Source organism: Silurus meridionalis, chromosome 24 (assembly GCF_014805685.1).
Source record: "Silurus meridionalis isolate SWU-2019-XX chromosome 24, ASM1480568v1, whole genome shotgun sequence".
Lineage (NCBI taxonomy): Eukaryota > Metazoa > Chordata > Actinopteri > Siluriformes > Siluridae > Silurus > Silurus meridionalis.
In genome coordinates, this window is record NC_060907.1 from 3,552,697 (window position 1) to 3,605,196 (window position 52,500).

At 40.9% G+C, this 52,500-nt stretch overlaps 4 protein-coding genes across 6 annotated transcripts; 2 read left to right on the top strand and 2 right to left on the bottom strand.

Annotated features, from left to right (window-relative positions):
- Positions 1 to 11,462: 11,462 nt before the first annotated feature.
- On the top strand, positions 11,463 to 14,792 carry lgalsla (lectin, galactoside-binding-like a). The gene is made up of 5 exons (XM_046838143.1): positions 11,463 to 11,599; positions 11,845 to 11,931; positions 12,700 to 12,788; positions 12,868 to 13,030; positions 13,466 to 14,792. The coding sequence occupies exons 1-5, from the start codon at positions 11,567 to 11,569 to the stop codon at positions 13,607 to 13,609; spliced, it is 516 nt and encodes a 171-aa protein (XP_046694099.1). The 5' UTR covers positions 11,463 to 11,566; the 3' UTR covers positions 13,610 to 14,792.
- Positions 14,793 to 18,018: 3,226 nt separating this feature from the next.
- On the top strand, positions 18,019 to 27,342 carry aftpha (aftiphilin a). The gene is made up of 11 exons (XM_046838165.1): positions 18,019 to 18,388; positions 20,448 to 21,689; positions 21,740 to 22,099; positions 22,996 to 23,150; positions 23,395 to 23,521; positions 23,992 to 24,048; positions 24,128 to 24,250; positions 24,377 to 24,437; positions 25,288 to 25,371; positions 25,571 to 25,694; positions 25,991 to 27,342. Exons 2-11 carry the CDS (start codon positions 20,487 to 20,489, stop codon positions 26,160 to 26,162), a joined length of 2,466 nt encoding a protein of 821 aa, XP_046694121.1. The 5' UTR covers positions 18,019 to 18,388; positions 20,448 to 20,486; the 3' UTR covers positions 26,163 to 27,342.
- A 3,149-nt stretch (positions 27,343 to 30,491) lies between these two features.
- Positions 30,492 to 34,575, bottom strand: sertad2a (SERTA domain containing 2a). Its single transcript, XM_046838127.1, has 2 exons — positions 34,400 to 34,575; positions 30,492 to 31,355 (listed from the first exon to the last, which is right to left on the bottom strand). Exon 2 carries the CDS (start codon positions 31,342 to 31,344, stop codon positions 30,631 to 30,633), a length of 714 nt encoding a protein of 237 aa, XP_046694083.1. The 5' UTR covers positions 31,345 to 31,355; positions 34,400 to 34,575; the 3' UTR covers positions 30,492 to 30,630.
- Positions 34,576 to 39,581: 5,006 nt separating this feature from the next.
- r3hcc1l (R3H domain and coiled-coil containing 1-like) lies at positions 39,582 to 47,946 on the bottom strand. Of its 3 annotated transcripts, none has more exons than XM_046838069.1 (7): positions 47,844 to 47,946; positions 43,253 to 43,771; positions 42,444 to 42,628; positions 42,219 to 42,289; positions 41,492 to 41,587; positions 40,260 to 40,400; positions 39,582 to 40,132 (listed from the first exon to the last, which is right to left on the bottom strand). In XM_046838069.1, the coding sequence occupies exons 2-7, from the start codon at positions 43,754 to 43,756 to the stop codon at positions 40,080 to 40,082; spliced, it is 1,050 nt and encodes a 349-aa protein (XP_046694025.1). In that variant the 5' UTR covers positions 43,757 to 43,771; positions 47,844 to 47,946; the 3' UTR covers positions 39,582 to 40,079. The 3 variants fall into 3 exon arrangements, with proteins under 3 accessions (XP_046694025.1, XP_046694024.1, XP_046694026.1); XM_046838068.1 differs by having other exon boundaries at positions 43,253 to 43,785; positions 47,844 to 47,932; XM_046838070.1 differs by lacking the exon at positions 47,844 to 47,946 and adding an exon at positions 47,699 to 47,837.
- Positions 47,947 to 52,500: the final 4,554 nt, after the last annotated feature.

Consider the following 52,500-nt stretch of genomic DNA (forward strand, 5'->3'; position numbering starts at 1 on the left):
TCATTTCATTTTCTTTTCTTTTCTTTTCTCTTTATTAATTTAATTTCTTTTCTTTACTTTAGTTTTCTCCTTTTTCTCCCTTTTTACTTTTCATTCCTTCTTCTCCCTCTTTTTAATTTTCTCCTCTGTGTTTCTGTCCTTTATTCTACATGTCTTCATCATTGGTTTCTACAGCTTTCTTTTTTTCTCTCTTTCTTCTTCATCCTGTCTTCCTCAGCTCCACCTGGTGCTGTACTGTACACACACCTCCACCAGTTTTCTCTCACTATTCTTTATTTGTTTTTGTTTTTGTGGTGTCTGATAATGACCTACAGCTGTAGACAGTACATTCATTAAGTGATTAGGGAGTGCATATAAAGTGTATAGAGTGCATAAGGGGACGTATATGAAGTGAATAGGGAGTAAATAAGGAGTAAATAATGAGTGTATAAGGAGTGAATAGAGAGTGTATAAGTATCGAGTAAGGATTGTATATAGAGTGCATATAGAGTGAATAGTAAGTGAATGGAGAGTGAATAGCTAGTGAATAAAACGTGTATAAAGGATGTATAAAGGGTGTATAAAAAGTGTAACATGAGTGAATAGTGATTTAATAAAGAGTAAATAAAGAATGAATTAGAAGTGTAGAAAGGGTGTATAGGAAGTAAATAGTAAGTGAATAAGGAGTGAATAAGGAGTGTCTATAGGTAGTATAAGGAGTGTACAAAACGTGTATATGGAGTAAATAGGGAGTGAATCGAAAGTAAATAAGGAGTGTATATAGATTGTATAGAGAGTGTGAATAGAGAGTGAATAAGGAGTGTATAAAGGGAGTAAAGGGAGTGTATAGAGAGTGTGTATTGAGAGTGAATAAGGAGTGTATAGAGAGTGTATAGAGAGTGTGAATAGAGAGTGAATAAGGAGTGTATAAAGGGAGTAAAGGGAGTGTATAGAGAGTGTGTATTGAGAGTGAATAAGGAGTGTATAGAGAGTGTATATAGAGTGTCAATAGAGAGTGAATAAGGAGTGTATAAAGGGAGTAAAGGGAGTGTATAGAGAGTGTATAGAGAGTGAATAAGGAGTGTATAGAGAGTGTATATAGAGTGTGAATAGAGAGTAAATAAGGAGTGTATAGAGAGTGTGAATATAGCGTGAATAAGGAGTGTATAAAGGGAGTATAGGGAGTGTATAGAGAGTGAGAATAGAGAGTGAATAAGGAGTGTATAGAGAGTGTATAAGGAGTGTATAGAGAGTGAATAGAGAGTGAATAAGGAGTGTATAAAGGGAGTATAGGGAGTGTATAGAGAGTGTGAATAGAGTGTGAATAGAGAGTGTGAATAGAGAGTGAATAAGGAGTGGGTAAAGAGTGTGAATAGAGTGAATAAGGAGTGTATAAAGAGTGAATAAGAGTGTATAGAGAGTTAATAAGGAGTGTATAGAGTGAATAAGAATTGTATAGAGAGTGTATAAGGAGTGTATAGAGTGTATAAGGAGTGTATAGAGACTGTATAGAGTGTGAATAGAGAGTGAATACGGAATGTATAGAGAGTGTATAGAGAGTGAATAATGAGTGAATATGGAGTGTATAGAGTGTGTATGGAGAGTGAATAAGGAGTGAATACGGAGTGAATACGGAGTGTATAGAGAGTGTATGGAGAGTGAATAAGGAGTGAATACTGAGTGTATAGAGAGTGTATGGAGAGTGAATAAGGAGTGAATACGAAGTGTATAGAGAGTTTATGAAGAGTGAATAAGAAGTGTATCGAGTGTATAGAGTCTGAATAAGGAGTGTATAGGCGTGTATAATGAGTGTATAGAGAGTGTATAGAGAGTAAATAATGAGTGTATAGAGAGTGAATAAGGGGTGTATAGAGAGTGAATAAGGAGTGTATAGAGAGTGAATAAGAAGTGTATAGAGAGTGAATAAAGAGTGTATAGAGTGAATAAGGAGTGTATAGGCGTGTATAAATAGTGTATAGAGTGTATGGAGAGTGTATAGAGAGTGAATAAGGAGTGTATAGAGTGTATAGAGTGTGTAAATTGAGAGTGAATAAGGAGTGTATAGAGCGTGTATAATGAGTGTATAGAGAGTGTATAGAGAGTGAATAATGAGTGTATAGAGTGAATAAGGAGTGAATAAGGAGTGTATAGAGAGTGTATAGAGTGTGTAAATTGAGAGTGAATAAGGAGTGTATAGAGCGTGTATAATGAGTGTATAGAGAGTGTATAGAGAGTGAATAATGAGTGTATAGAGTGAATAAGGAGTGAATAAGGAGTGTATAGAGAGTGTATAGAGTGTGTAAATAGAGAGTGAATAAGGAGTGTATAGGCGTGTATAATGAGTGTATAGAGAGTGTATAGAGAGTGAATAATGAGTGTATAGAGAGTGTATGGAGAGTGAATAAGGAGTGTATAAAGAGTGTATAGAGTCTGAATAAGGAGTGTATAGAGAGTGTATAAGGAGTGTATAGAGAGTGTATAGAGTGTGTAAATAGAGAGTTAATAAGGAGTGTATAGAGAGTGAATAAGAATTGTATAGAGAGTGTATAAGGAGTGTATAGAGAGTGTATAAGGAGTGTATAGAGACTGTATAGAGTGTGAATAGAGAGTGAATACGGAATGTATAGAGAGTGTATAGAGAGTGAATAATGAGTGAATATGGAGTGTATAGAGTGTGTATGGAGAGTGAATAAGGAGTGAATACGGAGTGAATACGGAGTGTATAGAGAGTGTATGGAGAGTGAATAAGGAGTGAATACTGAGTGTATAGAGAGTGTATGGAGAGTGAATAAGGAGTGAATACGAAGTGTATAGAGAGTTTATGAAGAGTGAATAAGAAGTGTATCGAGAGTGTATAGAGTCTGAATAAGGAGTGTATAGAGCGTGTATAATGAGTGTATAGAGAGTGTATAGAGAGTAAATAATGAGTGTATAGAGAGTGAATAAGGGGTGTATAGAGAGTGAATAAGGAGTGTATAGAGAGTGAATAAGAAGTGTATAGAGAGTGAATAAAGAGTGTATAGAGAGTGAATAAGGAGTGTATAGGCGTGTATAAATAGTGTATAGAGAGTGTATGGAGAGTGTATAGAGAGTGAATAAGGAGTGTATAGAGAGTGTATAGAGTGTGTAAATTGAGAGTGAATAAGGAGTGTATAGAGCGTGTATAATGAGTGTATAGAGAGTGTATAGAGAGTGAATAATGAGTGTATAGAGAGTGAATAAGGAGTGAATAAGGAGTGTATAGAGAGTGTATAGAGTGTGTAAATTGAGAGTGAATAAGGAGTGTATAGGCGTGTATAATGAGTGTATAGAGAGTGTATAGAGTGAATAATGAGTGTATAGAGAGTGAATAAGGAGTGAATAAGGAGTGTATAGAGAGTGTATAGAGTGTGTAAATAGAGAGTGAATAAGGAGTGTATAGGCGTGTATAATGAGTGTATAGAGTGTATAGAGTGAATAATGAGTGTATAGAGAGTGTATGGAGAGTGAATAAGGAGTGTATAAAGAGTGTATAGAGTCTGAATAAGGAGTGTATAGAGTGTATAAGGAGTGTATAGAGAGTGTATAGAGTGTGTAAATAGAGAGTGAATAAGGGGTGTATAGAGAGTGAATAAGGAGTGTATAAAGAGTGAATAAGGAGTGTATAGAGAGTGTATAAAGTGTGTAAATAGAGAGTGAATAAGGAGTGTATAGAGAGTGTATAAGGAGTGTATAGAGAGTGTATAGAGTGTGTAAATAGAGAGTGAATAAGGAGTGTATAGGCGTGTATAATGAGTGTATAGAGAGTGTATAGAGAGTGAATAATTAGTGTATAGAGAGTGTATGGAGAGTGAATAAGGAGTGTATAGAGTGTATAGATTCTGAATAAGGAGTGTATAGAGAGTGTATAAGGAGTGTATAGAGAGTGTATAGAGTGTGTAAATAGAGAGTGAATAAGGGGTGTATAGAGAGTGTATAAGTAGTGTATAGAGAGTGTATAGAGTGTGAATAGAGGGTGAATACGGAGTGTATAGAGAGTGAATAAGGAGTGTATAGCGAGTGTATAAGGAGTGTATAGAGAGTGTATAGAGTGTGAATAGAGGGTGAATACGGAGTGTATAGAGAGTGTAAGGCTCCTCTTGTTTTTCTAACACAGATGTTCCTTTGAGGAAGTTTTTCTGCTGCCTTCAGATTTTGAAAACTTCGACCCGGTAACCCAGCAACCGGCGCCTCGTGCGCGTCGCCCCGGAGGCGCGCCCCTGGTCCGCGCCGCGCGCTCCCGTTACATAACTCCAGTGTGTTGTGCCACAGCGCCAAGGCAACCTCTCAGTTACCGGGGCTGCGGGCTGTTGTCGCGCTGCCATGGCGACTGTTGCCACGCGCACCGGCGTGTTTACGGCGTGTTTTAAATATCCCGGCCTGAACTCCGGCCTGGGAGAGGAACAAAGAGTGCGCGCGTGCGTGTGAGTGTGTGTGTTTGTCTGCGGGTATATATATGTGTGCGTGTTTGTGTGTGTGTGTGTATGTGTATGTGTGTGTGTTGGGTGGGGGGGACAGATAGCCGTATGGCGTGCTGGACAGATTGTCTTTGTCTCTGGCTTGGAGGAAACGCCTGCGAGTGGGACACACACACACACACACACACACACACACACACACATACACAACACGGGTTTTTACTGAACAAGTACTGTTTCCATTTGCACACACTAGACATGCTCCAGTGAACACACACACACACACACACACACACACACACACACACACACACACACACACACGCTTCTGCTTTTCTTTCTGTCTTTCTTTCTTTCTTTCTTTTCCATTACATTCCATATATTTTTATTTTGAATTTCCAATCTCTCCATTCTTTATCTTTCTTTCTTTTGGTATTTTTTCTCCTACATCACCATCTTCTTCTCAGCCTCTTGTGCTGCATTTCCTTCTCCTGGTCTTCAAAAAGGTCTTGATTTGGAAAATAAGCTGTCAGGCTGATAAACGGCACGGATGATGATCCGGATGTTTCCTTCACCAATAACATTTGTCTCATCCATCAGCTCTGTCCATCAGACTAATGCATCCTGGAGTCAGGTCGAGTTTGCACTCGCTGGCTTCTGAGAACTATTTTCTGAGAACACTGTGTAAAATCTTCTACTTTAATAAGTAAATGTGTGGATAAAGACCAGGAGATCAGTTTTCCCACCAATCCTTCCTTCCTGCATTGACCTGTCATTCCATCCCGTCGTTGTTATTGGGGCCGAGCTGCTGTGGTATGTGAGGTTCCTGCCAAGCATCAATAAAAATGTTATCTTATCTCATAAACAAACCATAAACATTGACACCTGTTGTCAAGCAGCTCCTCGTGTTCTATGTGTGTGTGTGTGTGTGTGTGTGTGTGTGTGTGTGTGTGTGTGTGTGTGTGTGTGTGTTTTGTTCTCTCATTTTACACACACATGCCTGATCTGATCTAACGTGGCTCCAGGAAATCATGTGACAATTAAACACCTGATGATGCAGCCCTGGTGGCGTCCCACATACGGTCAAAGGGGTTATTAAAGGTCACTCTGAAGGTCTCTAAGCTGGATCTACACAATTAAAAATACAGGTGCCAGGAAGAAATCTTGTTACAGTGATGCCATAGAAGAACCACTTTTCTGAAGAACCTTTTCGTTAATGGTCTTTCAAAGAACCCTTTTTTTCTTCATAAAGATTTTTTTTTCTGGTACTACAAAGAACTCCTTCCAAATTGTCCTCATGAAAATGAAGTGGTCGCTCAGTGATTAAGGCCCTGGGTTACTGATCAGAAGGTGGGGGATTCCATCCCCAATATTGTCAAGCTGCCACTGTTGGGCCCTTGAGGAAGGCCCTTAACATAGTTATGTGGTATTGTTAAGGGTCTGTGAAATTGTTCTTTGAAATGATACCATAAAGGTTCTTCAAAATACCACAGAACCATACCATACAAGTTCCTCACCGAACAACACCACAAAACCACACCATAGATATAACAATATATAATGCCAAAAATGCATATAGTAAAGGTTTTTCAAAGAACAATATCATAGACCCATACCATACAGGTTCTTCACAGAACCATAACACAGAACCATTCACTAAAAGTTCTTCACAGAACAATACCACAAACCTGTACCCTTAAGGTTCTTCAAAGAACAATACCATAGACCCATACCATACAGGTTCTTCACAGAACAATACCACATACCCATACCCTTGAGGTTCTTCAAAGAACAATACAATAGAACCCTACCATAAAGGTTCTTCACAAAATAATTTCATATTTTTATTCTTTCGGCTGCTCCCATTAGGGGTCGCCACAGTGGATCATCCGTCTCCATGCCCCTCTGTCCTCTACATCTGCTTCTTTCAAACCAACTACCTGCATGTCTTCCCTCACCACATCCATAAACCTCCTCCTTGGTCTTTCTCTTTTCCTCCTTCATGGTGGCTCCATCCTCAGCGTTCTCCTACTGATATACCCCATGTCCCTCTTCTGCACATGTCCAAACCATCTCAATCTCACCTCCCTCACCTTGTCTCCAAAACGTCCTACATGCGCTGTCCCTCTAATAAACTCGTTTTTAATCCTGTCCATTTTCGTACCTCCTAACAAAAACCTCACCATCTTCAGCTCTGCTACCTCCAGCTCCACCTCCTGTCTTTTACTCAATGCCACTGTCTCTAAACCATGCAACATCGCAGGTCTCACCACAGTCCTATAAACTTTCCCTTTCATTCTCACAGATACTCTTCTATCACAAATCACTCCTGCTATCACTCTTCTCCACCCACTCCACCCTGCCTGCACTCTTTTCTTCACTTCTCTAACACACTCTCCATTACTCTGCACTGTTGACCCCAGGTACCTGAACTCCTCCACCTTCTCCAGCTCTTCTCCCTGCAACCGCACCCCTCCACTGCCCGCCCTCTCATTCACACACATGTACTCTGTCTTTCTCCTACTGACTCTCATTCCTCTTCTCTCCAGCACATACCTCCACCTCTCCAGGCTCTTCTCCACCTGCTCACTACTCTCACCACATATCACAATATCATCCGCAAACATCAAAGTCCAGGTAGACTCATGTCTGACCTCGTCCGTCAACCTGTCCATCACCACTGCAATAACAGGAAAGGGCTCAGGGACGATCCTTGATGCAGTCCAACCTCCACCTTGAACCAGTCGTTCCTACTGCACACTTCACTGCTGTCACACTTTTCTCATACATGTCCTGCACCACCCTCACATACTTCTCTGACACACCTGACTTCCTCATACAATACCACAACTCCTCTCTCCACCCTGTCATACGCTTTCTCTGAATCCACAAAACACACAATGCAACTCCTTCTGACCTTCTATATACTTCTCAATCAACATTCTCAAAGCAAATAATGCGTCTGTGGTGCTCTTCCTTGGCATGAAACCATACTGTTCCTCACAGATGGTCACCTCTTCCCTCAGCCTGGCTTCCACTACTCTTTTACATAACTTCATGGTGTGACTGATCAACTTAATTCCCCTGTAGTTACTGCAGGTCTGCAAATCTCCTTTATGCTTAAAGATCAGTACCAGCACACTCCTTCTCCATTCCTCAGGCATCATCTCACCTTCCAAAAACTTGTTGAACAACCTAGTTAAATGCTCCAATGCATCTCTCCTAAACATCTCCATGCTTCTACCGGTATGTCATCTGGTCCAACCAACTTTCTACTCTTCATCCTTTCAATCGCTGCTCTCACTTCCTCCTTACTAATTCTATCCACTTCCTGCTTCACCATCTCTACACCATCCAACCTTCTCTCTCTTTCATTTTCCTCATTCATCAGCTGCTCAAAATACTCCCTCCACCTTCTCAACACACTCTCCTCAATAGTCCACACATTTCCAGCTCCATCCTTAATTGCTCTAAATGTATTGTTCTTTTTCTCCTTCCTTAGTGTCCAACTTCTTCTACAGCTCCTCATATGCCTTTTTCTTTGGCTTTTGCCACATCCTTCTTTACCTGCTTCCGCATCTCCTTGTACTCCTGCCTACTTTTCTCATCACTCTGTCGTTTCCAAATTCTGTTTCTCCAACCTCTTTCTCCTTATGCTCTCCTGCACTCTCCTGTCTCCTGAACACACAACATATCTACCTTTCTCCTCTCCAGCATATAAGCTCCCTCTCTCACTTTACCAGGTATAGTACCAACATTTAAAGTACCAACCCGAAACCTCCACTCTCCTACACTGATCCTTTCCCTGCCGTCTCTGTAGACGTCCGGTATGAAATTCTGATTCGTGATCTGCATATTTGATTTGGCACATGTTTTACGCTGGATGTCCTTCATAACACAACCCTCTCAATTTATCCAGACTTGAGACCGGCACTGGATTGTACAACTCTAATGGCACCTGTATTCTTTACAGTGTACATCAAACTTAGAAACATTTCCATAGAAAATTTACATAGAGTACATTAAACCTGGATTTGCTCCTGTTTCATCTTTATCAGGTTTCCTTCTGGTTCTCCAGTTTCTTTTCACCTCCAAAAAAAGTGTTTCATAAATCGAGACAAGCAGTGATACCACAGCGCCATCTGTCAGTCACTTTTAGTTACACGCTTACACACACACACACACACACACACACACACACACACACACACACTTGGGTTGTATGGCAGAACCCAACCTTTAAAATGACTTTATTAGGAAGTTTGGTATGTTCTTCTTCTTGAACATTTCATTCCACATGTAGTCCCATTCTGCTCTTATAAAACCCTCCACTCTTTTTGGAAGATGTTCTACTAGATTTTCTGGAGATATGTGAAGATTCATTCAGCCACAAGGGTGTTAGTAAAATCGGGTCTGGCTGTAGGTGAGGTGAGGAGGTCTGGGGTGCAGTCAGTGTGAGCAAAACAAGGTTCAATAGGTTTGGAGCTCTATAGCAGGAGATCTTCCACATCTTCCAACCATGAAGAGCACATTTTCAGGAAGCTGGATTTGTGCACAGGGGCATCGTCATGCTGGAGGAGGTTTGGGATACCCTATAAAATACACCCTGATTTCACTGTTCAGAGTAGACAAATGTTCAGTATTCAGTGTATTACTGTAAATAAATTACTGAACTAATGACTAAAAGTTCTGGGTGATTTAGTGAGTCATTTATAATAAAATTATTATCTTAAACCTACTATAGTTAGCATTTTAGAGTCACGAGAGAAACATTATCAAAGCAAATTCTTATTTTACAGTGTCTCCAAGATAATGGAGGGTCATGACCTCATGACCAAGGAAGAAGAAGAAGCTGTTTTTACCTCAGTTAAAGTTGAATTAATATGCAAATATATAAAAGTACTGATAACAGGATTGGTATAAATAAAAAGGTTAGAGATTAAATTCATTGCAAGTGTTTTTATTTATTCTGAAAGGATGAAGGAAGGAGGCCGTGGGACCTCCAATATAAATGTTGCCCACTGAATGAAAATGTCTGGAACAGGCCCTGGATGATCCACAAACCACAGACGCTGAAGAACTCTGTTTTTGTTGTTGTTTATTGTCTTTGTTGTTCTTTGACAACACTATAATGCTTTTGAGGTAAAGAGGGTTGAATATTTCGAACTTTTCACTGCGTAGACGTTGTTCTGTGTGCATTTTCGTCGTTCTCATGTGTGAATATTTGTGCTTTTTGTCTGTTTTTATCGTGTTTTTGTTTTCTTTCACTATAAATTTTGCATCATGGCTCCCAGGAAGTGTAGCGATAGTGCTGGAAAGAAGGTTGTAAAAAATCTTTGTCAGGTTCAACAGTAAGTACAATCACAAAGAACTACAAGTGATTTCTTTATGTTTAGAATTTATTACTTTTTATGTTTATACTTTGGTACATGTATATTTGTGTGTTTAATTAGGCAGAAAACATATTTAAAGGGCTGAAATGAGCGATTGCATGAGCTCTCAGGTGTGTGTGTGTGTGTGTGTGTGTGTGTGTGTGTCAAGTCAAGTCAAGTCAAGTTTATTTCTATTGCGCTTTTCACAACAGACATGGTCTCAAAGCAGCTTTACAGAAATCAACATCAAGGTGAATGGTGTGAATTTATCCCTGATGAGCAGCCGTGGTGACTGTGGCAAGGAAAAACTCCCTTAGATGTTATGAGGAAGAAACCTTGAAAGGAACCAGACTCAAAAGAGGAACCCATCCTCATTTGGGTGACATCAAGAGTGTGATCATAAATCTTTCAATAATACAGAACACTGGAGAGTGAGAACTAACATGAGCACTGGAGTATAAGATTATAAGTGATGTTCTTTCTACAGTCTTTGGTATAAAAGTAGGAGCTACTGAGCTCAACATTTGTGATCATCACAGATCCAGCACCAGCTTCTCCATGCCAGAGCCTTTAAACACTTCAGGAAGTCCAATGTCAAAACTACACACATGATGTGGGATTCAATTGGCACTGGTACGTCTCTAGATGGTTCAGGATGTTTGCGAGTTCAGCATCTACTTCTTTAAAGTCCATATTCTTCATGAGGTGGAACGTGACTGGAGCTGGCCAAACCTCAGGAAGCCTCGGGATGGGGAGAGAAAGAGAAGCAGTGGAGAGGAATTAGCGTAGCTGCTGTTCATGATATTAACAGCACAAGTTGATAATGTGCATGTGATCAGATGTTCTGGAGCACAAGGTTATGATATGTGATGTGTGTTATGTGTAGGCTTTGCTAAAATGATATGTTTTTAATCTGCACTTAAACTGGGAGAGTGTGTCTGAGCCCCGAACACTGTCAGGAACACTATTCCAGAGTTTAGGAGCTAAATGTGAAAATGCTCTACCACCTTTAGTGGACTTTGCTATTCTAGGAACTACTAGAAGCCCAGAGTTTTGAGATCTCAGGGAGCGTGGCGGATTGTAGCGAGTTAAAAGACTGGATAGATACACGGGAGCCAAACCATTTAGTGCTTTATAAGTGAGAAGTAATAGTTTGTAGTCTATTTGAAACTTAACAGGAAGCCAATGTAGGGACGATAAGATTGGGGTTATGTGATCATATTTTCTTGACCTTGTGAGAACTCTTGCTGCCGGATTCTGAACTAACTGAAGCTTGTTTATTAATGATGCAGGACATCCACCTAGTAACGCATTACAGTAGTCTATTCTGGAGGTCATAAACGCATGGACGAGCTTCTCTGCATCGGATATAGATAACATATTTCTTAGCTTAGAAATATTTCTAAGGTGAAAGAAGTCTGTTTTTGTAACTTGGTTGATATGATTTTTAAAAGATAAGTTGCTGTCTAAAATAACTCCCAGGTCTTTTACTGTTGAACTAGTAGTTACAGAACATCCGTTTAAATACAGGTTGTGTGTGTGTTACCTAATATACTGTATACTTATACAGCACCTTTGCAGCTATTTGGTATTCAGCCATTACAATACAAATCCCCGCCCACTCTCGGTCACGTGTCTCGGTCCTGTGATATGATTGGACGCCCCCGTTCAGCCTCTCGTGGTGTGGAATTCCTTGTAGCGGGCGCGTGCCGCTTCAAAGAGGGAAAAAATCCAGCAGTTGTTTAAAAAAAAAAAAACAATAATAAATACAAATCCAAGATGGCGGATGTGAGAGTGAGAGAGGAGCCAGTGGTGAGTGTGTGTGAGATCACCTTCAGCTTTCTTTTCTCCAAACCGTCTGCAATACGTGATTGAGCTGAGCTGAAACCGTGTCTGAGTCTGAGGTTAACTTGTATAACTAGTAACTAGTCCTACTGGACCATCTCTCTGTGTGTGTGTGTGTGTGTGTGTGTGTGTGTGTGTGTGTGTGTGTGTGTGTGTGTGTGTGTATTTTCATGATTTTTATTAATTTCTCTCCCTTTTCTCATTGCTTCCAGAGGTCTGCCACCCCGAACAGGAAGCTGAACAGCTCTTTAGGAGAACCAGACTTTGGTTCCCCCAGCAGAGATGAACAGCAGCTCCTGGTAATAAATCCACTTCCTGTTGTAGTGAAAAGTGGCTTGTGGTTGATCCAAAATGAGGAAAAAACAAAAATGAGAACAGAGGCCATACATTATACCAAAGTTCCTTTATTTATTTTTTTTAAACACTGTTTTCTCGTGATCAGTGCTTAGTTTCTCCTCGAACCTTCATCACACATAATAACCACAACCAGTTGTAGCACCTTGACCCCGACTCTCACAGATGCAGTGGTTATGGTTATGATCCAGGATTCTGCCTCTAGAACGCGCTCTTATTCTGAATACACAGAGAAGTGAAGCGGTGGTCATGTGGTCATGTCGTTTTTCAGTTCTGATAACGAGAAAACAAGAACGAACAATATTATATTGCGTGGACTCTCTGGACTTCTGTAGAAACGTCCATTGAGAAGACATGGCAGATGCCCTTATATATTATAGAGCGACTGACAGTTATCTCACTTATACGGCTGAACAATCGAAGGCCTCACTAAAGGGCCCAGCAGTGGCAGCTGACCTTCTTGACCTTCCGATCAGAAGTGACTCAGGAGGTAATGGATGGACATTCAGTGGTTCCATTTTGAGTCTGGTTCCTCTCAACGTTTCTCTGGGATTTTTTCCTTCACCACGGTCGCCACTGATTCACTCATGAAGGACAAACAGAATTATAAGGAACAAACGTATACGTTATTTATTGTTCATTATTGTACAACCTGTAGATATCATGTCCTGTTGATTCATTTTTATAACATATTTCATGAATATATTGTTTAGTCAGTACCATTTTGTGGAAGTATTCGAGGTGGGATGAGACCTGGGAAGAAGCTCACCATCATGGGCATCATGGATCCCGAGCCAGACGGGTGAGAAGACGCACGAGAACACGTATACGCTCACATGCGTGTATGTTAGTGATAAGTGAATAATTGTGTGTGTGATCAGTTTCGACATCAGTCTGACGTGCGGTTGTGACGACGTGGCACTGGAGGTCAGCGCGAGGTTTGAGGATCGCCAGCTACTGAGGAACGCGCATGTCTCCGGCTCGTGGGGGGAGGAGGAGACCGCCATCCCTTTCTTCCCGTTCCTTGCCGGACAGCCATTCAAGGTACGTGAATAGTCATCAGCTTTTCAGCCATAATCATAATATCATGCAATATGATGTATTGTAAAAATGATCAGTTTTTCTTGAGCTGCATGCAAGGGGCGTGGCCTAATATTCTAAACAGAATTGAGCCACACCAAAGGGGCATGGCCTAATATTTAAAACATATTTGAGCCCCACCCAGTGGGTGTGGCCAAAAATTCTAAACAGGATCGAGCTACACCAAAAGGGGCGTGGCCTAATATTCTAAACAGTCACCCTCGCACTTCGTTAGTTCACTCAGATTTAATGAAGACCACGTTTGATTTGAACAGAGGGGCGGAGCTGACACACTCGATTTAGTCGAGGCAAGCCCCGCCCCCCTCCCCACACTGATTGTAATTGTTAGACCTTGACATGTTTTTATTTGTTGTTGTTTTTTACGTTACTGTTCTCCAGCTGGAGATTCACTGTGAGCACCAGAGCTTCCGTGTGTTTGTTGACGGTCAGCCGCTGTTCGATTTCTACCACCGCCTGCGCTCGCTAATATCCATCGACACCATTCAGATCAACGGCAACCTGAGCATCACCAAACTCAACTGAGCAGGATACCATCTGCATTCCAGGACCAACACCGACATGAACCTCTGCCTTTACACCACAAAAACTTAAAGCTCTGAAATTGTAACCGTGTTCTGCGTTTGAGCTTTCCAACCTGCAGCTGATTATAGGAATTGCTCACACACACACACACACACACACACACACACACACATGGTATCTGCAGCTATTTTCTGTTTGTTTTTTTTGTTTTTTTATGAGGATGTAATCCTTAGCGCTCTTCAGAGAGAACAGGACGTAGATGTTTCGTCCTGGTGAAGATGTTTAACGCCCACGCCGAGACGACACACCACAAAGCTCCTCTGTAAAGATCTCCACCACCAGCAGGAAGCATAGTTCATGTGTATCATTTCTGGCCCAGAAATGTGTCATGCGATGAAGAAACCATATACATGGTTTAAAAAATTTTAATACATTTAAATATTAATATTTATAAAGTGCCTTTTTAATTTTTTTATAAATAATACTGATCCAGAACCATGTTACAAACCACTCCTTTAAAAGAGTTCATTATGTCCATCAATGTTTATTTAAGGAAGTTCACTGTACAGCCAAAAGTTTGTGGACACCCAAGCATAAGATTACTACATTCTCCAGATAACTTTAGGTGTTCCACTAGATTTTGTGGAGATGAAAAGCAGATCTTCATGGAGCCGGCTTCGTGCACAGGGGTATCGTCATGCTGGAGTGGGTTTGTGTCTCCAAGTTCAATTCGGTGTAAAATTCGCACCGTGGACTTTAGAAGTTTTTTCTTCACGTTTGTCTCAGAGCCGACGAGAGCCGGCGGTTTATCATCACAGATGCGGAAAAGTCGCACACGGCCGCTTTAACGACGTCGAAAACGTTGTGCAACTGGAATTAAATACGCCTGTAAAAAAAAAAACACCACAAAAATAAACATGCAGGTTTTCTGATGATACGAGTCGATACTCAGGAACGCAGCAGATGTTTGTGTAAATGTGTGGAAATATTATATAATATACAAAGTATTTTCGTTTTGTTTTCCAGACATTCCAATGACCGAATAATGAAGTGTATATGAGGAAGATATTAATACCAATGAAGGTGCTTTCTTGTAAAACATTGTGTGTGTGGTTTTTTTTTGGCCTGTTGCAATGTTTGTTTGTTTCCTGATCTCTAATCAATTAAATCCTTCTAATCAGCGCTTATTAGTCTTTGTCATATTTATCAGCGTTAACGGTCACGAGCTGCTTCGACTCACAGGACACGCACACAGATAATGCAGCGATAAAGAATGAATAAGTTTGTTCTTTATGAGAGTACGTTTTTCCCTGTGGGGAAGGAAAAACTCCCTGAGATGCATAAGGAAGAAACCTTGAGAGGAACCAGACTCAAGAGAGAACCTCATCCTCATCTGGGTGCCACTGAATGTAGCTTTATTACAGATAAACGATGTTGAGGTGCAGTGATGGTGATCACATGCAGACTGTAGTCCTGAGTCAGTGTAGCAGACTGTTGACATTAACTACAGTCCAAATCCTCAAAGCTTCTGTCTTTCTCTGTAATTTCATGGATCTCCAGGCCGTTGATGTAAAGCCGTCCCCATCTGCAGAGTCGCCTCCAATCGAAAGAGAACACTATCCAGAGACAGGCCTGGACGTAGTGGGCAGATCTGAGAAGAGGAGATGGGCAGGAACTGATCACTGGTACCTCAGGAGCATGTTTAACTCGACCGAGAGAGAGAAGTAGAGTGAAGGGAGAGAGAGATATGGATTATTAAGTCTCCTTTTTGTTGTATGAAAGTTATGGACACTGTGCAGTTGGAGACTCTGGCAAGACTCACTCTGGCAGCATAACTAACACTGAGAGCCAGAAGGTAACACCGACATGAGGGCTCTCTGAGATAAGAGACGACCCACCACACCACCATCAACAAACCTGAGTGAACGTGTGAGAGTAAGGAGACGACAGCATACAAATATCCCAGTTCACCAAACACTCTATATCCATGTTCCCTCCAGATCTGCTCCTTTACCTCAGAAAGACTTCACTAAATAAATATGTGTTCAGCCTCGACTTGAACACTGAGACTGTGTCTGAGTCCCGAACACTGATTGGAAGGTTGTTCCACAACTGCGGGGTTTATAAGAGAAAGATCTGCCCCCTGCTGGAGTCTTCATTATTTGAGGTACCAACAAATAGCCTGCACCTTTTGATCTAAGTAGGCGTGGAGGATCATACTGGGACAGAAGTTGGTAAAAAGCGTTAAGTGCTTTATATGTCAGTAGTAGTATTTTATAATTAGTGTGAGATGTAATTGGGAGCAGTGTAGATGATTAAAACAGGGCTGATGTGCTCATATGTTCTATATCTAGTGAGGACCTTTGTTGCTTCCTGAGCTTTACTGTAATACCTCTCAAAAGAGTTTTAGGTTGATGGTATTCTTTTATAAATCGCTCTGGATAAAAGCTTTAGCTTGATACAAAGACGGCGACTGTGAGAAAGTTTGTATTAAAAAATAAAAAATAAACTGGAGAAACCAGAACTTCCATAGAACTGCTTGTCTTCATTACCATAAAGTGTTCTTTCTGGCATCACAACCCTGAGACGTTTTTATTATTTTATTATTTGATGTTCTTATCTGTCATAGCTACATTTGATAAAGATTTGCCCCTGACACGATATTTCTATTTTCTTTCCCCCAACATCTACTCCAGCCCATGGAGCCTTTGGTACATTGTCTTTCCCTATTCTGGATTTCCTGTCCATGTCTGGTATCTCGTTCCACTTCCTATTTCTACGTCAATCGTCTTATCTTGCTGCCCTTGACTGCTTCCTCCTGCCTTTTCTGAAGCAACCAGTATGTATACACCAAACTGCCCCTGAATACAATCCAAACACAGCACAGCACAGGAAGAGTGAAACCAAACACTCCTTTACTATTAATAAAGGTTTGTGCTCCGTTCTGAAGATTCTATTTCACATTGAGTCTCCATTTGCTCTTATAATAAGATCCACTCTTCCAGATGTTCCACAAGATCTTCTGTAAAATTCATTCAGACACAAGGGTGTTAGTGAAGTCAGGTATGGATGGAGGTGAGGTGAGGAGGCCTGGGGTGCAGTCAGCATGAAAAAAGGTGTTCAATAAGATTGGAGGTTTCATACCTCACATATACTTCCATGCTTTCTCTTTTAAAAGATTTTAAAGATCTCATTTTCACGATGTAATGATCTCATTCCCAGACCTTAATGATCTTACTTAGAAGCATGATTGTATTATCTCATCTTTGTCCAGGAATTATCTCATTATCCTGTGCCTTGATGGTCGCATTCCTGTGCATCATTCCATTTTCCTGCATTAATCATCTAATTTCAGTGTGTTACTGGGCTCATTTCTGGACCTTGCTGCATGTGTGGCCATGCTTTTAACTGTCTCATTTCCTTGTATGAAGTATCTCATTCTTATTCCTTATTGATTTCATTCCCATGTCTTACTGGTATCATTTGTATTTATGGCATTATCTAATCATTTGTGCCTTATTGAGTTGATTCTTATCCATAATCTCTTTTTTTTTACGCAAGAACCATCTCATTTCCCTACCTTGATGATCTCATGCTTGTGCATAATCTATCTCATTTTTGTCCAGGAATCATCTCATTTCCACTCCTTAACAATCTCATTCACATGTATAATCCATCCTTTTTTATCCTATATGATTTTCTACCTCATTTGTATCCAGGAACCATCTCATTCCTTCATGATCTCATGTATGTCCTATAACATTATCTCTTATTTTTGTTAAGAAAAGATCTCATACCTTAATGATCTTATTCTCAGGAACAATACATCACATTTTTATCCTTTAAGGTTATCGATCTCATTTTCTTTCAAGAACCATCTCATCCTCATACCTTCAATAATCTCATGCTTGTGCAAAATCATTTCTTTGTCCAGGATCCACCTCATTTCCAAACAATAATGATTTTGAATTCATCCTATATGATTTTCTATCTTATTTTTTGTCCAGGAACCATCTCATTCTTATTCTCATGCATAATCCATCCTATTTTTGTCTAATATCGGATCATCCGTTTCATTTTCATCCATCTCATCCTCATTCTATAAGGATCTCATTCTCGTACATGATCTAATTTTTGCCCTATAAGAATATGTTCCTCATTTTTTTATCCAGGAAACATCTCATCCCCATTCTAATGCTTCATCTCGTTTTCCTGACTTTGTTTATCTCATCTTTTCATTCTTGTACCACCATGATCTCATTCCCATCATTATCTTATAACACACACACACACACACACACACACACACACACACACACACACACACACACACCCACCCACACCTGCATGTATTCCTACATGTCTATGACAGTGTAAACACCCCCTCCTCCTCCCGACGCGCTCACCTGTTCTCAGTGCGCATGCGCAGGAGACGTGCGCCTCAGCAAACACTTCCTGGTGCGCGGCGCAGGCAGTAAAACCCGAAACTGGGGCTTTTTATTCGGACACAACAAGTGTGTCCTGATATCAGACGTGGACACATGGACACTCCATTTACTGTTCCCTAAATGTCCGACATGTTTCACCGAATGTAGAAGTTGTTCTCATCCAGAGACAGAGAAGAAGAAGCAGAAGAAGACAGGGACGCGCTAGCTAGCCTAGCTAGCCTTAGCCGGCTGTGTCTCAATCCTCTTTTAAACACTTTTACTATCAATTCAAGGACAAGAAGCGACTGAAGAAGATCCTGAACCATGCGAGAGTGCTGTCGAGCTTCATAAGGTAGGTTCATGTCTGATTTGCTCAGAAGGAGAAGGGGGTTCCTGGTGAGCTAGCATTAACATCAACAACAACATCATCATCATCAGTGTTAGCATGTGTAACCAACGAGCAGATCCAGGGAGGTTCGGATTTCCTGGTTTGTCATGTTAAGGACACGTTTCAGACCAGGAACAACCTCAAGGTTTCCTGTCATTCCTCCGCCATATGTTACTATGAAACCCTATGCTAATCCTGTTCCTCAGGGCTGGGCCCTTGAGCAAACATGGGCAGGTTCTCCAACCCCCACCACAAAAGCCAAGTCTTCAGCACTGACCTCACCGAGGAGGTGTCTAGGAGGTACCACGAGACCTGGATATTGTGTAGAAACCTGAGTTCTGGATCCTGATTGGTCAGAAACTGTTCATTCCTGTTAGAACAACGGTTTTAAAAGCAGCTACAGATGCGTTTCTATGGCAACAAATGCTTGTAATTGTTGTTTTTTCCTTCTGTCAAAGTAAAGACGTGTTTCTAAAGAAGGGGTCTCCCATTTCAGTGGATTTGTAGTAGTCTGAGGACATGTCCAGAATACCCATTCCGTAAAGATCTGGAAACATTATGTGGACATTTGAGCTCCTTGAACGTCCCATTCCATGTTGAGTCCCTGTTTGCTCTTATAATAAGCTCCATTCTTTTGGGAAGATGTTCCGATAGATTTTGTGGAGATTTGTGTGAAAGTCAGGCACTGGTGGAGGTGAGGAGTAGCGATGAATCATTTGAACGATTCGTTCGTTTTTGAATGTGACTCAGAAGAACGAGTCGTTTTTAAAGAGTGACTTGTTCATTTTCTACTGGACGAGATGATGAGCACGAGCGAAGTATCGCAATTTGAGAAATTTCCCCATTGTGGGACGAATAAAAAGGTATATCTTAAAATCTTTGTAGGTGACGCACAGGAAACGGAATTGAGTCGTTTACCACTCGACTCTTCCAGTCCGAGTCGTTCGTTCTTTTATCAAGTGACTCCTATATACGCTATGGTGTATACATATATAAATTATTGAAACAATACTTAAAGTATGTGTATGTGTTGGGGATCTGATGACTCAAAACAAGTTTAAGAACCAATCCACTACAACAATCTGATCTTTTCATCACTAACTTGTGAGGAGGCCTGGGGTTCATCCCAGTAGGGTCAAAGTGCTGGAGATCTTCCACCTCATGTAAAGCATATCTTCACGGAGCTGGCTTGGTCATGCTGGAACTAGTTTGTGTCTCCTAGTTCAAATGAAGGGAAAAGATTTTGTGGTTGCAGTTTGGAGGTAGAACAGCCTGGTGTCCAAATACTTTTGCCAAATCTGTCCAAAGTGCTGAAAAATGTAATCAGAACTGAGCACACTGAGGGAAAAAAGCACACAGAATGTGTCCTTAAAGCTGTAACTGGTGGTGTAAACCCTCACCCACACTTCACAGCTCAAGGTCACCAGGTCGATGTGGCTGCTGGATAAATATGTACAGCTAGCGGTTTCTGCTTTAAACGCAGGCCGTTACAATCCGGAGTGCCGTCTTGTATTTTTGTTTCTTCAGACTTTAACTTGAACTCATCACGTCGTTACCGTCGATCCTAAAGGGGGGGTCCATCTGTCTGCTCTCCCATGAAAGGTCCTGGTGATTTAATTTGAGCTCGACAACAAGGCGGGGAGTTGATAAATAGGCTCAGGAGTGCTGTAGATCATCGTGCAGGTGTCAGCAGGACTTTGTCAGAAAAGGGGAAATGGGAATGTAATTGAATGAGTGAACTGAGAAAATCCGAGCTATTAAGCCTTTTTTAATTGGTGTCTCTGAACACAATGAAAACTAGACAAAACTGCAGAACTAGAACTAGCCGTACCGATGCTCTTTTGGTTTCTGCGCCACCAGAGAGCTTGCGGAACCTAATGATTTGCAAGTAAACGCGTTCACCTCCTAAGTGAACGTTCTACCCAGATATTTTTAGGTTCTTGTGCGTTTTCCTTTAAACAGAGTAGAAAGTGTTAAAATGGCAAGTTTTTCTGCAATCATTAACCAGTGCATCCTTTCCCAGGTGTGAAGTCTCGGCTTGCCTGCTCATCGTGGAGACCCCATGGAGCCGGACGTGATCCACATGTACTCGTCCTCCCCTCCGCCCTTGGAGGACGGCGCCGATGAGGACGAAGAGGAGTTTAGCGACTTCACCGGCGTCCCCAACAGCGTCAGTTTCACCGAGTTCGAGACGCCCACCACGTTCAACCAGCTGCAGGCGCTGAACGCCACATCGCCGCCCGAGTTTATCGCTAACGGCCGGGTGGTCGGACTTAACAGGTCGAACGGCAGCCAAGGGGATGCTCCGGCTTGTAGGACTGTTAGTGTGGAGGAGCTGAAAAGGATTACGGAGCATCCGCATGGGGCTTACACAAACTTTTCAGGCCTTCCTGTAAACGCCTGGACTGATAGCGAAGCCGTGGACTGCAACGGAGGGGGCAACGAACCTCTCACAAATGGCTTTGCAAATTTAGGCACAGAGGAAATTCCTCCATCACGCCATATATACAGGGAAACGGGTCCCTCGGTGGGTTGCCATCCAGATGCAATCCTCGGTGACAATGAGGATTTTGCTGATTTTGCTGCTTTTTCAAACGCTGACATTCCCAGCCACATAGAAGGTGGTGTGAACTGGAAAAACTCGAATCATGACACGAGACTTGCACAGGACAACCAACCACAAAGTGAGGAAAATCATGGAGCTAGCATAGCTGGCCAAGCGGTGGACAATGACATCAAGGACGATTGTGTAACAGGGTTTGCTTCCACGCCTTCGGATCGCCTTAGCAATGGAGACTGGGGTTTCCATGGACAAAAGGATCAGGACACTGATCACGCACATCAGGACTCAAACGCTGCTGAGTCCATTAGCACACAGCAATCAATATCGCAGAACGGAGTGGTGATGGATGGGTTGGAGGTTAAAGGGAACACAGATAACAGGGTGTCCCTCATCTCCATGGATGAGCGAGTCAGCGGCAGCGAGCCAACGGAAGAGAAAGAGTCTGGAAACGACGCAGAAACCGAGACCGAAACAGAAACCTCTTTCGGTAGACCTCTTTCCACGGAGGCGCTCGAGGAATTTGGGGATTTCAGTACGACGGGTTCGGTTCCTTCGCCTCCCCTACAGGAGGAGACCGCCACTCCTGCTGATCATAGCCAGCTGGCTGAAGATGATGACGAGGACTTTGGAGATTTTGGTGATTTCGGGGATGCCAGCTCCTTTGGAGGTGCTGGCTTTGCCGAGTTTGATCAGCAGGGGGCAGTGCAACATTGCACACTTTCAGAATCGCCCGCACTTCACTGTCTGTCGAGCAAAACGATTCTGAAACGGTGCGCACTCACCAGGACGAGTTTGGCGACTTCGGTGCACATGGACAACCCGGCAAGTCAGCACAAGAAGGCGAAGAGGCGTCGGAAAACGCAGAGTTTCCGGGTAGCGACAGTTTTGCTGACTTTACTTCGGCACCTATCGAAGGCGGTGTTGATGATAACAGTAGGGGGTGGCAGGCGTTCAGCAAGTCGAACGAGGATGCTGGGGAATCGTGGGCAGCTTTCGGGCAGGACCAGGACTCGACCTTTTCGGAGAAGAGCAAAGACGACTGGCACGAAATCCCACCTGTTTCAGCGCCCCCTCCTGGCAACGGAGAAGAGTTCAGGAAAGACAACAGCATAGTATGTCAAGTCAAGTCAAGTGGCTTTTTATTGTCATTTTTACTATACACAGTGGTACACAGTACACAGTAAAAACGAAACAACGTTCCTCCGAAACCCTGTTGTTTAGATGAATTGATTTTATAATTTACATTTTACAGTCTGTCCACAGTAACATAGGAACAGAACTAGGCTTAAGTCCTACAGGATACCAGGCTGTGTTTCATTTTCAGGAATGTGGCCAGTCAGGCTTGTTCACCTGGTCTTCTCCACAGCGCTCAGATCAAGTGGAAACAAAATCTTGCAAGCATTTTTTAAAATCATACACAAACTCATTTGGCACCACCTATTTGTTTGATTTGGGTTACATACACTATATTGCCAAAAGTTTGTGGACACCTTATCATAAGTATGCTATGAGCTTTTTGAGCGTCACATTCCACATTTAGTCCCAATTTGCTCTTCTGGAAAGATGTTCCGTTAGATTTTGGATTGTGTTTCAAAATTGATGTAGGTGAGGAGACCTGGGGTGCGTTCCAATTCATCCCAAAGGTGTTCAGTAGGGATGAGATCAGAGCTCTATAGCAGGCCACTCAAGATCTTCCTCTTCAGACCATGTAAACCAGATCTTCATAAAGCTCACTTTGTGCACAGGGGCATCACCATGCTGGAACAGATGTTGGTTTCCAAGTTCAAGTGAACGCAAAACTTTATTAAACCGCATCCAAAGATTTCCTGTACAATACTTATGTCCATATAATGTAGGTTTGTTTTGATGGGTATGATTTGAGTTATATAGGTTTTTGTTTGCTATCTCATATACCATATTTGGGTCTTTGACTTGACTAATAAACTTTCAGATTTTTGGTCTCTCAGATTTTCTCTCTCTCTTGTCTACATCCTCATTTTACCTGCAGGTTTCTCTGGTCAGTCGGTTGGAAAAGCTTTTCCTGGCCAGTTTCCTTGAGATCTCATTGTCTCACGTCGAGGGGGACGTGCCCTCTCTTAAATCCTTTCTAGAACCGTGTGATGGATCAAGCAAAGAGGAGAAAGAGCCTGTACCAGTCAGTGGGTAAGAGCACCACCCACACACCACATTGCTTCCTTCTGTACAGGACATGGTGTGTGTCACTGCTTCCTGAAGGTGTGATGACTCTGAGGTTTCCTCTTTGAGCTTGGATGTGGGTCAGAACATTGGATTGTTGTTTAAATGCTGAACCACATCAACAGATATGCAATTTTGAGATAAGAACAGCAGTACAGGTTGTACCATCTCAAAGCCAAATGATATTAATATCTCTTTCTGTTTGATGTAGGGGATTGCAAGGCATCTGGCAGCAGCTGCAAGACATCCACAATGCGTTTGGTCTGAGGTATCAGTGGGGCGGCTCGCACAGTAACAAAGCTCTGCTCTGCTCACTGGGCATCGACACGCGGAACATAGTGAGTGTGTTTCGTACGCAACACCCGAGTGTCACTGTGGAGTTCAGACTATTGACTGATGTCACTCGTCCCACTAAGGCGGGTTTTATGGAAACTTTTCACGTTTGGGCAATGTAGCAAACCAAAGCTAGTTTAGTGAGTAAACTTTGAGTGAACCCTTCTTTAATGAGAGAACTTGACGAGCAGACATGGTCTTGACGAGCGAGCATAACACGGACTCGACTTGTGAAGGCGGACTCGACTTGTGAAGGCGGACTCGACTTGTGAAGGCGGACTCGACTTGTAAACGCGCGATTGGACTTGTGAACGCAGACTCGACTTGTGAACGCGTGATTGGACTTGTGAACGCGGACTTCACAGGCGAAAGCAGTGTGAGCCAGGACAGTTTTTATGTCTCAAATTGTTGAATGTTTAATTAAACCTCTCTCTCTCTCTCTCTCTCTCTCTCTCTCTCTCTCTCTCTCTCTCAGTTGTTCACAGGTCAGAAGAAGCAGCCGGTTATTGTGCCCATGTATGCAGCCAGTCTGGTGAGAACCTGCTTCCTTGCCTCCTTCTGCTGCTTTCTTATATATTTTCCATTCATTCTCTTCTTCCTTCTCTGTTTAGGGAATGCTGGAACCCACTAAAGAGCCTGTAAAGCCCGTGTCTGCTGCTGAGATGATCGCCTCCATAGCGCAGTCTCCGTCTGTTGCCCCTGAAATGAGCGCCTGCCCCACCGACGCTGCTCAGGTGTGTGCATTACAGAACCCCTAGCCTTGGTTTATTCACTGCTGATTTTACTTCCATCCAGAGTGTATGAGGGAGTGATGCATTCACGTTGTAACTTTTCTCCTATTTTTCCAACCCGCCCTGAAGGAGTCCCTCCCACCGGTGCAGTTCGACTGGAGCAGCAGTGGCCTTACAAACCCTTTGGATGGTAGGTTCAAGGAGTCTTCATATGTTGGTCTAGTGAATACATGTACAGCTTTTCCTCTTCTAACCTTCTAACACAGCAGGCATTAACCAACCTTTAAAGTCACCCAAAACTTATAAACCGTACGGGCTGAAGTTTGTGGACACCCGAGCATTAGGTTGGTGCTCCTATTCCATGTTTTGATCTCATTCGCTGTATTAATAGGCTCTGCTCTTCTGGAAGATGTTCCACTAAAGTTTGTGGGGATTTGTCTAAGATTTCATTCAGCCTCATTGGTGTTAGTGGGGGTGAGGTGAGGAGGTCAAACCAGGAGATCTTCCAACCCATGAAGAGCTTATATTAAAGCTGGCTTTGTGCACAGGTGGAACAGGTTTGGGTCTTCTAGTTCAAGTGAAGAGACAATTGTGTGCCTCTAATGTGGTGGGAACGGTTTGGAGATATGAGTGGGAAAGGCAGGTGTCTGAATACTTTTGGCCACATGTGTACATCCAAGATGGCGGTAAATTCATAACAGTGAATGTGCTGTTGTGATGCTATAAAATGTAACAGCCAATCGTGCATTAGTATGGAAAGTGGAGCCTGTGGATGAGAGGGCGTGGTTTAATGGAGTTGGAGGTGTGGCTTTCATTTATTTAAAAAGTTTAGGGTGACTTTAAAAAAAATCTCTGACGTTTGTCGTTAACTTTAAGACTGTCGTTTATTTTTCTAATTGTACTAACAACATGCACGTTCTTCTTCTTCTTCTGGTGTCTGTCTTTCTTACTCCGCTGCTCTCTTTTTTGTGTCTTCCTCTTCCTGTTTCTTCTCTCTTGCTTCCTTTTTTTTTTTTTTTGCACTCTTTCGTTCCCTGAAGCGAGTGGAGGTTCGTCTCTGTTGAATCTGGACTTTTTCGGCCCGGTGGACGAGTCGCCCTCCAGTGCCACCACTTCCATACCAGGTCAGCTCGAGGTCAAGGGTCACACTGTGTGGACAGGGTGGCCTTCGACATGTATCTCCGCCTCCAGACCTTTTGTTTCTTCATCCTTGTTTTTTTTTTTTTTTGTTTTGTTTTATACCTTCAAATTATATGTTATATGTACATGATGCCTCATTAGCATTAGGGTCTGTGTGTGCTTACATGTACTTTGTGTGTGTAGGCGTGGACCCGGAGCTGTATGAGCTGACCCAGGCGAAGCTGGACGTGAGCGGGGGAAGCAGCCGCGTGGTGGATGCCTTTACTCGTCTCATGTCCACCGTGGAGAAGACCAACACTTCTACGAGGTCTCTCACACACGCCTGTAGTAACACTACTTAGACAATAGGGGGCAGCACACACTGTTTCCAATGCACACTTTGGTGCACTCCGGACGTATCTCTGTTACAAAGCACTGACACTGGAGACTCTTCTTTATGACATCAAAGGGACTCCTGTTGCTATAGAAACAATATGTAGTAATATTAAAAACCTGTCTCATGCTGCTACAGAATATTACTCAACATTGAGTATTAATGAGAGGAGGAGGATTATGGGATTGACGTGTGTGTGTGTGTGTGTGTGTGTGTGTGTGTGTGTGCAGGCGGGTGCAGACGCAGAAGGAGGAGAATCTGAGCGAAGAGGCTCGGCGTGTCATCTCCACACTGCCTGATCTGTCCTTCATGCAGGCCAAAGTGCTGATGTTCCCCTCCACGCTCACTCCTCTTCCTCCATCCTCCCGTGCCTCCACATCTCCCTCTCCTGTCCCGGACTGATCGCTCCGTCTTTCTCTCTTTTTTCTCCACCTCTCTAACCTCACACTGTCTGTTGTTTTCAGTTCACTTTCTCTCCGCTTGTTGGAGTCACTTTAAGTTTTGTTATTTGAGAGTGTAAAAGACGAGTGAAGACTAGATGATGACTGTTCAGTCTCTAGAGGTGAGGACACGTCTTCATTAGGGATGCACCCATCCCATGAATTCAGTCAGTTACCAGCCTGATCATGTGACATCAGCACTATAGGTCACCATTTTGGGCTTAGTTTTGTGGCTGCACATCAGTTTCTACCACCGGGGTCTCTTTTTAAAACTAGCCCCGCCCCCTCCGTGTTCCACTCAGCTCTCTTAACTGATCTCTCTGCCCCAGTCTGCTCCGATATCTGCCCCAACTTTAGTTACAATCTGGAGCTGACCAGCCGTCTCCACCTTACCCTACGCCCTCTGATGGTGGGGGCATCAGCTCTGATGTTTGAAGCTCTTGAATTTGCCCCGTCCCCATGAACACAATGAAACCTCACCTTCTAAGCTATTTGGAGCACTCAGTTTGGCCCCACCCCCTAAGTTATTTGAAACCCCACTTGGCCCCACCCCTATGGAAGTTTTTCCTGGCCCTGCTTTTCATGTTTTAAAGCTCTCTACTTGGCTCCACCCCCAAATGCACTGAAGCTCTCAATGAGCTCTTCACTTGTATTACACACACACTACACTTACACACTCTGAAGCGTCCCCCCTCCCCCCACGATTTGAAGACATGAGCCTGCTCTTCGATATACTTTGCGATATCGGATCGGTGCATCCCTAATCCCCTGATGGTCCTAGCTGTGTTTAGAGGATCTGTGCGTGTGTGTATATAATCAGGGATAAGATTTTCTTTTACATGGGTTATGTTCATGGGTCAGTATGAATCCCACTCTCTGTGTGTGTGTGTGTGTGTGTGTGTGTGTGTGTGTGTGTGTGTGTGTGTGTGTGTGTGTGTGTGTGTGTGTGTGTGTGTGTTAAATATTGCTTTGCTGAGGAAACACTGGTTAAAATAGAGGAATATCAGAATAGTGGAAAATATACATCATACATACATACAGTCTCTCACAATAGTAAGTGCACCCCTCACATTTTAGCAACCATTTTAGTATCTTCTCAAGGGACAATATTAAAGACATTAAACTGGAATATATTTTAGAGTATCAGTGTGCAGTTTGTAGAACAGTACAGATTTACTGTCCTTTAAAAATAACTCTACAGTCATTACTGTCTAAATAACTGCCACCAGAAGTGAGTACACCCTCAGTGAACATGTCAAAACTGTGTTCAAAGTGTTAATATTGTGTGTGAGCACCATCATTATGTAGCACTTCTTTAGTCCTCCTGGTATTGAATTCACCAGAGATGCACAGGTTGCTGTTGGGATCCTCTTCCACTCCTTCATAATGAACAATTCTTCACGTTCCTCTTGAGGATCCCCCACAGGTGCCCAATAGGGTTTAGGTCTGGAGACATACTTGACCAATCCATCACTTTCACCTTCAGCTTCCTTAGCAAGGGCAGTTCTCATCTTGGTGGTGTGTTTGGGGTCGTTATTATGCTGGAAAACTGCAGTTTCTCAAGGAAGAGCATCTTGTTCTGCTTCAGACTGTTACAGTACATGTTGAAATCCATATTTTCCTTGATGAACCAGACCACGATGCTACCACCACCATGCTTCACCGTAGGCAAGATAATTTTTTTGGTCCTTTTCACCATTGTTTATCTTATTCTCATCAGACCACACGACCCGTCTCAGAAATCCTCTGTATGACCTTGACCACTGTACTGTAACTCAGTTGTAGGGTGATACTAATCTTCTTACAGCCTCTGCATCTTTTTTCCCCCTCAAATCCTCAGAGACCCTTTACCATGAGGTGCATGTTGAACATCCAGTGGTGAGTTTGAAGTAATTGGACTAAAAGCACCCAAATTGTAACTGCTTTAATACAAGATACACACATTTTTCTGGTTGTGTGATTAATAGGACATGTGACTTTACATGTTTACACCATGTACAGCTGTTCTCATTGAGGGTGTACTTACTTTTGTTGGCGGTTATTTGGACAGTAAAGGCTAAATGTTATTTTTAGAGGACAGTAAATATATTCGTTTCATTTCTATAGTGTCGTCCCTTTAGAAGATACTGAAATGGGTGTTAAAATGTGAGGGGGTACACTCACTTTTGTGAGATACTGTGTGTGTGGACACACACACATGAAACCATACTGCCTGCAAAGATCTGCTGTTTTTTTTTTTTTTTTTTTTAAGGCCTCGGTTTTTAATCGTTTTAGTTCCTATAATTATACTGATAGTTTAGTACGGAGGAGTGTTAGATTAGTTTTTATTGGGGGGTGGGGGGTCTGGGGAATGACTTGAGTTACACACTGTAAACGGCGCTTTATTCTCCTAGCAGATGAATAGAAGAGCGGCGACGCGGCTACGATCTGCTGCTGCTTTTAATGATTATTATGATTATTGCTGTTGTTTTAAACTCTTAAAGGTGAAACCACTGTACCGTGACCCAATGTGATGAAGGAACTTGAAGTACTTTAGCCAATAAGGGACCAATAATATACATTTCTTTTCTTCTTCTTCTTCTTCTTCTTCTTCCTTTCCTTCATTTCACAGTCTTAGACGCACTCGTTTGGCTGTGCATCCTGGGAAAATGTCCCGCAAATCACTAGCTGTTTTCCTGTCTTTCTGTTCCCTCTTGTTTTTCTGTCCTCCCTGCCCTCTTTTTGCTGTGCTGTCTGTCTCTCTGTCTGTCTGTCTCTCTGTCTGTCTGTTTCTCGGTGAGGAATTTTTGCACATTGTAAAGCCGTAACGGAAGTACCACTATAACTACTTAAACCACGTAGGCGACTGTGTACAGTAAGACTGTGGGAAATGTACAAAAAAAAATTGTTCCAGATTGTTACGGGGAAATTCCTATGGAAAAAAAAACAATCGTCCTAATGATCCTGTGTGTGTGTGTGTGTGTGTGTGGGAGAGATAAAAGAGCCCCGCCCCCCTCCAGGTTGGAACGAGCATGCTCGGGCTCTTTTTGGACAAAAAAAACAACAAATCAACTTTAAGTGTGTAAATTTTCTTTTAGTGTACACAAGGAATTAAAAATAATTTAAGAGAAGCCGTGTCTCGCGTGTGATTGTGGGCGTGTATGACTGCTAAAACTATCAGGACACCTGACTTTCAACTTTACACGTGGTTCTTCTCCTAACCGTTTCCACAACGTCGCCAACACACGATTGCAGACGCTGTAGCTGGACATTTCTCGTTCGCTTTGACTTCTCCAGGAGACGCAAATCTGTTCCAGCATGACCAAGCTCCGCGAAGATCTCCTTTACGTGGGGTTTGGACCATGTGGAAGATCTCCTGCTAGAAACCCTATTGAGATGACAGGAACGCTAGGGGGTGCAAAAGAGGCAAAAAAATTCCTGGAAACTTTCCATGGGAACTTCATCTGGGGAATTTTGGAAATATGCCAAATAATTTATGGAAAATAATGAGAAATTTGGGGATATATATATATATATATATATATATATATATATATATATATATATGGCCATAAACTGACGTAAACGTGTAATATTCATGTAATTTACGTGAATAATCACTAAGATGGATGTTTTTTGTGTGCAGGATTCAAGAAATTAATTAACCAAATTTATCCTGCAAGATTTTTTTTCCCTAACTACATTTAAGTTCCATGTTATTGCTAAATCTGCAATTTTGTAAATTCCCAGTTTATTCCCATGAAAAGTTTCCAGTCTTGAAAAATTTCTGGACTTTTGAAACCCTAGTGACGGCACCCCAGACCTAATCACCTTCTCACCTACATCAGTACCTGATCTCCACAAAAATTTAGATCTTTCCAGAAGAATGGAGATTATTATAAGAGCAAATGGAGACTCAATGTGGAATGTCCCCCCAAAAAAAGAAAAGGGCATATAGCAGTCTTATGGTCAGATGTCCACAAATTTTTGACTGTATCATGAATGTGACTTGGCGAATGGAGATGTTTGTGAGATGTTACAGTTCAGAAAAAGGAAACGAGGCAAGTGTCTAGAAAAAACACCTTTATTCCAAAAAATTATTTCAGTAGCAAAACAGTGTACCTTCATCAAGTCTTTATAAAAAAGTGTAAAAGCTGTGAAAGAAAAAAACAAAAAAGCTCATATATTACATCCCTGTACTGTCTGCCGCAGAATAAATACACGCGTACGACACAAATAAATATACAATCGTCTCCATGGCAACAGCCAATAACGCAACACTGCAGTAATGCAATTTACCTTTCCTTTTCTCTTTTTTTTTTTTTTTTTTAAGTACACGTTTAATATAAGCTGACTTATAACCCCTGACGTATTCCGAACAATTCTTTTTAAAAGAATTTTAATCGTTGCGTAAATAATTATGGGCATTTAAAAAAAACATTTTTTTGGCCTTACGATCCGACCAGCACCTCCATAATGTGCTCCAGTTCATTCATGTCCGTTTTGAAAGGCTGGTTCGTTAAGGTCCTGACAAAGTCATCCGTCACCATGGACACGACCTTCGACTGTGAGGCTGGCGTGGGACTGAGGCTCAAGGTGCAAGGGTTAAACTCGCACAGAAAGTTGTCGAGGTCCGAGAAGAGGAAATCATCGAGTGAGAGGTCCGGGAGGAGCGCCGCGGGGGTAACGGGTGAGGGGGTAATGGGTGAGGGGGTTTGGCTCGAGGTGGGCTGGAGGTGAGAATCAAGGCTCTGTGTTGGCGTCTCGGCGCTTGCGTCATCAGTTTGCGGAAGCGTCGGCGCGAAGGTGTTTTTAGGACAGAAATCCGGCTTGTCGTCCTGCTCTAGAACCCACGCCGGGGTCAAACTGACCTCCACTACATGATGCTGGGAAAGTCTCTGGCGGTCCTCAGGCACAGGGGTCGGCCGCAGCGCCCCCTGGTGGCCGATCTCCTCCTGGATGAGGCGGAGCGTGTTGGTGATTAGGACTCGGCGGCCCAGAGTGGGAACGTGGCACAGTTTCTGAAGCGACAGCTGAAGGACCGTCTGCCTCTGCCACGAGTACACCGTGGAGGACTCCGCCCATATGGCCGCCATCTTGGGCTGGAGATCGGGTCCGTCCTCATCCTCCGGATCCAGCGCTCGTTTTAGATCCGTCCCCGACATGAGGCAGGTATCTGCAGGAGGGAGGGAGGTTGAGGAGACAAACATTTATAAGGTTAACAATTTGCATCAAGTGGTGGATAATGACACAACACGATTCTTTTGTGGAGCCTTAGAGCTTCTTATTTGTGAACGACCCATTGACTGACACACCAGAGTCGACTTCAGTGCTTGGATCCCTGAATACATCTCTGGTTCTACCTCTCAGACATGGACACCCATGAGCAAACCACTAACACACACCCCCTACACACTGATTACCCTCCACAAGTCCATGGATTGAGGTGTGTGTGTGTGGAGTGGTTTTACAGACCCCTTGTTGTTAAAGCCTACATTCTAGAGTGTTTTCTGGAGATGTAAGTATGGGCTGAACCATCCCCCACCCCCCAGCTTCTATTCTAGATCACACCAACATTTGTTACCCCAGAAAAGAAGCTAATAAAGACTCAAGGATGTAGGTATTTTTTTAACGATGCGTTTACCCTCAAAAAACGTGTTATAAACCGACAAACAACCCGTCAATGCAGATGTGAAGAAACGTGACCTTTTTATTTAGAGAAGCAGTCTGCTAATGCAGTTACTCAAGAGAATAAATAAATGTCAAGGAACGCCGATGCTTCCTTTCTGGAGCGCCCCGCTTCAGAGCATAGTGGGATTTCGTACACGGGTTTTAATGGTGGGAAGCGGTGCATCGACAAAATATAGTGTGTGTGTGTGTGTGTGTGTGTGTGTGTGTGTGTGTGTGTGTGTATATACAGTGTCTCGTGATTATGTAAGGCTTGCCTTTTGTGACTCAGCAAAGCAACATTAAAGAGGAAGAGAGAAAAAAAACACACATTGTTTCACTATGAGCACTGAATGTGTCTGAGCGACTTCCTGGAAGTGCGTCTGATTTATAGGAATGACCGGCTTTACGGGAAACATGAACTCGTGCTAGCATGACTTTGGGTTTTGTGTGTTGTGTGTATGAGGTTTGAGTGATGAGCTGTTTTTGGCTTTGTAAGTAAAGCTACTAATTTTCAGTACCTATATTATATATATAATTTGGTGAACAACTTCTGAACTTTGAAGCGTCTGTTAGTTCACCGTTGAACGTCTCAGAAGGTCAGCCGTGTCATCAAAGCCCAGAGGAGGCGGTACGAGGCGACGATAAGGATCACAAGCTGCTCGCCTTTTGACTCACTCACGCCTACAGGCGACCTTTTCGCAACTCGATCTTCCTTCAGCTTTACGCCAGACATGTATAAACATGTTTTTATTTTTAATCGAACTTTGATGTAGTAGTGAGACACCTGAATTTTCTACCCAGATGTGCTTCTTCCACAAACTGTAACCACCAAACTCACGTCTTTGGATGCTGGAGCATGTGAGTTTCACTTCACTTGGAGACCCAAACCTGTTCCAGCACGACAATTCTGCTGTGCTCCATGAAGACCTGCTTTACATGGGCTCTCCTACTATAGAGCTCCAAAGAGCTCCAACTGGGATGAATGTTTCACGCTGACTGCACTCCATCAGTACCTGACTTTACTGACACCCTTGGGTCTGAATGAATCTCCACAAAATCTAGTGGAACATCTTCCCAGAAGAGTGGAGCTCATTGTAATGGAAAATGGAGATTAAATATCGAATAGGATGTTCAAAAAGAAGCACACAGCAATCTTATGGTCAGGTGTCCACAAACTTTGAAGGACTTCCTCTGATTGGCTGATTGAGTGAGATTCTCGATAGTCAATATCTTGCTCGTTTTTGCTTTGTTATCCCTTCTGTATCAGCCCACGTCTTAAAGCATATAAAGCGTTATAACAGTAGTAAACAAACTTGACTGTGTTTATTACATGTAGCGACTGCGCGATGTCCCAGTCTGAGTCACACGTGATCACCGTTTTAGTAAAATGAAAGTGATGGTATGTTTCTGCACTGACAGTCCTCATTGTGTGTGTGTGTGTGTGTATTCATTCTTTATTTCTTTTCACAAGAAACATCACCCTTTCCATTCCCAATCCAGAACTCCCTCCAGAAACATTATTTGGACCTCATTCTAAATCAAACACTACTGTTGCCTAGACAACACAACACAACCCGTATGTAAAAGTATGTAAAAAGATATCTTTCTGCATCTGCATGGGACAAGAAATCTCAATCCAAATCTCAATCAAAATCTAAAATCTATACAATAAAAATAAAAATCTCAATTAAAATTAAGAAAAATACCATATAAAAATATCCACCAAAATAAAAGAAATTGATATAAATATCTCAATCAAACACAAAAAGAAGCTATATATCGATCAACATCACAAATCTATCAAAATCTCGATAAAAATCTATTCAAATAAAAAGTCCCAAAATCGAAAACAAAAACCGTGAAATATCGATCAACATAAAAATCTATCAAAATATCGATCAAAATCCAGACCATAATCAAAAGCTCGATCGCTATCATGCAGGATTGATGTCAGGATCCACAATTCAGTTCAGGATTGTGGAATCTTGAAACATCATGTGATTTCAGGCTGTAAATCTCGTTCGTCCTGTAACATTTACTCAGAAAAGGTTACGAGTAACTACAGAGAGCAATTTCCAAATGATACATGGCTTAAAAAACACAAATTATGTTAGAAAATAGGTGAGATTGCAAACAGTAGTATCTATAAATACATATAAAGCACTGAATGTTTTGACTTTCAGGTTTAAAGATTATGACTTTGTCCATCAGTGACGCTGTGAGCACTGCAGTTCTGAACTCTGACCACTAGGGGCGTTCTTCCTGATTCATGACCAACAGCCGGTCGAACAGCAGAAACACCAAAAAACTTCATCATTCACTTCTGTATGATTTACAAATACTGGAAATAAAACGTGTACGGGTAGAATATAGATGAATAAACGAGTTGGAAATGGGTTATTAGTTCATTCTTTTACGCTTCTAGGGTTTACATTCCAAACAACTTCTGAACATCTGATCTACTGAACAACCAGAACAAGTGAGACTACATGGAATCAGAAGAAGGAGGACTGTATAAAGATTTCTACACACACACACACACATACTCACCGCATGTAGATCCTCTGGAACACTTTAATTCCACCTCGGAGAAGAAGTCATGGTAGTTGGAGGAGGTCGTATAGAAAAACGAGAGAGAAACAGAGCTGTGTTTTACTCCATTACACACTGAAGTGAGCGGAATCACTATAGAACTGGTGTGTGTGTGTGTGTGTGTGTGTCCGCGAGCACCTCCTCTCTCATGTCACCCACACAGTGACGTCAGAGAGAGCGAGTGGCCCGCCTGCGCGCGCTCCTAGGCACGTATATCCGCGAGCACGCGTCTGTGTGTGTGTGTGTGTGTGTGTGTGTGTTTGATACTCAAAATGAAAAACACACTAAACACTTTATACTAAACGCATCAGTGTTGATACCCAGTAAGATCTCGACTTGCCATTGGCTTCAAAAATCCAAAACTGGATTTAAACCGGTTTAAAACTCACAATGGCTTTCAGCACCTTTAGGATTCTAGAACCGTACAGGGTTTTTTTTGGGAAAAGTGAACACGAGAAAATGAGAACCCAGATCTGGAATCAGACAATTCTAGAGATCGTACTGCTTTCTAGAACCCACAACACACTGCAAAAAAACTGACTCGAAGGTCTCAGAGTTGTGCAAATTCTAGAACCCAAGTCATGCTTTTGACAATGGCTTTAAAGTTCCTTGAATGTGAACATTTCAAATCCCTTGACTAAAATGTTGCTGCTAAAAAGCTCCAGAATTGGCCAATTTAAGAACTCACACTGCGAAGTGTGGTTGTAATGTTCCTGTAACTCAAAACACTTGACTAGCGATAGCTTGTAAATGTATGATTCTAGATTGCACATCACACGGAAATGAGTGGCAACAGTTTTAGAATCGCAAAAATTCTGGCACCCAAATCATGTTATTAACAGTGGCAAACAATGAAAGATTCTAGAACCCAAATCAAATGACAAAGAAAAGGCTTTTGATGTTCCAAAATTGGACAATCCTAGAACTCACACTGTTAAAACAATGATGGCTTTTTAAGCCCCTGTAACTTTACAGTTCTAGAATCTACAACACACAGCCACTTGAAAGTTCCAGAAAGGTGAACATTCTAAAACTCAAATCATGTTATTAACAATGACTTGAAAGTTCCTATATTGTGAAAATTCTAGAATTACTAGAAATCAAATCACTTGACTTGCAATGACTTTGGAGTATTAAAACGTGATAAGTTCTTCTAACGGTATGATTTGCAACCCACAAAACACGACAAACAGTGACTGGAAAGTTTCAGAACCCAAATTGCTTTAAAGTTTCAGAGTTCAGCTGTTTCAGGACCCGTAAACATGTGACTAATGATGACTTTTAAATCCTTTTTTCAGTTTCAGAATTCAGAAAATCTAGGAACCCATAGGGCACTGTTACTTGTGTTTATGGGATCTAGAATGTTATGATTCTGAAACCTAAAGAGTGACGGTTCACTTTTAGGAGGTCAGTCGTTTAAACGTGAAAACCTGAGTAATAAAATACCTAATAATATATAATTATTGTAATAATAATAATAATAATATAAAAGTTGTATGAATGCAGAACCCTTAAACTTTGAATATATGATTTGGGTTTATATTGTAATTGGGTTTATATTGTATTTGGGTTTATATTATATTTGGGTTTATTTTGTAATTGGGTTTATATTGTATTTGGGTTTATTTTGTATTTGGGTTTATATTGTATTTGGGTTTATATTATATTTGGGTTTATTTTGTAATTGGGTTTATATTGTATTTGGGTTTATTTTGTAATTGGGTTTATATTGTATTTGGGTTTATATTGTATTTGGGTTTATATTGTATTTGGGTCTATTTTGTAATTGGGTTTATATTGTATTTGGGTTTATTTTGTAATTGGGTTTATATTGTATTTGGGTTTATATTATATTTGGGTTTATTTTGTATTTGGGTTTATTTTGTATTTGGGTCTATTTTGTAATTGGGTTTATATTATATTTTGGTTTATATTATATTTGGGTTTATAGTGTAATTGGGTTTATATTGTATTTGGGTTTATATTGTAATTGGGTTTATATTGTATTTGGGTTTATATTATATTTGGGTTTATATTGTATTTGGGTTTATATTATATTTGGGTTTATATTGTATTTGGGTTTATATTATATTTGGGTTTATTTTGTAATTGGGTTTATATTGTATTTGGGTTTATATTGTATTTGGGTTTATTTTGTAATTGGGTTTATATTGTATTTGGGTTTATATTGTATTTGGGTCTATTTTGTAATTGGGTTTATATTGTATTTGGGTTTATATTGTATTTGGGTCTATTTTGTAATTGGGTTTATATTGTATATATTTGAATCTGATTTTTTTTTTGCCTCGTTACAATAACCAGTTGCCATCTGTGAGCGCCGTATGACTCGAGCTTTTGAATTCTTTCTCTCTTCTTTGCCTCTCTGGTGCCTCTGCATGACATCATGCGCTCCAGATGGTGGGATGAACAAAGAAAAATGAAGAGACGCTGCTGAGGAGTGAGCGACACGCGACTCATCTGGAGGGATGAGGAAGAGGAGGATGGATTTACTGCCCCTAGTGAGTGTTCACCTTCAGCTCGGCTTCACCTTCATATTCACTGGTACTGAGCACCCACCTGTTCAGTGGGTTTATTGATACCTCCAGATTTAATGCTTAGCTTCATTCTGGACCAAAGACATACTGTGCTTTATCTTCTTACCAAAGCTTCCATAAGGAGTTTTGGGTTCCTTCTTACAGCTCTACTTGTTTGGATAGTGGATATGGGAGTTTCATAGCTATAATCTGACTTTTCTGATCTTTTTTTTTTATCTTCACCATGTTAATGAATGATTTGGCTTTCTCACGTCATACTTGATTTGGCCGAAAGTTTGTGGTTTGCCCACTTTTTTGTGGGCAACCAACCATAAGGTTGCTGTGCACTTTTTTGAACATCACCTCCCACATTTAGTCTCAATTTACTGTTATAATGAGCTCCACTCCTTTAGGAAGATGTTCCTCTAAATTTTATGGAGATTCATTCAGTCATAAAGGTGTTAGTAAAGTCAGGTTCTGATGTAGGTGAGAAAATGAGAAGGGTGCAGTCAGCTTGAAAAATTCCTCCTAATAATGTTGGAGCTCTATAGGAGGAGATCTTCCACATCTTCCAACCCATTGAAAGCGGAAAGGGTTTGGGTTTTCTAGTTCAAGTGAAGGAGAAATTTCACGCCGCCGCACCCAAAGACGAGCTGATTATCGTGTCTAAGAGAATGTCTGCAGTTGACTGCTGCCTTTTGACTCTCTTTTGTCTGTCTCACCCTCACCCTCCTCCTGCTGTTCCTCCATACTTCTACCCCCCCATTCCCGTTTGCCAGAAGCCCTGAAACAGCTGTCACGTATGATCCGTGTCTTTCACCCCCAAACTCTGCATCACTCGGCGGCCGAAAACAACTGAAGCCAGTAAATTATATGCACTTGGGTGTGAATGTGCACTTTGCATTGTTCTTGACCCTGACCTTAAGCTAGAGCCTTCACTAAACACCTGCTTGTGTGTGTGTGTGTGTGTGTGTGTGTGTGTGTGTCTGAGCATCCTGGCTCCCAGAGAAATTCGTTTTTCAAATGTGCAACATAATTACATCATTGAAAGCAGTTTGAAGAAAAAGGAAATAGAGCAATGATTCAGTTGGATATTAATGCAGGTTTTGACCAGTAGAGGGCGCGGGCAGGTTGTTGCAAAATCCCCGAAGACGCCGACCAAGTTTCATGTTTATTTCCGGAGTAGATGCTCAAGTATTCTTTTGGTTCCTGTTTGTTGGCTTCACCCTGAGAGATCTTTATATCAGAGAGACCTGAAGATGAGTGTGTATCAAGACAAAGTCTTAAGCCACAATCATCACACACTTATACTCTTGATCACACTGTGGTACTGGTGTTCAGGCTTTAGAACCTGCATGAACTGGTTAATGTTTGTGTTTTTCCTCATGTTTAATAGATAAATATTTAAAAGGTCTGTGTGTGTTTTGGTTCGGTGGCTCAGGATTTAAATCTTGATTGAATTTGCTGAGGTGGTTTTAGAGGTGTATCTTCTGTTTCATTTCAACAGAGCGAAATTATTGCTGAAAAAAACAAACCAAACACAACAAGCCTTCAAACATCAGTCGAACCAGGACTCGAACCTTAATACACATCTTCACAAAGAAAGTCCAGCTGACCATGAACAAATTCTTTATCCTTTAATTCCTTTATCAGCAAAGAGAAAACATAGAAGCTGGATTCAACACCTCTACCAGGAAAAAAAAAGGATTTCTATAGAAAGAGACATCGGACCCAGGACTGAACCCTGATCAGCACAATGACTGAGATGCTGCTCTCAACCCACTGAGCTCTCCAAGCTGATAAAGATCTCTGCTTCTTTAAAAATTTTCTCTTTCACCTCACTCCTACACTGTCTGCATTCTCGAACAGAAAGAGTTTTTAGTGAACAGTGAAAACGAAGCAGCGATATCGGGGGCCGAGCTCCCGCACTTTCACTAAAAATCTACAACTGTCACCAGGACACGTAGAGCAATAAAGAAATTCAGGAGTGATTTGTAGGTTCACTCATAATAGGTGTGTGATACTATAATAATAACCTGCTATTTAATTTTTTTAGATTTATTTCAGAAAAAAAGCTAGCGAGCAAGAAAGCGAAAAAAGAAATGAAAAAAGAAAGAAAGCAAGAAAGAAAGAAAGCAAGAAAGAAAGAAAGAAGGGGAAACCAGCCTCACTTCACCTCCATCACTACCTGACTTTACTAACACCCTTGTGGATGGATTACATCTCTACAAAATCTAGTGGAACATCTTCCCAGAAGACTGGAGCTTATTATAAAAGCAATGGGACTGAATGTGAAATGGGACGTTCTAAAAGAAGCACACGATCTTATGGAACACTGACTGCAACAATGTCGGGGTTCAGTCAGCGTTCCAATTATTTACGTTCCATAGGGTTGGAGCTCTAGAGAAGATCTTCCTGATCATCCAACCCATGTAAAGCAGATCTTTTTGGAGCTGGAACAGGTTTTGGGTCTCCCAGTTCAAGTGGAGGGAAAATGTGATGCTGCAGCATCCAGAGAGTCTGATGAAGAACCACATCGGGGTGGAAAAGTCATGTGTCCAAATACTTTTACTTTATATATAAATCAAACAAATGAATGCGACAAATGATTTTTTAATGTTTTATTCAAATCAGTTATACAGAGGGTCTGTACAGTCGCTTAAAATACACTTAAAACAAAACACACACACACACACACACACACACACACACACACTAAAAAAAGCAGCTGTGTGTTTACAGTTTAAAGCTGAATGTTATAAAAACACCATATTTACAGACCTGAAGAAACACACACACACACACACACACAGAACATCATCACCTATGCATACATGTGCTTGTGTGTATGTGTGTGTGTGTGTTACAGCATTTTCTACACATCGCCATGGAGACAACGAGTCACCAGTGATGACGACAACGAGACAGCTCGGAAAAAAAATTAGTCGGAAAAAAGTCCAGTGAGCCACGGACCTGCATCCAGTGTGTGTGTGTGTGTGTGTGTGTGTGTGTGTGTGTGTGTGTGTGTGTGTGTGTGTGTGTGTGTGTGTGTGTGTGAGTGAGAGAGAGAGAGAGAGAGAGAGAGAGAGCAGGCCATAAGAGCTTCACTTCCCTTCCCAGGCGTCGTCTCGCTGCTTGGCTGCCAGTCGTTTTTGCTCTTTAAAAGGAAAAAAAAAAAAAAAATGTAAATCACAAATTGTTTAAAACAAATAATAATAAAAAAAAATAAATCATCACACCAGAAAAGATGAAAGTGTGTGTGTGTGTGTGTGTGTGTGTGTTACCTTTGGCCTGCCGTAGCTGGTTCCTCTCGGCCTCACGCTGCTCCCGGCTCTGTGTGCTCTTCACCCCGAGAGCGCAGGTGACCAGACGCCGTGCCAAAGCTGCACTCGTCTGCGGACGCTCTTTAGCCGGGAGGAGGTAATCTACACGGGATAGATATATATAAAAATATAAATAAAAACCCCACATAATAATGTGCGTAAGTATTCACCCCCTTGCCTCCTCCTCCTCCCCCATACTGCAAAATGAATCCTTGATCCATAAAGTTCATGAGCAACTCAAGAACTTAAAGGATGTATTTTTTTCTCATGAAGTCTCTTGAGTTTTTATTTTATTCACCACAGTCGCCACCGTCTCGCTCATCACAGACAAACTTACAGTTATAAATTCATCGGCACACGGCTGATTGCTGGAAATATCAGCAAAAATCCATACTGATCGTTTTTTCCGGGTTGCGTTATACAGTACGAGAGCGGCCTCTAGAGGCAAAACAATGATTCCACGTGCTGTTTATTAAAATGTATCTTTTTTTGTTGTTGATTGTGGATGTACTTGTTTTTATTTATTTGTAGTGTTAGTGTCTGTAGGTCTGTATATGTTTTACTCGCATCTTCACCTCACTGTTGGTCCATTTAAAACACACTCAGTGCTTTTCCGCGACGTTTTAAAGAGCTGGAAGTAAATACGGCAGGCGGAAACGATGCGGGTCGAAGCGCCTTATGTTTAGCTTATGTGCAGTACAGGGACGTGAGCGTTTTCAGACGTTTCAGTGTGGATGAGCGAAAACGAGCGTGAAGCGCTTTCTTGCCACATGGCCTTTAGTTGGACGTTTTTATTCAAAACTCGCCTACTGTCCACTTTTCTTTTGTCCCTTCATTCCTAAAGTAGGACTCAACGAGACGCAAATGAGAAAAAAATATATAGATTTTTATGAGAAATTAGACATTTCTCACTTAGTAATTTGGCTTTATTAAAGGTTGGTAGCATTTGGATTGCGCCATCTAGTGGATTCAACTGGAACACAGAGTATTGCAGAAAAATGAATACAAACATTATTCACAAATCAATAAAGGTTGCGAGTGCGTAAGTATCCTTATAAGCTAAGAGTTCATGGAGGAACTTGGAGATTGGTAGAGGAACATCTAACACCTAAATGAAAAGAACTGCAGAATTTGGAAAAGGAGGAGAAAAAAGAGAGGGGGGGGAATATTTATGCACAGGCTGTACAAGTTACCTGAGGAGTCACGGGCTTTGGCCTTAGTAGCTGAAGAGGATTTGGACAGAGGACGAACCTTCACCATGGGGTGTTTGGTCCTCAGAGCGTCTCGTGCTACACACACACACACACACACACACACACACACACACACACACACACACACACACACACACACACACACACACACACACACACACAGAGTACGGCATCATTATCTACAAACGCTGAAATAATTGAACTTCAACGTTGCGATTTTATGAGATAAGTAAGTGCATGTGTGGACATGATGATACTTTCTGAAAACAGAAAAAAGTCCAGACAGTCTCAGTGTAGGCAGTGCACGTGTGGAGTGTGTGGTCACGTGACTTTCCGGTGCGCAGTAGAGACCAGGTGAGGATGGATGCTGTGCGCGCGTCTGTGTGCGCGCGTGTGTCTCTGTATCTGTGTGTGTCTCTGTGTCTGTGTGTCTCCGTGTGTGCGTGTGTCTCTGTGTCTGTGTGTGTGTGTCTGTCTGTGTGTCTCTGTGTCTGTGTGTGTGTCTCTGTGTCTGTGTGTGTGTCTCTGTGTCTGTGTGTCTCTGTGTCTGTGTGTGTCTCTGTGTGTGTGTCTCTGTGTCTGTGTGTGTCTCTGTGTGTCTGTGTGTGTGTGTTGTTTAGATTATATAAAGCAAACTATTTGTTTGGTGATGAATTGAAAACGCGAAACAGAAGAGACTTGTTGGACCTCTGGATTTAGAACTGACCTGCGATGGAACTGGAGAAGAGGCCGAGGGCGTGGCTGTCATCGATCCACTTTATATCGAAACCTTTCTGCCTGGAAGACACACACACACACACACACACACACACACACACACACACACACACACACACACACACACACACACACACACGTTAGTACGCTGCTCGTCTCTGAGACGTGTTACAGCACGCACAGGATCGAGGAAAGAGAAACTGATACGACGTACTGATAGGAGCAGAAAGCTCGTATTAAATCCTCCGTTTTGAACTCGGCAGGGAAGTCGTAGATCTCCACGATGTGAGACAGCTCGTCCTCACGAAGCTCCACCTCCTCGTCCTCCGGCGTCCAATTATAGTAATCAAACCTTGGCTCCTGAATAGACGATTTTTGATGGCCGGACTTCTGAGCGATCTGCAGGAGACAGCGTGATGAACTACAACATTCTACTCAGGTACAAGTTCCATGTGACTCCGGTGAAATTCTACTTAAGCGCAAGTCAAGTCACGAGTCTCAAACATCTACAAGTCAAAGCTTAAAAGTCGCTTGTTTAAAATGTCCTCAGAGACAAATTCACTGGGTTAAACAGTTTGAAGACACGCCTTCACAATTTACAGTGCAACAACAACAACAACAAACACTCGTCTATGACTTGAGTCTAATGTGAGTTATAAAGCAAAATAAAAGTCTGTTATGTTATTCAGAGTGTGCAATTAGTTTGTTTGTTAGTGTAACTGCTATTAGTTTTTTTAATTAATATTTGGCGGCATTTGGCTTTCAGCTGCATCACTGACGTCTGTCTCCGTCTTTCTTTGTCAGTTTAGCTCCTCGTTTTTTATTGAGTAACGGATATGATTTAAAAATGTAAAGTTTAACAATGTAAAGTTTTATCTGTACAATTACAGATTTTAAAACACTCTAAACAGTACACAAGAAAAACTACTAAATCACAGTAATGTGAGGAAATGTCATTTGTGCCTGTGCACGTCTGTAGAACTGACTGTACACACACACAGGCTGAGGGTTAAAGGGCTGTACCTCTTCCAGCAGGTGTGGATTGAGGCACTCGCCATCATCGGCGAATAGAGAATCCCAGTTTTCACCTTCTTCCTCTTTCTTGGGTTCTCGTTCTTCTTCCGGCTCGGTTTCAGCAGCCTTTGACTCACTGGTGGTGTGTGTCACGTCCTCAGAAGACACCTTCTGACCTGCGTCTTCCTCTGGCCCTCGGGTTTCATCGTTCTCTTTTTCTCCATGCTTCAGATTTGGGGTGTCCTCCCCATTCTCCAACCTGTCGTCCCCCGTGTCCTTTCGATCTGCTCCGCTTTTGTCCTTCTTGTTCTTGGAGTTGTATCTCCGGGCTTTATCGGTGTACCGGGGTCTGCCTTTGGGTTTCTTATCACCCCCTGCTTGCGGTTTTTCTTTACACTGGGGTTGATTTTCGCCCTGCCGTCCTTTGGGTACATAAATCGGCAAGTCAGGCTTCTTAATCCGCGATTCAGCCGAGGCTTTGGGTTCACCCTCTGCCTGCCTGCTCTCCTCCATCACCGTACACAAATCCTGAGACACAAAAGCTGAACTCATTACTGTTCTATACGTTTTCATGACTTATAAATCAAATCAAGTGCAAAATGTATCAGATATATAACAGCATATCACTGAAATACAAACTCAAATACACTCAAACACACTGTATAATACACTCAAACACACTGTATAATACACTCAAACACACTGTATAATACACTCAAACACACTGTATAATACACTCAAACACACTCTATAATACACTCAAACACACTATACACACTCAAATACACTCAAACACACTCTATAATACACTCAAACACACTCTATAATACACTCAAACACACTCATACACACTCAAATACACTCAAACACCCTCTATAATACACTATAATATACTCATACACACTCAAATACACTCAAACACACTGTATAATACACTCAAACACACTGTATAATACACTCAAACACACTGTATAATACACTCAAACACACTCTATAATACACTCAAACACACTCTATAATACACTCAAACACACTCTATAATACACTCAAACACACTCATACACACTCAAATACACTCAAACACCCTCTATAATACACTATAATATACTCAAACACACTCAATACACTCAAACACACTGTATAATACACTCAAACACACTGTATAATACACTCAAACACACTGTATAATACACTCAAACACACTGTATAATACACTCAAACACACTCTATAATACACTCAAACACACTCATACACACTCAAATACACTCAAACACACTCTATAATACACTCAAACACACTCTATAATACACTCAAACACACTATACACACTCAAATACACTCAAACACACTCTATAATACACTCAAACACACTCTATAATACACTCAAACACACTCATACACACTCAAATACACTCAAACACCTCTATAATACACTATAATATACTCATACACACTCAAATACACTCAAACACACTGTATAATACACTCAAACACACTGTATAATACACTCAAACACACTGTATAATACACTCAAACACACTCTATAATACACTCAAACACACTCTATAATACACTCAAACACACTCTATAATACACTCAAACACACTCATACACACTCAAATACACTCAAACACCCTCTATAATACACTATAATATACTCAAACACACTAATACACTCAAACACACTGTATAATACACTCAAACACACTGTATAATACACTCAAACACACTGTATAATACACTCAAACACACTGTATAATACACTCAAACACACTCTATAATACACTCAAACACACTCATACACACTCAAATACACTCAAACACACTCTATAATACACTCAAACACACTCTATAATACACTCAAACACACTCAAACACACTCTATAATACACTCTATAATACACTCTATAATACACTATAATATACTCATACACACTCAAATACACTCAAACACACTGTATAATACACTCAAACACACTGTATAATACACTCAAACACACTGTATAATACACTCAAACACACTCTATAATACACTCAAACACACTCTATAATACACTCAAACACACTCTATAATACACTCAAACACACTCATAATACACTCAAATACACTCAAACACCCTCTATAATACACTATAATACACTCAAACACTCAAACACACTATAATACACTCAAACACTCTATAATACACTCAAACACACTCTATAATACACTCAAACACACTCATACACTCAAATACACTCAAACACACTGTATAATACACTCAAACACACTGTATAATACACTCAAACACACTCTATAATACACTCAAACACACTCTATAATACACTCAAACACACTCTATAATACACTCAAACACACTCATACACACTCAAATACACTCAAACACCCTCTATAATACACTATAATATACTCAAACACACTCAAATACACTCAAACACACTGTATAATACACTCAAACACACTGTATAATACACTCAAACACACTATAATACACTCAAACACACTCTATAATACACTATAATACACTCATACACTCAAATACACTCAAACACACTGTATAATACACTCAAACACACTGTATAATACACTCAAACACACTGTATAATACACTCAAACACACTATAATACACTCAAACACACTCTATAATACACTCAAACACACTCTATAATACACTCAAACACACTCATACACACTCAAATACACTCAAACACCCTCTATAATACACTATAATATACTCATACACACTCAAATACACTCAAACACACTGTATAATACACTCAAACACACTGTATAATACACTCAAACACACTGTATAATACACTCAAACACACTGTATAATACACTCAAACACACTGTATAATACACTCAAACACACTCTATAATACACTCATACACACTCAAATACACTCAAACACTCTATAATACACTATAATATACTCAAACACACTAATACACTCAAACACACTGTATAATACACTCAAATACACTCAAACACACTCAAACACACTCCAATACACTCAAACACACTCTATAATACACTCAAACACACTCTATAATACACTCAAACACACTCAAACACACTAATACACTCAAACACACTGTATAATACACTCAAACACACTCTATAATACACTCAAACACACTCTATAATACACTCAAACACACTCTATAATACACTATAATATACTCAAACACACTCAATACACTCAAACACACTGTATAATACACTCAAACACACTGTATAATACACTCAAACACACTGTATAATACACTCAAACACACTCTATAATACACTCAAACACACTCTATAATACACTCAAACACACTCATACACACTCAAATACACTCAAACACACTGTATAATACACTGTATAATACACTGTATAATACACTGTATAATACACTCAAACACACTGTATAATACACTCAAACACTCAAACACACTGTATAATACACTCAAACACACTGTATAATACACTCAAACACACTGTATAATACACTCAAACACACTGTATAATACACTCAAACACACTGTATAATACACTCAAACACACTGTATAATACACTCAAACACACTCTATAATACACTCAAACACACTCTATAATACACTCAAACACACTCTATAATACACTCAAACACACTGTATAATACACTCAAACACACTGTATAATACACTCAAACACACTGTATAATACACTCAAACACACTGTATAATACACTCAAACACACTGTATAATACACTCAAACACACTGTATAATACACTCAAACACACTCTATAATACACTCAAACACACTCTATAATACACTCAAACACACTCTATAATACACTCAAACACACTCTATAATACACTCAAACACACTCTATAATACACTCAAACACACTCTATAATACACTCAAACACACTGTATAATACACTCAAACACACTGTATAATACACTCAAACACACTCTATAATACACTCTATAACACACTCATACACACTCAAATACACTCAAACACCCTCTATAATACACTATAATATACTCATACACACTCAAATACACTCAAACACACTCTATAATACACTCTATAATACACTATAATATACTCATACACAGTCAAATACACTCAAAACATTCTATAATACTCATACACTTATATACACCCATACACACTCAAACACATTCTATAATACACTCATACACACACTCAAATACACTCACACACACACACTCAAATACACTCACACACACACTCAAATACACTCATACACACTCAAATACACTCATACACACTCAAATACACTCATACACACTCAAATTCCCCATAAACACTCATACACTCAAATACACTCATACACACTCAAATACACTCATACACACTCAAATACACTCACCCACACACCCACACCCACACACACACACACACACACACACACACACACACAAGATTATAGACACACGCGCTCACCAGCTAGCAATACTTTATCATTTTTCTCGCCAATATACTTCAAATAAATCATTTACATTAAAAAAAATAACATCATTAATTACATTTCTAGATCGCTATTATTTGATAAGTTACACTGAAGCTTGTTTTCCTGCACAAAACTTACTGAACACAAAAAGACGCCAAAATGTTGAAACCATAACCGGATATTTTTCGGTCGCCGCCTGATGACGTCATCACTAAACGCCGCCTCGGCTTGTAATTATGGGATTTGTAGTTTTGTGTATGAGAGTGAGAAACTAGCCGAATAAATATAATACTTTTTATCATCTAAACATCATCATCATCTACATCATTTATACACACTGTATACAAACTGCTGAAATCAGAATACAGGAACAGAGTATAAGAAATAGCAGGAAGAAACGTATTTACAATTCTAAGATATACATATATATTTTCTAGCAAAAGAAGCCAAAAAAATGTTCAATCAGTTAATATTAACAGTCTTCTGCAGTGGTTCAGGACCACAGTTTGCATAGACGAATTTTTTTTTAACCAAATACAATGGACTGCAGCTGAATGCACCAGATGATGATGTCATGCAAATAATTTGCATATTTATTGAATCATCATCTGAATATATCAGTGATAGATCGGTGATATAATTAGTTATTGTTTGAAGCAGTGGTGATCAGTAATTGTTTGTTAAAACAGTAGCCTTTTTGGTAGCCAGATTGGTCAGTGAAAACAGTTTTTTATTAATTATTAGTTGTTGGAAACAGTGCTGATCAGTGATTGGATGAAACAGTGCTGATCAGTGATTGGATGAAACAGTGGTGAGCAGTGATTGGATGAAACAGTGGTGAGCAGTGATTGGATGAAAAAGTGCTGATCAGTGATTGGATGAAACAGTGCTGATCAGTGATTGGATGAAACAGTGGTGAGCAGTGATTGAATGAAAAAGTGCTGATCAGTGATTGGATGAAACAGTGGTGATCAGTGATTGGATGAAACAGTGGTGATCATTGATTGGATGAAACAGTGGTGAGCAGTGATTGGATGAAAAAGTGCTGATCAGTGATTGGATGAAACAGTGGTGATCATTGATTGGATGAAACAGTGGTGATCAGTGATTGAATGAAACAGTGCTGATCATTGATTGGATGAAACAGTGGTGAGCAGTGATTGGATGAAACAGTGGTGATCAGTGATTGGATGAAACAGTGCTGATCATTGATTGGATGAAACAGTGGTGAGCAGTGATTGGATGAAACAGTGCTGATCATTGATTGGATGAAACAGTGGTGAGCAGTGATTGGATGGAAAAGTGCTGATCAGTGATTGGATGAAACAGTGGTGATCACTGAATTTTAATGAAACAGTGGTGATCAGTGATTGGATGAAACAGTGCTGATCATTAATTGGATGAAACAGTGGTGAGCAGTGATTGGATGAAAAAGTGCTGATCAGTGATTGGATGAAACAGTGGTGATCAATGATTGGATGAAACAGTGCTGATCAGTGATTGGATGAAACCATGCTGATTTATGATTGGATGAAACCGTGGTGAGCAGTGATTGGATGAAACAGTGCTGATTAGTGATTGGATGAAACCGTGGTGAGCAGTGATTGGATGAAACAGTGCTGATCAGTGATTGGATGAAACCGTGGTGAGCAGTGATTGGTCCTCTGGAACATAAGCTTAGCCAGGTACAGAATTGATGGTGAACTTTCATGACTTTCTTGAACTTTTTTTTAGTGCAAACACAAAGATGAAAATGAAAAACAGTAAACACATTAAAGTGAAGGGGAATTTAGTGAACATTTTTTAATGTATTAAATAAATTTCACTTATGATGAAGAATAAACACAGATAATGCAGTGGACAGTTCAAGTTCTTTTATTGTCTTATGAACAGAGAAACGTGGCACTGGATCATATATAAACTTTTCCTGTCTTTCTCTTGGTACAATAATAATTTCCATTTACATACTTCACTTCGATACGCAACCCGTCTACATATTTGCATAAACGTGAGCCAGTTCTCTCGCTAGGGAATGGAAGCTCGTACCCAGGAGTAACGAGGGTTTGGCAGTGTCATGGCACACTGAAGAGGTCGGTTCTTGCGTTCTCATGCTCGGCTACGTCATGAGCAGGAAAACAGGCGCGTGTTCGAGTATCAGGTATGGCAGTGGATGCTTGATGATGAGATGAGAAAAGTGTCATGAACAATCCTGTTCTCTCAAATCCTGAGTTTTTCAAAACCGAACTGTATTTGACATGGTTTGTGTCCCAACACTCCGATTCCAGATCACCTACTCTGGAAGTAAGCGATGTAGTTTTAGAGCGTTAGGATGTGGAAGACCTGCAACTCACTGGAAGCTCTATATAAGAAATATAACAAATAATAAAAATTCTAGACCGGGATTTTTCTAGATAATAAGCCGCTTCAGAGTATTAATCCTTTGAACATCTAACCATCGCATTCTGAAGGGTTTTCCACACTGAGAGAAGCTTGTAAACGTTACCAGGGCGTTACCATTTTCAGACAAAATTAGAGAAACCAGAAAATAAAGGTACTCCATTTCAAAAATCATTCCATATTTAAGTGTTTTAGAAGTTTATAACCACTAACCATCCACCCTTAAACATTCTGTGCTCTTTCTATCCCTGGAAACCATTAAATATTCAATGTAGAACCCTGAAACAACAGGTTTCTCTTTCCAGATTTACTTGAACAACATTTTAAGAAGATTACAACCATTAACTACCCATCTCTTTGCTTTTGTATTTCTTCTGTGAAGAACCTATAAAGGCTCTATGTACAGAAAGCCTTTTCCACTTTCACTGGTGGTTCCAGAACTGTTTACATTTATGGATTAAGCCCTTATCTAGAGCGACTTAAAATGATCTTATTTATATAACTGAGCAGTTGAGGGTTAAGGGCTTTGATTGAGGGTCCAGGAGAGAGAGTTTAGTGATGCTGGGATTTAAACTCAGAATCTTAAATCCATGTCCATCATCCTCACTGAGCTACCACTTAATCATCTCTAGAACCCTTGAGGAACCCGTTTTAATAATAGCTAATGATGCTTTTTTTTGGCTCAGGCAGGCAGTGGAATACACTTAATAAAAACATTTCTAGATTTAAAACCTATGGGGCTCTCAGGTTTTGTTGGGGGGTGGGGGTGGGGGGTTCTTAACAAATTAATTAAAATTAATTGAAATCATTTTAGGAAGCCAAGAACCATCTGAAGTAACCCATGATCACCTGAGAGTGAAATCTGTTGTACCAATGCGCATAGTTCCACTCTAAGTAGGGTGTGGAAATATTGCACCAATCCCAGTGATTCCCAGTTCGGAAACCACATTCCTATCCAGGTGTCTTTCTAGAGGAAACCTTTAAAAGTTGTATGTAGAACCTGTCCTTGGGTTCATTGAAATTTTATGAAAAAGACAACAATAAAATGTTCCAGAGAACCTTTCCTTTTTTGGAATGGTACGATGGTATGATGGACATAGATATCAACATCCAATTTAGCAAAAATCTGTAAATAAATAAAGGATGAAATCTAGAAGGGGGCATCCAATCTTCTCCTGAAAGGGCAGCCAAGGGTGCAAGTTTTCATTCCAACCAAGCAGAAGTCTGTTAAAAGCTCAACAGGTGGAATCAAGTCTGCAGGATTGGAATAAAAACCTGCACTAAGAAACCTTTAAGACCTTCTAGAACCTGATCTAGAGCATTTAGGGTATCTCTGGGTCACCTTTAACTATATGATTTATATGGGTTTTAGCTATTAAAAAAACAGTCCTTTTGGAAGCAAAACCTTTTTTTTAGTGTATGATTAAAAACTAGCACCCCCCCCCTGGTGTGGAGAGGTAGCTCTTGATTTTTCTTTACTCTTATTTATGTATGTAATTCGTGATTTTACTTTGTGATTGAGTTTGACTTTGTAAGTGTTCGAAAGGAGCAACTTATACCATGGAAAATACGGGGTTGCCATGAGAACAGATTTTGGTTCTTGCTTTCTTGAAGATAAAATACAGCACATCTACATGGCTCTTGATTTCGGATTATGTCCTGATATCCGAATATATCTGTGCATTAACCAACGAACTAAATTAACCGTGTAACGTAAAACCATCGCAGGAAGGAAGGAAACATTTTTTAAAGTGCAAACATGGCCAACTCCTGCCCTGCTGTGGAAGACTCTCCTCTGCTTTCCATCAGCCCTACAGGCTGCTACATACCATCACACAGAGGTGTGAGAACATCATGCAGGTGTGTGTGTGTACATGTAGTGTGGCTTTGCAGGGCAGTTGGAGGACAAGGTGATATACAGTAAGGCGTGTCCTGAGAAGTTCATGTGACAGGTGGGCGTGTCTATCAGAACATGGGCATGTCTAATGGCAATGTAAAAACACATCCTTCAGATATCACCCTGGCAACCCTGTCAAGTTAGCCCTAGTGGTTAGAACCAATCGAAAAAAAAAATGGTTCTCCGCTTTTTACTTTCAGGAGAACCTTGGAAGATTCAGTGTAGGATTCATCATTATTCGAGGAACCTTCGAGAAACCTGTAGTGATATTTCAATGACTGACACACAGCTAGCAGGCAGTGGTGTGAAAATGGTAGGTAGATGTTTTCCTGAACAAATGGACAAGGAAGTGCACATGAACTCCTTTTGCCCATATATGGACATGAACTCACTCTCACATAGATGGAATCAGCGAATGCAACCGTTCACAGAGAAGGAACGTGAAGATATATATATATATATATATATATATATATATATATATATATATATATATATATA

Bases quoted from the DNA above. Each gene is read 5' to 3' on its own strand.
- r3hcc1l (XM_046838068.1), bottom strand. From the start codon at position 47,877: ATGGTTTCAACATTTTGGCGTCTTTTTGTGTTCA. The intron at 43,786-47,843 runs GTAAGTTTTGTG...TAATGAGTTCAG, and splicing joins TTGGCGTCTTTTTGTGTTCA to CTTTTGTGTCTCAGGATTTG. The intron at 42,629-43,252 runs GTACAGCCCTTT...TGTCTCCTGCAG, and splicing joins ATCCACACCTGCTGGAAGAG to ATCGCTCAGAAGTCCGGCCA.
- sertad2a (XM_046838127.1), bottom strand. From the start codon at position 31,344: ATGTCGGGGACGGATCTAAAACGAGCGCTGGATCCGGAGGATGAGGAC.
- aftpha (XM_046838165.1), top strand. From the start codon at position 20,487: ATGGAGCCGGACGTGATCCACATGTACTCGTCCTCCCCTCCGCCCTTG. The intron at 23,151-23,394 runs GTAAGAGCACCA...TGTTTGATGTAG, and splicing joins GAGCCTGTACCAGTCAGTGG to GGGATTGCAAGGCATCTGGC. The intron at 24,251-24,376 runs GTGTGTGCATTA...CCCGCCCTGAAG, and splicing joins GCCCCACCGACGCTGCTCAG to GAGTCCCTCCCACCGGTGCA.
- lgalsla (XM_046838143.1), top strand. From the start codon at position 11,567: ATGGCGGATGTGAGAGTGAGAGAGGAGCCAGTG. The intron at 11,932-12,699 runs GTAATAAATCCA...TATATTGTTTAG, and splicing joins GAGATGAACAGCAGCTCCTG to TCAGTACCATTTTGTGGAAG. The intron at 13,031-13,465 runs GTACGTGAATAG...ACTGTTCTCCAG, and splicing joins TTGCCGGACAGCCATTCAAG to CTGGAGATTCACTGTGAGCA.